The 72,089-nt window shown below is 39.0% G+C and overlaps 1 long non-coding RNA gene and 1 pseudogene across 2 annotated transcripts; both read right to left on the reverse strand.

Annotated features, from left to right (window-relative positions):
- Positions 1 to 10,389: 10,389 nt before the first annotated feature.
- LOC113593159 (uncharacterized) lies at positions 10,390 to 30,440 on the reverse strand. 2 transcript variants are annotated; one of them, XR_008290554.1, is made up of 8 exons: positions 30,116 to 30,440; positions 25,327 to 25,462; positions 25,115 to 25,218; positions 21,949 to 22,032; positions 21,109 to 21,193; positions 20,651 to 20,725; positions 20,260 to 20,318; positions 10,390 to 10,555 (listed from the first exon to the last, which is right to left on the reverse strand). It is a non-coding gene; the product is annotated as an uncharacterized LOC113593159 (long non-coding RNA). The 2 variants fall into 2 exon arrangements; XR_003413209.2 differs by lacking the exon at positions 25,327 to 25,462 and having other exon boundaries at positions 30,116 to 30,436.
- A 40,042-nt stretch (positions 30,441 to 70,482) lies between these two features.
- LOC113593276 (uncharacterized) lies at positions 70,483 to 70,581 on the reverse strand (annotated as a pseudogene).
- Positions 70,582 to 72,089: the final 1,508 nt, after the last annotated feature.

Here is a 72,089-nt window from a genome sequence, read left to right on the forward strand (position 1 = left end):
TGGATAAGCACATGTTGGACCTGAATTTAAATGAGTTTTCAGGAACACAAGTATGAATATAAAGGCTTCCAAAAATACCTTCATTCACAGCCTGTTGTAAATATCTCAAAATCTACAATTAGCAATATAGACCTTAGGTTTTAAAAGGACTTCAAGTCTCTGAGAATTCCCATTAAAATAAAGACACCCTCAAGCCAATATTACCTCAAGCCAATATTACCTCAAGCCAATATTACTTAACACCTCAGCAGGAATTAATTGCTAAAGGGAAACAATTGAGGTCCTACAGAAGTAAGAGAAAAGAGGTATAGGGAAAGGAAACAGAGAAGAGATTTGTGCTAAATGGAACCAAACATTTATCAAATTCTCAATTTGCTTTGGACCAAAGGGACACAGCAGTTGGAAATCCAATGAAATTTTGAAATTCTAAAACAATCCTAAACGTGATGTTTATTTTTGTGTTTCCATGCTTCGATAGGGGAAAAGGGCAAGGCCCACCAAGCTCTCCTAAAAGTGACACTATTTGGGACCTTGTGTTCTGAAGGCAGGGAATCTGCACCTGCCCACTTCATTCATTTCTTCATTCATACCTCTGGCTTTTTCATTTGACACACACTTATTGAACCCTTGGAGACCTAAAGAGTAATAAAGCAGCAACCTTCTCTTGAAGAATTGACCTTCAATTCAAAGATACAGATTTGAAGCAAGCAATTATAATACAATGTGATAAGTGCTTTATAGGAGTATGAATGAAAACAGATAAGGAAAGGATTTTTTCTGGCTTAGGGGTTTGGAAATAGGGGGAAACCAGAAGACTTCACAAAGAGAAGCCATCTGAGTGTTCATGTGGGCCAACAATCTGTGGTTAGGAAGAACATTCCGAGACAGGATAGTATTAGCCAAAAACAGAGATGTGTAAGGGCCAAGCACATTTGGTGGTCCTGCCACTTCAGGAGTCATTCCAGTTATGAATCTGTTGTCTCTCAGCTCAGAAGCACTATCTTACTTGGCCATGTGGTGCCGGGGCTGGGGATCTACAGATTACTTGTCTCCTCTGTCAGCAGGCTCCCTGTTAGGTCCCACAGACAGGGACCACTAGGGTGAGGCTGTAAGGCAGGGGGAAGTATGAGACTTGGCCCTTCCTGTTGGCTTGTTCTTCCTGTCAACACTGCCCCATTAATGGCTCATCACCCTGACAGCAGTAATTGGTTCCAACCTCTTGGGTCCTTTGACTCCCAGACTTGTTGTGCCCCATGGAAATATGAGTCACACTAGGGCAGCTCCTCTTCATCAGAGAGTTAAGCCCAGAAGCATGAGGGCCATTCTCTGAACTCATGAGTTACAGTGGAAGCTGAATAACTGCTCCCCTTCAGAGATGTGAGGACCTCTTCCAATGGACCCCTCTTCTGAGCTCCTGAGGTACTGACAGCCCATGGGGTATCTCTACCTCCTTAGAGATCTGAGCCTAATCTCCACAGAGCTCTTTCTCTGAGCCTCTAGGTTCTGATAATCCCAGTGTCTTCCCTTTTACGCCACAACTGTAGGACTGGTAGCTGCTTCCTGTAGTTACAACCTCTGCAATGCCTCAGAGTATGCTTTTTGTTTCTGTGAGGACTCTAACCCAATTAATTCCCATTCTAAATTTTCTCTGTCAAGATACCTAGACATGTTTCTGTTTTCCTGCCTGGATTCTGCCTGATATTCCATACATGAGATACAAGATGAGGCTGGAGACCTAGGATGAGAACTGGATTGTGGAGGGCTTTATATCCAATCAACAGTGTTTGACTCCATTTTATAAATAAGGAATGAGGACCCCCTGCAGGTGTCTAGGAAGAAGACATTATTATAAAGGTGATAAAGGCTGTGTTGGCAGTGGGTCACAGGACTAGAGAATGGGTGACTGAGGCCGGCAGATGAACTGGAAGGACATTTTAATAACACGGGCATGGGATGTCAAGAACCTGGCCATGGCAGAGAAATAATGACAACAGAACATATTTGAAAAACAATTACAAGGCTTCATTCTTTTGGTAGGCAATACAGATGGCTTTGAAGGGAACAGGCTTAGGATTCTGTATTTCATCAGATATGACTCTTCCCCTTTCTCTATAGGTTCAAGAGATGTGGTATCTGAAAGAGAAACATGTCCTTGAGGCAGTGGGACACTGAGGTAAAGACGTAGACATTGGGTTGGAATTCTGCTTCCACCACAGTCTAGGGAGAATATGGTATAAAATACTTAATAATCAGGTCTCAGTTCCCTCACCTTCAAAATGGAGCAAATTATACCTACATCAAATGGGTTTTTAAGTGCCATGTTTCCCAAACTGACTGACCATTAGAATTATCTGGAAAGCCTTTGAAAAATGTCAATTATCAGACCTTGCCCTAGACATACTGAATTAAAGTTTCTCAAATATGAGTCCTGAATATCTGATTTTTTTTTCAGTCTCCCAGGTGATTTTAGCAGAAAACTATCTGAGGGAACCACTGACTTAGAATTTATTATGGATAATGCACATAACTGTGTCTAGCTCACAATTTGCTGCCAATGCCCTATGTATATTTGCTCTTGGCACTTAGAACTGGTATATGCAAGTGGCCTCCTCATACAACCACCTGCAACTCTACCTGAGAGGTTTTTCCTGTTGCAGAAGCATGCTTTGCCTTCAGGGAAGGCAACCCAAGGGCATGTTCTACACACTGGAACTGAGTCCTAGCTGCTCACAGAAGCAACCTGCTCATTATTGCGCACTGTGTAGGTTACCTTCCTTCCTTCCCTGTCTCACTCAATCTTCTACCAATACATCCAGACATCACATTCCAAATAAACTATTTATATTCAAATTCTTTTCTCAGGCCAACTTCTGAATGAACCGAACCTAAAATACGAAGTTAGTCACTGTTAGAGTCTTTCCCCTTCATACCCTACAATCTAAGCCTCAGCAGATAGGAATGATTACCTATCCCACCTTGGTAAGGTGCTTTAGAGAGGACAGCATTCCTCTACAGACATTTTTCATTTTATATGATCATTACAAAAGCCTTGGGCATTAGGTAGATACTAGGACTACCAGTACTAGTATTCCATTTTCCATGAGGAAACTGAGACCCCAATTGTTAAATGGCTTACATAGAGCACATAGAAAGTAGTAATACCAAGGTTTAAATTTTAGTTTTTCCATAAAAGCAACATTTCTGAGAATCTAATGAAATGTGTATGTCCTCTCTTAATCCATCCCCCCAAGTCTAGACGCTGACCAACTCAGAAATTTTCATATATTCCAGGATTTCATATATTCATGGACTTCAGGTGTGCCCATGGATTCCCGTAAGAGCCAGATGTTGAAGGTCTATAGACTTAGGGCAATGATCCCTGCATTTCTGGCAGGCTATCCATTTCTTCTCACCAGGATTACTTTTCTTCCAAGATTTCACTCAAGGCCACACAGCCTACCATTTGCCTTTTTTGATGTTTTGAGTTAGACTATGAGGGGAGAGCAGTGCTTATCAATACCTGGCCAACATTATATATATAAGGAGGGAAGGAGAAAGGCCCCTGCTATCTGAGAGCATTCATCAACAGACGGAACTGGCAACCAATAATCAAACTATAAGAACAGCAAAAACAAATACATACATACATACATACATACATCTTTGAAAGATTCATTTTCAGAACCCAGTCTGCAACAATAATAGATAGTCAATAAATGGAGGTGTTTTGGTGCCGAGAATGTTATAAGAGTTTTATTTTTGAAAGAATACCTCTTTTTTATTCATCAGGAAAGACTTTCAAAAGGTGTCAACTCATGTGGTATTTGAAACATGAAGATCTTAACCAGTGCTTTGACAGTGGCCATTTACAAATTCAGCTTCTTAGGTTCACTAGCATGGGCAAGTCACCTAAACTCTCTTTGTTTCACCTTTTTCATCTGTACAATGAAGATGATCGTAGTACCTATTTCATCATGTTATTATGTAGAAGAAAGAAGTTGATACCTATACAACTCTAAGAACAATTGTTAGCACTCAGCAAGAACTTGGGAAGTATCCATTATTTGCCTTGGAAATGCTTCCCATGGAAAACAAATCTCAGCTCAAAGCTTATGTGATAACCCTTAATAGGGGGAGGGGATGGTTAAAATTCCAGGAAACAAAATGAGGGGAAAATGAAGAGAAACAGGGAAGGAGGGAATGCAAATACAAGGTCCAAAGTCCTGTGTTAACAAGATGACCACAGCTTCACAAGAAGACATCACTGGTTTTTCATCCCAATGGTCACCTCCTGAACAGCTACACAGAAACACTGCCTTTAAGAATAAGCTATTAGGAAGACAAAAGACAAAAACTAGGCATTTCCTCTCTTATCTCTTTACATCTCTTGTCTTTCACTAGTCATAGTTCTGTGCTATGTGACCAGGCCTGCCCATGTCACTTCTGGACAAGTCAGGGCCTCTGTGTTCCTGATTGATTCAGACCAAGGCCCAGGAAAGTGGCAAAGGCCTCAGGGAGAGGGCACCAGAAGTGGTCAAACAGATCTAGGACATCACATTAACTGGGTCCCCTACAGTTATTATTGTAGTTCTATCAAACGTGTTATTTTCAAACATGCATGTTTATCCTTTTCTGCCAACAAAGTTGCTGCATTCTTATCTACCTGGTCCTGAACAGAAGTTTCTCTCCTATTTTTTGCTCCAATCACAGAAACATTAGATTAAAGCTTCCATCACTGAATTGAATTTCAATTCCATGAAAGGACCACAGTGAATCTATGAGAAGAAATGGATTTGTGGCCAACAATCAGATGTGTGGCTAAGATTAATGGAGGTTTTTCATTTTGAAACTAAAGATAGAACGTTTCCTCTCAGGCTTTCTAGAACACTGCATTTTAGAACTGAACTACAGCTGGAGAAAAGGTCTACCCAGAAGAATTCAGGCTATCTTCAGCTCCAGAATCTCAATACTGATCAACAGAGGCTAAACATAAGAACCTGGAAGTATTCAAACTGGAAACAGAAAGGCTCGAGGTAATGCACAAGTTTCACAGGTTGGGGTCTCTGAGAGCAAACTGTGAGACATAGTTTGGTATGCAAGAAGTCCATTAGGGATCAATAACTGAAAGAAAGGGAGGAAGCATGATTGGGCAGAGGAAGAGAGGAACTGTCATGCAGACCCAACAAGCTCAGCCAACCCACCCCACCAAGGAGCTCTGAAGCAAGTAGTACCTGTCACAGTTACCCTGTGTTGGGCCCAATGGCCAGGACTTTGTATACCACCTGGCTCAGGCACTAAGCTTATGTTTCCTCAGAATGATATGATCTCAGGTGACACCCACCATTTCAGCTGAGATGGACCCTGAGAATCTGAGGGTGGGAAAATATCTGTCTCACATCTAGGCAATAAGTCTCTCCTGAAGGGAATATGGGTGATGTGTTTCCCTGTGCTGGCCACAATGGCTTATCTAGCTGCATGACTCTCATCCAAGAGGATCCTGGTCACCATGCCATTCTCAGGGCTGGGTTGCTAGACCTGTCCATTTATAGTCACAATTAGACAAGGCAATACCAAGAAATATCTCCTATATTGTTCCCTGGCCCCATTGTATCCAACACCTCTATCCAATCGTGATTATTGGGATCAGTTATGCAAACTTGGTGTCTCCTCTTCTTGTCCATTAATCTATGAATACAGATGCCCAAATGGCCAATGGTAAATCCATAACATATAATTCATTGGAAATCTTGCTGTGTTCCCAGTGAAAGTATATCCTTAGGGGAACTAGGACCTTTGACCCTGAAGAGTCTAGAGTTGTACAAGTTCCCCTGTGGGTATTAAGGGTGTCCTAGTGGAGTCAGTCCTGCTTCCACCTTTCAGTTCTTGGGCTCATGTTTTGTTTTTTTTTTTTTTTTCTGTTGGGAACACAGTGCTACATAAAGATTTTTGATTCAGTGGATACAATGCATATCAGAGGATGGCACCTCATTCTTACATAATGATGGCTCCAAACTAATGCTTCATCTATGCCTTTAGCAAGCCATCCCAATGGTCTATCAGTTCAACAGAATCTTGGTAGTATTGAATGTGATGTCTAATGTATCCCATGATAATGGGACCACTCTATACATTTTTTGCTGTAAATTGGATTTCCTACCCTGGCACAAGGAAATGTGGGATTCAGAACTGGTGGATCAAACTCTTTATATACTGTCTGCTGACAGTGCTTGCTGAGACCTTCAGACCAGAAAGGTAAATCCATGACTAAAATATATGTGTATTCCTCTGAAGATGAAACCCAGGCTCTTTCAGGATGGAAAATAGCTAGAATGAATTAAATATTTATCCCCCCCCCCAATTTTTTATGTTGAAACCCTAACATCCAATATGATGGTATTAGGAAGTAGAACCTTTGGGAGATGCTTAGATCATAAGAGTAGAATACTCATGAATGGGAATAGGGTCCTTATAAAAGACACTTCAGGGAGCTCCTTTTCCATGTCAGCCATGTGAGAACACAGCAAAAAGATAGGAATCTATAAACCAGGAAACAGGCTCTCATCAGATACCAAATCTGTTGGCACTTTGGTCTTGCACTTTCCAGCCTCCAGAACTGTGAGAAATAAACTTCTGTTGTTCATAAGCCAATCCATGGTATTTTTGGAAGGCAGCTGTGCTTACCCCTATACCACCAACGCCATGGTATTTTTGTTATAGAAGCGAGAACAGTATAAGATGGTGGCCAACTTACCCTCAAATGTTCAGTTGGTCTCCTTAAGGAATCCTGCCATTTTGAAATTTCAGCATTATTTTCTGTTGCTGGCAGGTTGAGCACTCAGCAATGGCAGAAATCAGAATTGGTAAGTGGGAATCCCTGTTGTTGTGCCTATGCACACTCTTCATCCTTGCCACCATGACCCCTTCATCTATATACCCGTGGCTAATGTCAACTTTCCATTTTGTCTTGGCAGTTGTTATGTGCCTCTTCCTTGGCAGTTAATCTCTGGTGGGCATTAACATGTGATACAAAGATTTTCACACATGGCATTCACTTCCATATGCCGATTCACATGCTCCTACCCTAGCCTTCTCAGTCTCCAATTTCCTATCTTTGTCATTCCAGGTCAGCCAATCAGAATCACAGGTATTAATAACCGGAGCCCTTCCCACGATGTAACAGACCTGCCTTGGTTGGGTTGTTAACTCAGTAATTAGAGCTCAGCTGCTCTCCCTCAGATTCCTGGGCTTAGTCCTCAGCTTTCCCAGCCCACCTGCTAGAGAATTTTTGTATGCAACCAAAGACGCCCTCTGGCTTTCACACCTGGCTTTCAATTGCCTGTTACTCTCAGCTGTTTATTTTCACTCTGTGAAGCGTCAATAACCCTTAGCAATAGCCATCCAATCCTGTTATCCTTAGAGTTAATATTTTCTCCACACCTTTCAAACACCTGATGTATTTATTGTTCCCATTGTGCATTCCCTTCAGCCAGTACACCACCAGTGAATGGTAACCATTGGACCCCCACTTTGTGCCAGAGACTCTATTTGGCCCACTTGCCTCCAGTGAAAGAGTCCTCTTGCTAGCCAAGAAGTGAGTTGAGCCAACTCCAAAATCTCATCACAAACTACATCTTAGTATGCAAACTATATCCTGGTTTAGTACCATCCTAGGCTGGATTCTCTAAAACAGACTCTGAAATGGAATTTAAAGTATAATATATTAGTCAGTAGTCAACATCTACAAAAATAAAGAAAAAAAAAGTGTTGGAAAGAAGGAAGTCCAACTGGGATGCAGACCCTTCAAAGCCTCAGCAAACCCCCAGGGAGCTTTGGAGTGACCTTTGCCCATCAGTGTTGTCCTTCTCAGGTTAGGATGACTGGGCCACTATGCCTCCACCTGACTCTGTCACCAGATGTGGGCTGCTCTGGGAACAGCATGACCAGTGAGGCAGCCAGCCATCTGCAATTGAGATGGAGCCTTAAGGGGCTGAGATAGACTGACTGCCAAGGGCATGCCGCTGAGCTGGGCAGTGTGTTCTAGGGTCTGGATAGTGCCTCTCCACTTTTCCATGCTCATCATACTCAAGAAGTACTGTATCCACATTCCAATCTTAACTTTGACCATTTCAAGCCAGAATGTACCTTCAGTAGCATCTCTGTTCCTCTCTGCACCTCTTTGTCACTGATAAGAACTTACAGGAGAGTGACTAAAGTCTATCTAGAATACAGGGCTCTTGATTACTAGTCTCTGATTAACAGTCCTTACTTATTCAGGTCTTTATCAAATGTTCTTCTCACCTTCAGGGCATGTATTTGTTGTATATGATGTCTGTACATTTTATGAATATTTAACTTTGTAGATAGCCTTCCTCAGGCTGCAAGCAAAATGCCATGTGCCCCGCGGGTCTTCATTTAGATAATAATTAACTAAAAGGGAGAGAATGAAGACCTGCTGTGTACCCTAGAATTCCTCTTGTGTTCTGTCTCTCTCTCTCTCTCTCTCCCTCTCTCTCTCTCTCTCTCTCTCTCTGTCACACACACACACACACACACACACATGCAAACACCAGCTGGCATTTGATTAGCATTACCACACTACAGTGTTAATGCTAGTTGTGCTTTCTGTTTGTTCACTAGGCATTCACTGAATTGCTATTAGGTGCTTTGCTAGGCACTGGGGATGCCTGTGGGTTGAATGGACAGTCCCTGGCCTCATGGAGCTTGCAGTGTGGAAGGGAAGACAAAGAAGGAAAGCTGCAATGACAGGTGATCAGGGCTCTGACGGAAATGTGCCCAGAACTGTGGTAACACCTGTACCTGGGACCAGGTAAGGCTTAGACAGAGGGATTAAGAAAATGTCTGAACAAAGAGCAGATATGTCTGTGCAGGGTATGAGGATAAGGCATATCCTCATGGCCTGAGGGAGCATGGGTGAGGTTGGAGCATTTGGTGTGTAAGGAGCCCCAAGAGGTGAGGCTCCTGAGGGGGCAGGGCAGAGTGCACCTGGGGAAAGCACTGATAAGACCAGCTAGGGCTTTGGGGGCTTTGAGGGACCTGAGCACATGGTGCATTAGGAAGACCAGCTGGCCGAATTGTGGATTGGGTGGGATGGACAGTGAGAGTCAGAACTGAACTTGGGGGCACCATCACAGTACTCTGGGCAAGCACAGCAGCAGGGGTAGCAGCGAAGGTAGGACAGATAGAGAGATATGAGGAAGTAAAATTAATCAGACTTGAAGATAGAAACTGGGAGTGAGGAAGAGCAAGGACAAGATGAGGTGTAAAAGGAAAACAGGTTTGACCTAAGCTTTAGGACCCAGTTTTGCACATGTTGACTTAGAACTGGCATAATTAGGTGGAGATGCCCAATAAACAACTGCATATATGGCTGTGATGCTTGGGTGCAGTAACTGTGCTAGAAATACAGATTTGGGGGGTGGCAGGTATGTTAATGTGATATTCAATACAGTGGTTACATTTCCAGATAGTGCAGCCACACCTGTCTTTATACCTACTGTGGGCAAGTAGAAGGCGGGCACACTGGGAATCATGTATAAGAAGCTGCCTAGACTTTGAAACTGGAAAGAGAAGTCCAGATATTACAGAAGAAATTAAAGCCTACCATTCAGAACAGTTTGCAAATCAAATCCCTCCCTTGGCCCTTCAATAGAGAGGAAATAGAGAACAAAGAATGGCAAACAGAGGGTTTTTAAATAAATCATAATTAGTAACACACACATGGGCTCAGTGTCGGTGAGCAATTAGACAGCTAATTATATTGAAGCTGCGTGTTCATGAAGCCAGAGAGTCTCACCCCAAAATGGGAAGCTTCCAGCAATTGCAGGGAAGCCTGGAGGGATGGAGGATGCCAGTGGGACTCTTCCAGGCCTCCAATAAATACTTGGTAAAGGTAATGTGTGTGTGTGTGTGTGTGTGTGTGTGTGTGTGTGTGTTTAAGGATACTATGTATGAATCCACATACTGAGAAATTTTGAGCACCTGCAATAGCAGCTGGGCTTCTGGACTAACTGGAAGAGAAATGGATTCTCTTAACCAAGTACCACTCTTAAAAATGCTGCCCTCCAGCTAAAGGCTTCACTGGTTACCCCAGGGCCCTTGGGGCTGTTTGTGCATAGCAAGGGCTCCATCTAGTGGTCTATGCTGGAATCACTCTCAGTGTCTACGATGTGGATTTTGAGGGTTCTAATCCAGTAGTGTGCCTAGGAGTGTTCTAGGGTGGTGAGGTCTGTCTGAATGCAGACACCTGACTGGCTAACCTGGTTAACCATGTTCTAAGCTACATAAGAAAAAAAACACATTCATTAACAACACAATTGTAAAAATAGGTCAAGCATAGAGAAAAATTATGGATTATTTTTTTCCTTATTTTTCTTTTGCAATTTATTTTGTACAATTCTTTTTGTCTTCAAAAGCCTTGGGATATGTGTAGGATATGCTGTTTAACTGTGTTTCTCTCTCCCTTTTTGTTCCTTTTCTCCCACAAACATAAGGAACAAAGGCTTTATCAGAAACCAAAGGTTTTGCAAATATCAACCTAAAAAAAAAAAATCAGTGATCAGGAAATGCTTGAAGGAGCAAGAGGTAGGGTATGGGGCTTCAGTTCTTTTGAGAAACCTCTCTTGCCTCAGCATCTCACTTCTCCTCACCTTGGTTTTCTGCCCCTGCGACCCTTACATCCACACACAGACTGCTCCTGGCCAGGGATGCATGTGAAGGAAGAGACAGAGGCCAGGGAAAGGATGATGTGGTCAGTGCTGGGGTGGGGGTAGGAAACTGGGGGCACACGTTTTTACTGTTTTGGGGAAAGAATTTGATTTCCAGTGCTGAGGAGAGAGGGCCACCTTCCAAAGAAATCGAGGGCAGAGGGTGCTTCTGAGCAAAGAAACCAGCAATTAGGAAGGCTGTGGGGTCTTGAGATGGGGACTGCAGGCAGGTCTGGGGGCCAGCAGCCACTCAGCAAAGCCATGAGGCTTGAAGAGATCTCACCTTGGGAGAACTGATAGCAAATTCCAGCACATTCTGGCTCTAACAGACTAATACGCAGAGCAAGCTGGTTGTCGACTCTCCTGAAGGTGATTCAAGGATAAAGAAAGGGAAAAGAATTAGACCCACCACTGTACCAGTCACCATGAAATCAGAGGTAAAAATGCAAAAGGAGAAGAAGAGCTGAGATGAATCCCTTTCCCTGGCATGCACATTGGCTCCCTGTCATGTCTGCCCTGACACAGACCACATCCCTCAAGAATAGAGCTACACTCAGAATTCAAATGTGCTATCTATGCTGCACGTATATGCAGAAACAAGGTTGTTGCCAACACTTCTAATGGAAAAATGGTAGTCTGAATACAAAGGGAAAGCAGGCTGCTCCACTCTATGAAATCGTCTATATGAAATCAGAAATAAAACTGCAAGAGAAGCAAGAAAAGCTTGAACAGAAACTCTTCTCTGAGCATAAAAATGAGTTGAACTGAGCAAAATCATAAATGCAAACCATCCACATCACCTTTGCCACAGGGGACAATGCCCCAGAATAGAATTTAATGCCAAATTAAATGTTCCATCCACCTTTTCCAGCAACAGAGCTATAAAAAGGGAAAACAAATCAAGGTTGCTGCTGCTATTGCTGAAGGATATTGGCTGATGGCACATAAATAAGTGTACAGGAGCTAGTTAATCTGGGTGTGGGATACCTTGGGCCTGGAAGGGTCAGAGAATGAGGGGCAATCATCACAAGGGGTATACCTTGGAGGTGAGGGCATCAGTCATATTGATTTCCTTTGGCAAAATGGCATTTTCCTTTTCCTTGCAGAGGTTTTGGACTTCCCAGACTTTACTGGATGCACTGGAAGATTATTGATTATGATCAGAACACCCAGACAGGAGGAAATGCGGGGGTTGGAGAGAGGCATTTCCACAGCAGAAATCTGGTATCAGGTAAACAATGACGCCTAACACTTGCTTGGCAACAAGGCACCAGGATAATAAGGAAAAATGTGAATCACAAAAAATGCTCTGGGTTCGAATTCCAAAAGATCTGATTTCAAGTGTGGCATTGACCTTTACCAGCTCTATGGCCCAGGGCAAGTCACTTCGGTGAGCACTCCATATCTCAGCATTTTTGTTTGTGCAGGGTGGGTCTTAGACAAGATATTCTTACAAATTCCTTTCTGGAGAGCTGCCTGATGTGAGAACACTAGCAGAAGTGTAGAGGAAGGAGTAACTCTAAATGGGATGTCAGTGAAAACCAACACTAGTCATGTCCACAGAGACAACAATAATCACTTTTACTTCTATGGGGCTTATTTTTGTTCTACTGTTAGTATATATCCTCCTTATCTTTAGAAAACAAACAAACCAGCAAACATTTCACCTCTAGTGAAAAATGCATACCGTTGCCTTATTTTGTAACTGCATTCCTAAAATCTCATGCTAAAGTGGATTGTTACAAACCAAATACCATTCTCCCTATAGGAAGATTGCTATAATTGGGAATTGTGTTCCACATCAAGAATTTGGCATCAAATAAATCATAGACAGCGCTAACAATATGATATAAGGGGAGAAACATAACAATAAACTTCTATAATCATTTAAAATAGTAAAATGTGCTCCAACTCACATAAAATGGGCATTAAGTATATGGTACATGTTGATTATGCAAGAGACCCCAATGTGCTATAAAGTGTACATAGAACACATAAAACTCTAACATTAGCATACCATAAATTCAACCTAAAACCAGCATACCAGCTATAATAAATTTAATTAAACATTAAATGAACATTAATTTGCTTTTTCTTCTTAGAATTTAGAATGGGTTGTTGAGGCTGATTCGGCTAACTTGTATCTCTTAAAAATAACAACAACAACAAAATGTAGTTTAAGTCAATGTGTTCTTTTTTTTTCATAATTTATTGTGTTAAAAATGGCCAAAACAGAGTCACATATCCTAAACCCTACCAAGACCTAATACCTGCCCTAAAGGTAGCTTCAGCTTCTCCCAGAAATGTGACTTACAATCAGCCAACCTGGAATTTCCTGGTCAGCACTAGGAGGTAGTCTGCTGACAGACCTAGTCCATTGCCAGTAGGAAAGCAACCTTGCCTGAAACAATGCATTCTTTGCTAATCATTTCCTTTTTTTTCCTCTCCCTCTCTGCCTTTAAAAACTTTCCTTTTTGGGGGGCGCCAGGCTGGCTCAGTTGGTTAAGCACCTGACTTCAGCTCAGGTCATGATCTCATGATTTGTGGGTTTGAGCCCTGCACTGGGCTCTGTGCTGACAGCTCAGTCTGGAGCCTGCTTTGGGTTCTGTGTCTCCCTCTCTCTCTGCACCTTCCACACTTGCGCTCTGTCTCTTGAAAAATGAATAAACATTAAAAAATTGTAAAAAACTTTCCTTTTCTGCAGCTCCATGGAGCTCCTTTTTATTTGCTAGATGGGATGCTGCCCAATTAATGAATCATTGAATACAGCCTATTTGATGTTTAAATTTACTCATTTGAATTTTTGTTATTGAACACTTGTAACAAACAGGGGAATTTGGACAGTTCCATTAACTATGGAGCCATCTCAAAAAAGAGCAGATGCCAACACACATTTGTTTTTCACAGATAATGATGATGGCATTCCCCCCCCCAAAATAAACATCAGTTAAGTAAAAGCTTATCTAACATCCCTCCCCTTCACCCCTTCTTGTCTCCTCCTTGTTCAAAAGTTTGGACCAAATAAAGGCCAACCAATACGAGAACAGTAAGTGCTACTTAAATCACTCCACATGACACTTTGTTGACAGCTATTAGAGACCTTCACACCTTATCAGAAAAAAGGAGAACAATTACAAGTCATTTGGATGGCCTTCAAAAAGAATGTTAAATCATTTCTCTCAGACATAAGACACATTGTCCACAGCCTCTGTGGAAAACAAAATATTCTCTTATATTTTCATACACTTTACAGTTTAAAACTATTATGTAAGTTGATTATTCCAGCTATCCAATTAGGAATATATGGCTGGCACTCTGATTTCCTGCTTTATGATTGAAGAAATAAAAGTTTAGATAGCTTAAGGGACTGATTTGCAGTTACAAAGCTGAAGAAAGGCATTATGAACTAAGGCATTATTATAAAAAGTGTAGAGAAGCAGTGTCCACAAGTATTTCATGAATATGAGTCTATGAATCCTAAAATAATAATAATAAAATAATAATAATAATAATAATAATAATAATAATGATAGAAGATGACTTAGGGGTCCCACTCTATACAGGAGTCTCCTTCATAATATTCAGCTCATTTAAAAGCACCCATGGGCTAAAGCAGTCCACTTTCTACAGGGACTCTCAACCAGGGTTAATTATCCCACAAGGCATAACACTCCATTTTTTGACAAAGTGTTTTAATTATTAGAAAAGTCTTCCTTCATTTATCCTAACTCTGCTTTCTAGAATCTCAAAGAATATGCCTAATCATTCTTCCACACAATATTTCAAATAGTTGAAAATAGCTGTTTCCCACTCATAAGGCATAGCTTCTAGACTCTTTGTTCTCCTGGTGGCCATTCTTTGATTTATCTATGCCACTCTTAAAACCAGGTTGCTGGGAGCGACCGTAAAACTCCACGAGCATTCTGACCACTGTATAATGGCCTGAGATCTTTATCAATATAGCTCTTTGTGTTCTGAACTGAAACTTTTATTAAATATAGCTTTAAATAACAATAATTTTTGGCAGACACATGGTGTTGGTTTATATTAATCTTGCATCCAACTAAGATCTGTTTTCTTTCCCCATGTAATCTGCTATTGAGCCAATATTCTCCTATCATAATCATATTAGGTCATGACATTAGCAAATATGGGAGGCTTATCTTTATGTATTCAGTGTTTCTCAATAGGAGTTCCAATGAAATTTTGGACAGGATAATTCTTTGCTATATGGGACTGTTCTGTATATCATAGGATGCAATTAAGTATTAGTGGCAACGTTTGATTGTCCTTGTGACAATCAAAAATAACCCTATGCACCTCCAAAACATCCCTAGGAAAACGATTCCACTGCAGTTGAAAATCCTTATCAAATCATCAATTGAAATGCTGCAGTATGAAGAACAGAGCCCTCTGTCATGTCAGTATAGACTTCCTTCAAGGCTGACATGTATTTTATGGTCAAGATTCTATAGATACAACTTTTATCCAGCTACACATTGACCTAAATGTATAATAGTAAGCCCTCATTTCTCCTTCTTATTAATAAAAATTGGATTGAAATATTTGAAAATTGTGCTTTCAAGATAATAGCAGAGAAACTTAGCATAGGTAAAATATATATGACAATAGTTGATTATAGTTTCAGGATCTAATTTCCAAAGTTGGCTCCCCAGTGAGCCAGGCCACCTGCTGCTCGTGACCTTCTAGTCTCTTCTCCTTGAAGATGGGCTGGCTCTGTGACTTCCTTGAACCCATAAAATGCAATGTAAGTTATGCTCCCAAGTTGGCTCAGAAGAAGATTTGCAGCTTCTTCCTGGCTCTCTTGGAAATCTTTCAAGGACCCCTTAGCTGTTCTACAAGAACTCTGACTACCCCAAGTTGCTGTTCTGATGAGACCAAATAGGCACACACAGCCAAGCCAAATATTTTAGCCATGGCTAGTAAGGTGACAGTCACAGGAGAGAAGACATCTTTAACTTTCTAGACAAGCTCATCCTCTAGCCAAATACCACTGAGCAACTCCATTCAATGCCACATGGAGCAGAATTGCCAAGAACAGCATTCCCATATTCCTGACCCATAAAACTGTGAAATATAGTAAAACTTGACAAAAGAGCCTGTATTCCCTTCTCCCTGTAATTCATATTCTGCAGCAAAATGTGCATTCATTTCTTCTCTCATTCACCACACATTTATTGAACTCCTATTACATTTCAGTATTTTGAGAGATATTGGGAATAAAATGGGTGATAAAAAAAATCCACCACCTCTGAACTCAGAAACATCACAGTAGAATGTAGGAGATTCATAAACCAATAATTATGATGGATTTTAAAGTAGTATGATAGAGGTGGATGTGGGGATCTGTGAAAGCACAGAGAAAAACCTATAGTTGGGGGAAAAGCATGTCACAAGAGGCCCTTTCATGGTAGGGACTCATAAAAGGCATGACAGAGTCATCAGGAAAAATAAAGAGAGCTAAAAGGATGTTAAAGCAGAGGGTATAGCATGCAATGGCAAAGAGTTGTGAAAGATACAATTCATTGGAAGTTTAGTATGACTAAAGACACAGTGCGAGAAGTCCAATAAGAAAAGAACCTAGAGAAGTAAGCAAAAGCAAGATCTCTGAAAGTTGCTAAATGCCATATATGGTAGTCAGCCTCCAAGATGGCCCCACAATGAACCCTACATTCTGGTCTCCAGACATTTGTGTAGTCCCCTCCTACATTCTACCAAGGTTGGTCTGTCTGAACAACAGCATACAGGGAAAATGACAGTATATCACACTTGAAAATAAATTATAAAAGACTGAAGCTTCCATCTTGAGCTCCTCCCACCCCTCACTCTCTCATTCTCTCCCCTTACCCCACCTCTCTGTCTCTCCCAGATACTCCCTTTGGGAAAAGCATGTTTCAATGGAGAGACCCATGTGGTAAGAAATTGAAGACTTCTGCCAATAGTCACATGAATGAGCTTGGAAGTAGATCCTCCAATCCCTGTCAAGTTTTCAGAGACTGAAGCCCAGGCGAACAGATTAACTTCAACCTCATGAGACATCTTGAGCTAGAATTATTAACTACTAACTACAGCCAAACTACTCCAAGATTCCTGATACTCAAAAACTATATGACATAGTAAGTGTTTATTGGTTTAAACCACTAAGCCTTGGGATTATTTATTATGCAGCAATGGCTAATGCACCATGCTGAGAGGTTTAAATATTAGCCTTAAATTGATAGAAAGTCTTTATAGGACTCTAAAAAGCTAGACAACTATTGGGGTGCCTGGGTAGCTCAGTCAGTTAAGAGTCCAATTTCAGCTCAGGTCATGATCTCACCATTTGTGGATTCGAGCCCCACGTCAGACTCTGTACTGACAGCTCAGAGATAGGCATCTGCTTCAGATTCTGTATCTCCCTCTCTCTCTGCCCCTCCCCTCACTCACACTCTGTCTTTTTCTCTCTCAAAAATAAATAAACATTAAGAAAAAACAAAGCTAGACAACTATTTGCACATTGGAAAGGTCACTGGGTTAGCAGTTTGGAGGGTAAAATGAAAGAGTAAAGGGGATAGCTGGAAAGAGACAGCCATGATAACCCAATCCTGAACAGATCATGAACTGTACCAAAACAATCAAAAAGGGAGGAAGAAGTAGATGTAGGTTTAAGCTATATTAATGAGCCCAAATTTCTGGTTTAGACAAGTGAGCAAGCAGAAGCATAGTCATTGAGTCAGAGAATACAGGAAGAGGTCAGAATTTGGAATTTACAGCAAAGATGATGCACTTAGATTTGAACATGTTAACACTAAGAGGCCCATGAGACATCCAAGAGAAGAAAAGACACATTGGATATATGGATCTGAGACTCAGAGCTGCTCTCGGTCATAATAGTCATCAGCATGGCATTGGTAACTGAAGTCATGGATTAGGATGAGCACTGCTGAGGAGTGTGTGTGGAATAGGAACAGCAGGAAGTCAGTAAAACCAAAGCCTGTTTACCAGTTAGACCCTATTTCTTCTAAACCCTGCACAGACATATTAGAAATTTAGTCCCTTCTCCGTAACCAGGGATTATAACAGTCATTTTGTAAGATGAAAAAAATCACTCTTTACCCTAAATATGCCAGAGGAAAGGAAATCATTAAGTATTTGACAATCATTTTCATTTGCTTATTCCTTTGCTTAAATCAAAGATGATTTCTATAAGTTTAGATGCTCCTTGCAGAATTCTAAGCATGCTGTTAAAGATATAAATTAATTTATCCACCAATCTCTAAGGAAGTAGATTATAGGAGAGCCCTGTCATAGACAACTTCCCCTGCAGATGAGATGTGCCCTAAAAGTAGCAAATCAGATGAAAGACAAAGGTGTAAAATATCTCTATTAGTCAGGGTTCTCCAGAAAAAAATAGAATCAATAGTGTGTGTGTGTGTGTGTGTGAAATCATACAGTATTTGTCTTTGTCTGTTTGGCTTATTTCATTTAGCATGGAGGTTGCCAAAGGGATATGAAGGGGATGGTTGAAATGGGTGAAGGGGATTAAGAGGTACAAACCTCCAGTTACAAAATAAATAAGCCACAGGGATGAAAACCACAGCATAAGGAATACAGTCAATAATATAACACTTATCATGGTATTTCATAATGTATATAATTGTTGAATTACTATACATCTGAAAATAGTTTAGTATTATATGTCAACTGTACTTCAATCAAAAATTTAAAAATAGTGTGTGTGTATGAGAGGGGAATATTTAAAGGAATTGGCTCATATGATTGTAGAGACTGGCAAGTTCAAAATCCACAAGGAGGGCAAGCATGCTGGAGACCCAGGAGGGATTCAGTGTTGTAATCCAGCCAGAAAGCCATCTGCTGGCAGAATTCCTCCTTGCTTGAGGGACATCAGATTTGTTCTGTTCAGCCTTCCAACTGATTGGATGACACCCACCCACATTATGGGGGACAGCCTACTTTGCCCAAAGTCCACCAATTTAAGTATTAATCTCATTCAAAAAAAAAAAAACCCTCACAGAAACATACAGAATGTTTAACCATATACCCGGGCACCATGGTCTAGCTATGCAGACACGTAAAATTAACAGTGACAATATCTGTGATAGAGGGATGGTAGGAGACAAGATGTTTTGACTGTTATTTATCACTGAATTCTTCTTTGCAGCCAACACAGAATCCTGTACAGTGCCCTGCACATAGTAGGCAGGTTCAGCTAAATGGTTCAGGCTGACATTCACAGTCCCTGACATACCCAAATGCAGCTAATTTGGTAAAGGTGACAACAAAGTCACAGAGGGGACTCTTTCCTCCAGTGTGCTTGTTAAGAAAGTAAATAAAAAACCCACCCTAACAACAGTGTGCTTTTCTGACTGTATTCCATTCCTGGTGGTCATCACAGCAGCAGGCAAAGGATTGGGACAGCAAACATCATGGGTGCTCCTTCTCCCATCCCTAATGAACCATCCTTGGGGGTTGCTGACCAAGTCTACCACTTCTGCCAAGAGTAAAAATAAAATGCCCCGGAAAAAGATGAATTTGTCTGCATCTGGAAAGATACTCATCATTTTTTGTATATTTGTGTTGCTTTCCCTTCAGGAGAGAATGAGGAGAAACTAAATGAGCTGTTCTTAGGAACAATGTGAATTCAGAATGAAGCAAGCTGTGGGAGGCGGCATGGTGAGCTAGTGAAGAAAGCAACAAAACCAGGGGCGCCTGGGTGGCTCAGTGGGCTGAGCGTCCAACTTCAGCTCAGGTCACAATCTCACAGTTCGTGGATTCAAACCCCATGTTGGGCTCTGTGCTGACAGCTCAGAGCCTGGAGCCTGCTTCAAGTTCTGTGTCTCTCTGTCTGCTCTTCCCCCATTCATGCTCTATCTCTCTCTGTCTCTCAAAAATAAATAAAAGTTAAAAAAAAAAAAAAAAAGAAAGCAACAAAACCCAAATCAGGGTGGGTCTGGGGCAGGGCAAGGGGTAGGGTGGAACATCTGCACCTGGAGCCAGAAAGACACCTTCCTCCACCTTCATTGACTTTCATCCCCCTGGAGATACATCTGGGGGTGGGTGGGTAGTTAAGGCGTCTAGGTCTCTGTAGCCTACTTAATCTCGATAAAATGTTTGTTGATATTTTTCTTGCTCATGAAATTTCTTCCCAAGAAAGAACTACTTAATCTGGGTTCCACAGGCCTCTCAGGAGTCCAAGGATAGAATTAGGGAGTCCCATGAACTTGGATGGCAAATATATATATATTTGGGGTGTGTGTGTGTGTATATAAATATATATATATATATATATATATATATATATATATATATAATATGAATAGAACATTTCTCAATAATTTAAATACATGCAAACCCCCAAAATATTAGCAGTATCTTGCATATATCTAAAAATGTCTTTTATGCTCATCTCTACTTCATTCTGTTGCAACTTGGTGGTCCAAACCCATATCAGGATTCTGCAGGTCCCAAAGTTTACAGTAACTAAGTTTTCCTATATTGTTCAAACTAGATGTACCAGAAATGAAGCAAATGCTGCATTTTGATCTCCATGTGGGCCCTTGGATCCATCTTCAACTGTTTAGAAGACAGAGAACAAGAAGAATGAGCAAAGTCACCAAAAATCCTCTCAAGGCGGGTGGGGTTCATCATTCACTTGGATACCAAATTATAGAACCCCAATATTATACTGAGCCCCTGTCTGCATAACTGCAAGAAGTCAAATTCCTTCTCCAAGTGGGAGTACTTAAACCTTGCACAAATCTGTCTTTATAGCTGATCATCAACTTTCTCTTCAATTTACTGCCCAGGTTTTTCTGCCCATTCCCTCAGATTTCTCAGAGCTTCTTCTCAAGGCTGCCACAACCCTCCTCCACCTCTCTTTTTTCCCAAAGTGAAGACATAAATACCTCCGTTATGTCTCTCTAAGCACAGCTCACCCAGAACAGTAATGGTTTAGAAATGAAGTTCAGAGAAGAAATAAACTATAAAAATTTAAAAGGAAAATCTAAATTAAATTATGATATGTAACTCTCCCAAAATCCACTGACAAGTCTCTCCTTAGGGGTCCTGAATGGTCACCTCTTTTGTCAACCTTTTACCATATGACTGGGGCTCACTGACCACCTCAGGTGGGGAGCCTCTTCACCTTGGCCACCCCCCTCCCCCCAAGTTTATGGTGCCCTGCTCAACTCTCTGGCTTCAGCTAGAGGAATCCAAAACAAATTGACCTCATGGTATTCTCTCTAAACACACATATGAAGATAGCCTTATTTAATTATTAAACAGAATACCTAAGTCTGGAGTATCTGAAATTAGATTTCCCCCAGCTCAAAGCTTCCTAAGAACCTTAGAAGGTGATACCTACCTCAAAGCTGTGTGAATACAATGCTTGAAAAGGTGACCCCTTTCAGTACAAAGAAAGGCTGGCTGGACACCCCTGAGATCCTACCCTGGAATTAGAAGCAACATAGAATTACCAAATCAAAAGTTTCAACAACTTTAAGATCTATTTTCTATCTCAAGAAATATGAAGGAACTATGGGTAACACTCACTTTTTTTCTTTTTTGGCAAAGAAGAGGAGGTGTCTTTGTTACAGAACATGGAAGAAGGAATGCGTAATTAATTCTAGTGTTCTTAGGAGAGATTAGAGAAGGCTCCGTGGTGGAGGTGTCATTTGACTTAAGATGAAGGATGAGTGTACATTATCTGTGGATAATGCAGAACTGCTTAGCAAGCTCATTGTGTGGGTGATAAAGAATGGTGAGAATAGGAATCTGAGAATGCTTTACTAGGCCCATCTCACCTCCATTAGTTTTATTGAACCTTAAAATGGCTTTTGAAGTTAACAATCACCCCAGAGGATACAAAGTTAGGCACTTAAAAAAAGACATTAAAGTTTTGTAAGTTCCCCAGTTAATCCATCAAACACTTTTCAGTCTTAGGTAACAGTGTGTAAACTCTATCAAGGGCATCTGAGGTTCCCTAGGAAACATCTATAGCCAGACAAATGGATAACACTCACTAAAGATACAAAGAGTCTAAGGAAAGCTATGGAATCACCTTTCAGGCAAAGATGTGTTCATTTAAAGCACATAACTTTTTGTAAAATCTTCATGGTGTTGAGAAGGAAAAATGCCAAAGGACAAGTTAGGATGGGGGGTGAGAAAACTGTGCTAGCAGAGTCAGATTTGTTAGATTTGTCACCTGAATTTGGCTTTGCTCATGTTGTTCAGCTTATTGTCCCAAGCTTCTCCAGTTTAGCACACGAATCTACAAAAATATTGTATCCTTTCAAGACATAATTTAAAAAAAAAAATGTTAAGGTGGCAACTATCCAACTACTTCCTGAAGAATATAGCATAGTATTTAGACTACCTGACAAACCTCTGCAAAAGAACATCTTAGAAAATTCTCCTTTGAGTTCTGTATATTTTAGGGGGAAAAAAGTTTTCTTTAATTAGGTGATGGCTAATGGACTATTAAAACAACCCCCTTGCTAATTAAAAGAATAAATTGAACTTGCTGGACCTTTCAGCTGCTCTTTAACACCCTGCTTTCTGATGTTTTCCAGCAAGGTTTCCATCACAACATAAGTCAATGAGTTAAGGAAAAGTGGCAATAAGGACTGGTTGGAATGGTTGATCATACCTCCCAAAAATAATAGCCAAACGTGCCTGTGAAAGTTTTCCACAGCATGCTTTGGATGGCTTATTTCAGATTGATGCCGTTTTTTTTCCCTGCTATATTTCCCAATCATCTAAAATAGTTCTGGCACTAGTAGATGAGAGAGAGAGAGAGAGAGAGAGAGAGAGAGAGAGAGAGAAGAGAGAAGAGAGGAAGAAACAGGAGAGGAGGAGGGGAGGGGAGGAGAGGAGAGGAGAAGGGAAAGGGAGGAGAGGGTAGGGGAGAGCAGAAGAGGAGAGGAGGAGAGGAGAGGAGAGGAGGAGAGGAGAGGAGAGGAGAGGAGAGGAGAGGAGAGGAGAGGAGAGGAGAGGAGAGGAGAGAAGAGGAAGAAAAGAAAAGGAAAGAAAAGAAAAGAAAAGAAAAGAAAAGAAAAGAAAAGAAAAGAAAAGAAAAGAAAAGATGTTGGGGAAAGGGGTATATTTGTTGAGGGAATGAATGAATAACTGCTTACCCAGCAAGTAGCCCATTTGGTCTGTTTGAGATCTCACTTTTCCTAATCCAGAGTGTAAGTCAATCAGAGTCAATAGCAGGCAATAAGTGAAGTGATCAATATTAACTTGGCAAAAGAGGCTAAGAAATTTGTCCTGTGTCACAAACTAATACACAGGCCATGGCTAGATCATCATCTTCCCTCTCTGAAGATCCTATTGAGAAAATGTCTAAAAATTCTATCCTTCATTCTGCCCATTTTCAACCAAGGAAAAACACTTGGTGCAATTTGTAGATGCTTTGCAAGAGCACAGCAGCTCTGCTAGAAGTCATCAAGAAAGCTGTTCGTTTCCTTCTGTAATTCTGGACTCAGTGCATTTGTCTCAGGCTCTTGGTGATCTGGGACAGCACATTATGTGATGCCGTCCAGGGCCATGCCATTTAGGAAGTTTTGCTTATGTCAACATTATGCACTGTACACATTTTTTTTTCCTTTTGCTAGGGGCAGCTGAAAGTAAGTGACACTAATTTCTATTCTGCAGTTATCCAAATATTGCACTCACAACACAATCCATAAACATAATGACTACTCATCAATAAAGCAGGGGGATGTGTGAGAAATTGTAATTGTCACCCCCCAAAAATTTAAAAAATAAAAAGAAACAACAAAAACGCTGGCAAATGGTAGGTCCCTTATCTTAATTACAGGCTTATTTGCATTTAAATGAAGGTTATTCTATAATTACTACTGAATGTTTTGTGTTGGAGTTGAAATACCACTCTGCAGGCTGTCAGCCCATTTCCTTTTCATTTTCTCTTGTCATTCTTCTTCTCTATAATTGTCTGACATAGGCAGGCGCAGAGAGGTGCTGGCTCTTAATTCCCTTTCCAAAAACATCACCACCTCAGGGCACCTTGTAGATTCTGGGGCATCTCGCTACAGTCCTTCTACAGGATGGTGCCAAGAGAATTAAAGAAACCTCCCTCTACCTGCAAAAAACAATCTCCAGATCTGCCAACTTGGGAGCAGAATTAACTTGGCCTGACTATGCATTGGCTATGATGCTGAGAATTCCCTCTCCCTCCCCTGTGCACACATCACACCCAGCACAAACATTAGCATTCATCAACAAATACAGTCCATTCTTGTTACCTGTGGTAGTACTGTTCTATAAAGTCACTGTGGACATGAATTAGAAAGCACTGAACCATTGCTCCTAAGGGAAGTACAGGACTATGTTCCTGTAAGCTTTTGGTCACAAGATTTTTGTTAACCCATCAATACAAAACCCTATTTTATGCTCAGAGACACTTTGTTTAGTATATATTGTTGATTCATTAATATCAAACTCACAGCCAATAGCACCGTAACTCATACGTGAACAAAGTTCACTTAAACATATATATTTCTCCATAAACACATAAAGCCTTCTTGCACATAGAATCACTGGGTGACTCTCCAGCGCTATGCTTGAGGGCCATTTTACACAGGAAAACACCAATAAAAAACACAAAAGCATTTTTAAAAACAGAACAGACCACAAAAAGACACTTGTTCAAGAGGACTGAAGCAAGAAGGCAGAGCATCATCTTGTTTAACCTCAACTGGGAACATGTGTATGAGGTGACTCACATTTTTCACAGTTCTGCACGTCTGTGAATAACTGCAAAAGCATCACGGGTATCAATTTAGGGGGTTACAAATAAATTTTAGTGAGCAAGTGAATTCACAAATATGGGACCCATGCAAAGTGAGAATGGGCTGTGCTTACTGAGCATCTCCTTTATGTTTACCACATGTGAGACGCTCCCCAGAAACTAAGAGAGCATGTAGTCCTCAGATTGGAGGGGGTGGGTGGAAAGGAGCTGGATGCAGAGAAAGAAACTGACAAAAAATATATAAACAAGAAAAAAACAATAAAAGTTTTAATCGTGATAGTGCCATGAATAAAACAAACCGAAAAAGGATTGAGATGGAAATAATGAGGGCAATAGGAAAGGGTTTGTTTTAGATATCAGATGGCATTCATGGTAAGATTCAAGAGACCCTGAAGAGTTGGGGGAGGGATGGAGACAGAGGGAGGAACATCAAGTAAGAAGAACGTGACCCGGGGAAAGGTATATTCCATAAATTTAATCAGTGGGACTAGAGACTGTTGCATGTGAAGAAAAAGGGACAGTATGAAATGGGGTTAGAGGAAGGGCAGGGGCTTGGTCTGGCAGTGCCTACTAGAGGCGATAAGACAAGTGTACTTACTTATTGGTGCTCATCCCACTGGAGGGAAGAAATCTCCTAGAACCTAATGAGGTGCAACATACTGCAGGTACTCATAAGCTTGGCTGACTCACTCACCAGAATGCCTGCAAAACACGATGGGTATATCAATTCAGGATTGAGTTTTACTGCATATAACAGAAAAAATCCCAAAATATGTTAGCTTAAACAAGATCATAGTTTATTTTTCTCACTTAGTAAGAAGTCCAGATATAGGCAGTTGCTGATATTGGTTTAGTGGCTCAAGGATGTCCAAGTTGAGGTCTGTGGAATTTGCTTGATTTTGCCTCAAGGTTGCAAGATTGCCGCTCCAGCTCTAACCATCACATCCTAGCTCGAGAATGAGGGAAATGCAAAAAGTGTATGTATCAACTGACTCTAGTCCCTCTTATACAGCTTTCCTGGAGGCCCACCTGATGACTTCCACTGATATCTTATTGGCCATACTGTGCCATGTGTCCATCTCCAGGTGCAAAGGAGGCTAGGAAATATACCTTTTATACTTGGATACATTGCTTCCCCTAACACAATTGTGTATAAAGAAGAGGGGAAAATAAACTTTTCAGCAACTGGTAGTCTCCATTCATTGGGATTAGGGGTACACGTTCCAGCCAATGCCTTGGAAGTGGTACACCTTCAGAGATGAGGGACACTGGGGCCATATAATAGATTTAAATAGTGGATATGGAACTTGAAAGTTGATGAGGAAGATCCATTAAGTCAAAATATCTCTATCCATTTCTCCTTAGACCAGTAGCCCTTTCTATTGCGGATGAGGCCCCCTCATAAACCAGTAACAAATGCAAGAAATTAACACGCACACAGCCATGTTCAGTCCTAACACTGTATTGCGAATTTGCTTATTTATGGTTTTCATCAGTCAATATAGAAGTCCTTATGCCTAGGGCGAATGTATCATGGGGAAGATATGCTTTGAAGTTGAAAGAAAGGGAGAAAAAATAGAAGATCTAAAACAGGGCTATTGTCAAAGAGATAGGTCCTAGACAGACAAAAATTAAGAGGACCAAACCAGTCTATAGAGTTAAGAAAGGTTCTTCTGAGGAAGTGACGCTTAAGCTGTGACCTAAGGATCAATAGGAATCAATTAAGTATCAGGGTAGGGGAAAGCAAGAAAATTCCAGTCCCAACATCCTTTGCAAATGTTAACGAATGAAAATTAAATCAGGACAAATGCCATGCTTAAATGATAAGGGGAGCAAAGAGACCATCTTAGTTGTCTTTGCTAATTTATCAGAAATTCAAACCTATTGGAAAACTTCTTGATTTCTTGGCTTTTTAAGGTCATTGCTGGACAGATGCCAGTGCTAGTGCTTTGGGTTTCCTTAGCTCTTTATGTTCTGCACTTTATGTCCTTTGAGCTGAATATTTACCACCTAAGCCTAAAGGGCAGGTAGAAAAGCAACCTACTGTGTGGTTTGGCTCAAACCTGCATGGAGCAGGTGGCTCTTCCCCTGCATGGGACGGAGAAATCTAATACCTTTTGCTAGCCCCTGCCAATTCTGCTCCTCCCATGCTTCTACCTGCTGGGCCTCATCCCTGTATATGGGCAGGTAGGCACCTGGCACAGCAGATGTACCCAATGACCACAATACAGATGTCCCCAGGCATCTCAATGTGTGTGTATCCTCTACCCAGCTGCCAGGGAGGGCTTTCCAACCACAGATTCCATGATGCCTTTTCCCTAGTCAGGAACCACCAGTGACTTCCCTATAAAACAAAATCCAATCTCTTTAGCATAACTTAAAGACCCTCCCCAATCTATCCTCATCCTAATTTTCCAGATTCACCTCCCACATTCATCTCCTGCTCTCATGCCACACTGACTGCTTGCCACTTTCTAAACACGTCATGCTCTATTCTTGCCTCTATATCCTCTTCCTGGCATGCCACCCTCACCCCACTCCTCATCTGGCACTTTAAGACCCAGACCTTATGTCACTTCCTCTGTGAAGCCTCCCACAATGCTCAGCTAGTTGTTCTTTTTGCAATTATTTCTTGCAAATATTTATTCATATATCTGTTCTCTCCTGCTGTACTGTAGGCTTCTAAAATACAAGGGACAATTATAACCATTTGTGCACCCTCTGCATCTTGCATAGAGCCTGGCACATCCTAGGGCTTCAAAATCACTTGTTTCGTAATTAACCATGGTCCAATGAGTGTGCATGACTTTGCAGTATGCAGTAGTATCCATCTTCCTGAGAGCAGCCACCTCTAATGGTTCACCTCTGGTCCCCCACCCTGCCCTGAACTAGTGGAGAGGTTACTGTGTGGCACCCCTACAATTACCTGCTCCACTGTGTTGGCATGTTCTGCTTTGGCACCCTCCCTCCCACTAAAATGCTCCCAGAACCTGAGTTCTCCAACTTTTTTGAAGTCCCGTGGAATGAGCAGCAGCTGAAAGATGAGGTAGATGAGGGGGCTTCACAAGGATCCTAAGTAAATCCGGGGCTCCCTGACCCTGACCTCACCCCATTTTATGACTTCCACCATTCAGGGCATTTATAGTGTGGGAGGTTGTGCATGACTGCAAAGAATATCCTTGTCCCTGAGCCTCTCTTACCCTCCCCCAGCCCCACTGCACACTGAAGTCCCATCCCATTGTAGAGGGAAGAGAGAGCTGTTCTCATCAGCTCCCCTGGGGAGCTGGGGGCTGCTGCGCCATTGTTCTCCTTCCTCTCTACCATGCTTCCCCCTTATTATTTTCCTCCATGCACACAGCCTCTTCATCTCCTCCTCCTTTGAAAGGAGCCTCGGCACGTTTCCCCTTGCCCCTAACAGGTGTGGGGAATGACCCTGGCCCTCCGCTGGGGGCCATTTGCTGTGATGCTCCAGCTTTATAGAGTGTCATTTGTATTCAGTCCTTCCCTCTCTTGCTCTTGCCCAGTGTGTTTTGATGAGCTTCTCTCTGCACTCATATTGTCTCAGTCGTTAACCACTCATTTGCAAGTCTGTAATTTACTTTTGATCATTCATTTTATGAGGCACACAGGGTAAAAAGCCGATTCTGTTCTTTCCTTCTTTTTCTCCTCCTTCCTCAGTCTTGTTTGCAGCTAGAGATTTTCTCCAAGTCCCAAACCCTGTTGCCTTATCATCTCACAGAGAGGCATGTGCTGCCTTGACATTCCTAGGAGAGATTTTCCTTCTGCTTCACCTTCTGATGTGGTTCATTAGCTGTTCTCCCCCCTCCCCCTTAGGGATTAGCTTCTCTGGGAAATGCAATAGTTGGTGGAGGCAATTATTTGTGGGTCTATTGATATGATAACCCCTATTGACAGCAGGGGAATCACTGGCAGAACTGATAGGATTGCTCTGCCACGCACTAAACCCCCAGGAGGAGGAGTTACAAGCTGAGGCCCAGCAATGCTTTCCCAAGCTGACATTTCACAGCCATTTTTTTGTTCAGCAGGAAACAGCTTCAGCCCAGGATGAGAAGGCAGCTGCCTGCCAAACAGGAGCCCTGAGTATCTGGCTGTGTTTTCCTCCTTCCCGTGGTCATCAGAATTTTCAGTGAATAAAAGCTGCTGCCTCTCTCTTACCAGAGGGGAGAAGAGTTGGTGGCAGGAGAGGCGTAGACTCATTAAGCCCAGTTTGAGCTGAGCTTCCCAGGTTTTCCCTATTTTGTTTTCTTCCTCTTCTCTTAGGAAACACTTTCCCTAAAGCAGAAAGCAGCACTTACATTATCCCTTGTTGCAGAAACATTCCAGACTGGCAGGATCACATGAGATCTGTGGGGCCTGCAGTCACCTCCTGGCATCCCCTCCCCAGACATTCGTTGGGTCCCCAGACTCCCTTCCTCCCCTGAGTACCCACTATGGCTCTTAAAGCCTCAGAAGTAAGGTAATTTTGGCTATCCTATCTTTCACGGATGTCACTGTATTGGCCAAACTGGGAACTTTTGAAAATGAAAAGAAGCACTAGTAACAGGTACAAAGGACAAAAATGGATAAACCTGAAGTCCCTGTTTACCAGACTCCCAAATCGCTGAGTGCTGGGTTTCAGTGTGAACACAACAGGTGAAGATTCCTTCCCTCTCCCAAAGTTGCACTAGGGACAAAATGCTTTTGAGTTGAACTTGAGTTGAACTTGTTTTTTTCACATAAAAACAATGACATAAGTAGGGGTTAGACTGAATAGTTCATTATGAGCTATGATGTCAATTTTTCCTTTGAGAACATGGTCTGCATTTATGCAAGAATTTTCTTTTTTTTTAATGTTTATTTATTTTTGACAGAGAGAGACAAAGCATGAGTGGGGGAGGGACAGAGAGAGAGGGAGACACAGAATCCAAAGCAGGCTCCAGGCTCTGAGCTGTCAGCACAGAGCCAGATGCGGGGCTCGAACTCACAGACTTCAAGATCATGACCTGAGCCCAAGTGAGATGCTCAACTGACTGAGCCATCCAGGTGCCCCTATATAGAAGGATTTTCAATAGGTGCCACCTTCTGCTGTGATACAGTAGTTTTGCTGTCAGTTTTTAGATCCCTAAGTTTGCCTCAATGGTCTCAGACAACCCACCACAGATCAATGCAGGAGCCATGTACCCTTGAGTCAAAGAGTTGAATGCAAAATCCCTGGCCAAAACAAACAAACAAACAAACAAACAAACAAACAAACAAACACAATTCAGGTAAAAGACTTTCTCATATATTCAGCACACACTGGGTATAATGAACTTCTGAGTTGCAGTTCTGAGCTACTACAACCTCAGGGTTTGAGTTCTAATCAGGAAATAACATTCTACAGACACCTTTTTAATTAGGAAGCCAGCACCAAGATATCCCAGCCAAGATGAGAGTGCTAAAAACTCATTTTGAGGGCCCTGAGCAGAGCTGGAACATGGCTCAGAGGATGTCATCAAAATTTTAAGCTGAGTAAGGAGCTTATTCTCAATTCCTCTTTTTTGAGGGGCCAATCTTTAGAAGAACTATCCTTTGGAGAAAATTAGTAAATCTAACATACCTTTATTGTTAATTAGTATCCCTGGATCAAAAGCATCTTAGAAGGTGAATTTACTGCAAAGGAGCTTTCCACATGGGCCTAGGACATTTTGAGTCTAATCTCCACTAAACACAACTTTGTAGAATTGCTGGCCTGTCATAAAACCTACAATAGCCACATCAAAATGGCATCCCAAGGGGCGCCTGGGTGGCTCAGTCGGTTAAGCGGCCGACTCCACCTCAGGTCATTATCTCCCGCTCCGTGAATTCGAGCTGCGTGTCGGGCTCTGTGCTGACAGCTCAGAGCCTGGAGCCTGTTTCAGATTCTGTGTCTCCTTCTCTCTGACCCTCCCCCGTTCGTGCTCTCTCTCTGTCTCAAAAATAAATAAATGTTAAAAAAAATTTTTTTTAAATGGCATCCCAAGGCTTATTCTTTAACTGCCCTATGTGACGTGGCCCCCTTCCTCTGTGCAGATTTGCTTCCCCACAGACCCCAGGAAAAGTCCTCCCCTAGGCTCTTGCCAGTCCAACCAAACACAGAGCTTAGTTGGTCCTACATTGGGATGTGGTACTCTCCAGCACAGGATGTACCCACTTCCAGGACCCAAGGCAAGTTCCTCTCCCTGGCACCCTAACAACCCAACCCCATGTTACTTCTCCCTCTGTAATCCCATGGTGGTTATATTCACCCATCCCTTGTTTCTGCCATTTCAATATATGTCCACTAAGCCACACCAGCTATATAAATAGCTCCTTTTATGGGGTCAAATATTGGCAATTCTATATAAATAAAACATTCATTTCTTTCCCTTTCTTTTCACCCTCCACCCCATATCACTAATGCTAGGTTGTGGCATAGGGACTCAATACACACTAATTAATTGGTTAATTGATTCATCATTTGAAAAACACCCTCCATCTAGTGTACCCACATGTATAACTATTTAGTATGGACAGAATACTGCCTCATGAAAACTTATGCTACATGACAATATCTACATATCCTAATTGGTAATGATTATTCAGCAGCTGGGCCCTGGGTGAGAAGCAGGATCCCAGAGCATGAGATGAGAGGCTTTAGCTTCTGGCTGAAGGTAACAAAGGGTGAAAAAAAGAAAGGAGAATGAGCAAATGGTGTGAACCTCATAGAAAGTGAAGACTTGGTTAGACAAATAGCCCAGAGACTCAGACCTGAGATGCTGTTCTCATTCCTTCACTGAATTCCAAGCATTTGAGGAGCATATGGCATGTGCCACTTGCTTGCTAGATGGGGCACACACACTTAAGAATAAGGTAAAACCTCTGTCCCTTGGGAGCTCCCAGCATGGTCTGGGAAATGTGGAAAGAGCAAAGCCTGATCCATTTTAGGGGAGCTACAACATAAATGCAAATAAAAAGCTGTGGTGGAAAGGGAGATAATTAATTCTTCCTAGGGGAACCAGGGAAAACTTCACAGAACATCAAACTTTGGAGCTGTGTCTTTAGGGATGAGTGAGTGGATAGAAAGATAAGAAAACAGGGGAGGATATTTCAGGTCAAGAGAACAACATGTGCAATAACAAGAGAGTAATATGGAACCAAGGGCAAGTTGAGAAACTAAATTTGCATAGCCAGGGGCCTAGAGAAGCTGAAGAAAAGCTCAGTTTGGACTGAGGGATGGTCAAAAAGAACAAGAGAGAAAACACAGAATATTAGAGAGAAAAAAGGAACAGGAATAAGATGGTTATAGATGGTCGAAGAGATGGAATGAAAGCTCCAACGACATCTCCAAACCAATCCTTCCATCTCCTGTGGACCCTGGCTGCCAAGTGGTACTTCATATATGCTCAGGGTGTGCCCTCTTATCTGTATTCCTCCAGGAGTATTAAATGGCTTTCAGTCACCACAACTGTCCTTAGAAGTACATTTACAAAGTCTCTAATATATGCCAAATGTGCATTCAATCTAGGGATGCAAAGTCAAAGAAGAAATAGTATTAACAAGTACTGCTACTAGCTTGTGATCTAATCCAGTGGGTGGAAAGCGAAACTCCTTTATGTGTGTGGAGATCATGGTAGGTGAAACAAATGACAAAGTTTCAGAGGTGACAGTATCAGGAACAAGCCTCAAGAATCTGAGGATGGATTCATGTAGTTTCCACCATCATTTTGCTTATTGCTATCAGTGTGGAGACTCATACTTGGCTTACACTGGATCCCATTTCTCCAACTCTGATAAGATCCAGGGTTGTCAAGTTAGGAGATTTCATGTTTTTTTAAAAAATAATCCTGATATTTTTAACCTTGTCTTTAACTGGTTTAGCAATATTGAACACAGTTTAATCTTACTTTTTCCCCCTTCCCCTTTTCAGCAGCCCCCAAAATAAAAAATTAAAACAAAATATTAAAACACTTCCTCAAACATTTCCCAATATACATTTATTAGATTGTAAATGGTATATTTTGGCTGTAGGATACATGTTGCAGGTACCACTGGAAAAAATATGTATGTATTTCAAAATCATGTGCATATGTGTGTGTGTGTGTGTGTGCATATACCTATGAGTCCCAGAAAAGTGGGAAATTATTCAACGTTAAAAAAGATTAAGTTGCAATGAAATGATTTGATGGTCTTTTCAACTATTTTTTTGTACTTTGTATACTGTCTCCTCCACTGATGCTTGTCTTTCTTGCCTAACATATTGTTTGAGTCCCTCTTTTCTAAAATAAGGGGGTTAGAAGAGAGGAAGGGAAGGCATAGGGTGAGGACAAGGAATCATCTATGACCTTGTCTCCTCCCTTGAGCCATGGTTCTCTTTCCTTGAAAGAGTAGCTGATACTTCCTTTTTCCATTCCTCATAGGATTATCCCTGTGGTAAACCCTGAATCACCACTCAACCTCCACCTGTTTTGTGGTTTTTTTTCCCTACCAGGACTCCCAACTGGTTCAGGACCCAGGTAGTCATGTCCTTCCAGGCAGACTGTGTCCCTCCCAAACCCATGGATAAATCTTATTGCTTTGAACTAGGATTTCCCAAACTTTTTTTTTTTGTCTCAGGATCTATTTACACTCTTCCCAATTGTGTTCCTCAAGGAGTTTTGCTTATGTGTATTATATCTATTGATATTTACCACATTAACATTTAAAATTGAGAAATTTTAAAACACTTGTTTGTAAAATTATTCCAAAAAATGATAAACCAAGTACATGCCAACATAAATAACATATTTTTATTAAAAAATAACTACATGTGCCAAAAGAATTTGAGGCAAGTGGAATTCCTTTACAATTTTGTAAATCTCCTTAATATATGGCTTAATAGAAGACAGCTGGATTTCCATCTCTGCTTCCACATTTCAATCTGTTGTGATATTTGTTTTGGTTGAAGTATATAAAGAAAATCTAGCCTTTAATTACACAGGTAGGTAATTAAAAAGAGAGGAATATTTTCTTTTCAGATAATTGTGCATATTCTTTGATATTCTAAACCTTGCAAGTGTTTTTTTTTTATTTACTTGCAATGTAGAATCTTAAACTAAGTGATGACCTTTTCATATTTTATTGCACAAAAATCCATTAATTTATCTTGTTCTTTGAATGGGTCATTTAGTCACGTATGATTTTTTTAACAGCATGCCATGGTCATTTGGAAAATATCAGTTCACTAAATTATGCAGATCTTCTAAATGTTGAATTATTTTACTATATAATATCAAAAAACTCTCACCAAAACGTATTTCTTAATGTCACCACTAATTTTATCAAAAAAGTTTTTAAGTGTTTGGAAACTATAAAGCTGATGGTAGCACGTGCAGGTTTTTCTAAAACTCTAAGTTACATTTGAAAGCTCAAATTTTATCATTAGCAACAAAAAATAATGTCAGTTGTTTTTCTGGAAGTGACTTCATTCATTTTTGGGAAAATTTCTGTCAAGTGTATAGTGTGAATAACCATACTTTGTCTCTTGTTATTTCAAGTAAAAATGGTGTTAAATGGAAAAGTGGATAATTGATCTTACTACTCAAATAATCACACAAGTGTTTTCGTCTTAAGACAGCCATCATACTTCAGAATGTAACAGAAGTGGTTTATGTGTAGTTCCAATCTTGTCATCTAGAATAAAAAATAAGTAAAGGCCAAGTCTTATGAAATTAGTCATTTTTACTACTTCATCAAGGACATTTTTAAGTGAAACTGGCCTTTTTCTTTACCATAAGCTGTGGCAGTGGAGAACACAACAGCTACACAACAGAACAATGGTGTCTTTTTTTTTTTTTTTTTTTTTTTTTTTTGCTGTATAAAAGTTACTATACTACAATGGTACATAGTATTGAATTCATGTTAAGTATGAACATACCCAACCAGCAAGGGTCTGCACCCTCCTGTCCCAGGAGCCCCGCCCCACCCTCAAAATGGTTTCCCATAGCCAGAAACATGGCTCGTTTTTTTTTTCAATGCTTTCATTTTCATTTGTGACTTTGCCTGGATTGACACTAAGGTGTTAGCAGTTTTACCTACCATTGCTTTTGCACTATCAGTGCAAATATCTACACAGTCAAAAAGACCTGTAATTTCTTAGTATTACTACAAAAATAGTTTGACTTTGCTGACCCCCTGAAAGGATGTTGGAGAGCCCATGAGTCCATGATCTACAGGTTGAGTCCTACTGGTCTTGCATAGCCAATCATAGCAACTCCATTCTGCCTCCCAATTTATCAGTTTATTCATGGGCATGAGGCAACTTTGACCTATGATTGATGAGGGTAAGTATATTGAGAAACTTCTTGGAAGGTTTCACATTCTTAAAAAGGATGCAAAGATACAAATATTTTTATTTTCTGACTCTGGAGATTGGCATCATCTATGATTCTTGGAAATGCAGTAACCATCTTGCAACCAGGAGGGAAAAGCAAAGAAAATTTCAGAAACATGGATCCTAGACTTCTGGCATGACTTTGAGCCAGCAAATTAATCAACATGGTCACACCCTGTCTCTGGACTCTGCTCTGTGAGATAATAAATGTTTTCTTGGTCACTTTTTAGTGAAGTATTTAGTGAAGTATTTACTTTTACTTGTGATGATATTGTCCTTAACCTTGCAGACTCTGCAGTCTCCCTTGGTTGAATATTAGTATATATATACTTTATGTAAATCCAGTCTTCCCAGCTAGGTTACAAACTTCTTGAGGGAAGAGATAAATAGTGATAAATAGTGATTATTATTAGTGCCTTATTAGTGATAAATAAAGGCAGTAGAAAGCACATTAGTGATCTTTTTAACTTCAAAGAATTCTTCTATGATTTGGTGACATGGTTATGTTCTGTGGTCTTGCTGCTAGAGCATGGATAAAGTTCTTCCATTTTGTAAGACACAGATTCTTCTTATGAGTCCCTGTCATTTACACTGTCTTTCACAAATCTCCAGATAATTAGTTTCATAAAATATTACTGTCTGACCTATCCTCCGCATCTCCAATCCCCATTCTAAATAATCAGTCAAAGATGCTTACTAAAAAACCACAATACAATAATAATACAACAACATATATATAATGAATATTAAAGGAGCATATTGAATTAATCAAACGTATCTTGAAGACTTACATCTGGAAGCCCATCTACCTCACTCACAATCATGGGCTTTGACTTTCTTTTTTGAATGTATATGTGAGATTTAGGTGCCATTGTTACTATATTTAGCCTCTGGAAAATTTCCATAATGCTCCTCACTTCATGATTGAATCTTGGATGTAACCAAGAACTTCCATTCATCTCTTTTCCCAATCAATTTTCCTAAATCGCAATTCTGCCACTTACTGGGCTATTTAGCCACTTTGTGCCTCAGTTTCCTCTTCTGGAAAATAAAGATAATAAGAAAATCTATCCCATAGTTATAAAAATTAAATGAATTAATAAACATATTGCACTTCAGAAAATGCCTGACACATCTTAAGAGTGCAACAAGAATTCGTTCTTATTACTATTTTTAACATCATCATTATTGTTACTTTGCCTAAATATGCTGATTCTGTACCCTTTGATATAGGACTTTAATCTCCTCATTTCCCACATTCTGGCAAGTATAACAGAGCTATTAGCAGCTGCTATTTTATCCTGTTATACCCTTGAAATGCACAAAAAAAGTTACAGAAAAATAGCTTGTACAATGTTTCAGGGAAGAAGAGATTCGTTTTTTTTTCTGGTAATTTCCATTATATCTACAACCTTATTCTATTTCTTTTCTTTCCTTGACCATATCTTCCTTTTTTGAGTTTTCTCACTTCTTCTTTATCCTCAATTTTTAAATGTTCCTCTACACATATTTGAGATCCATTCCATTTTGGGTTCTAAGAGCATTTAAGAGAAGAACAAATTTATCCCTGTCACTCTTATTGACTTTGTGGTCAGAGCTGGAATCTTGAGCAATTGATTTTTGTTTGTGTATAGTTTTGATACACTGCACTTCAGTAATTTTCCAGAAGGACAAAGGGCCTATGGCAGATGGTGGGTTTCCCTTGTCTAATCAAACACCTGCTCAGCATTCTTGTTCAAGAAACTGACTATTCCCACGAGCACTTTGGAAAACAAAAATAATGTGTCATCACTTCCTTTGACAAGGGGGTTGGTTGGTCTTTTACCCAGATAGACCGTCAAGAGAACCCAAGAGACAAACGTCTAGGAAGAAAGATCAAAGTTTCTTGATTAATAAACATCTTAATGTCTAAACCCCTAGAGCCAATGATTACTCTCTTCTTACCCAAAGATAGTAGCTGTGGAAGCTATCTTTCCCTAACTTACTGTCACTCTTGTGGTCTTTCTAACTGTTACTTCCATGGAACCTCCTAGTTTGTGTCACTTCTTTTCTATCTTCAGTATTTTGCCTCATTATTTTTCTTGTTTACCTGTTCTCTTTCCAAACCCACTTTCCAAATCTTTCTTCATTTGTACATAAAAATATTTTCCTTTAACTTTTCAACTATTTCTAATCCCTACCACTCTCATAACTGGGCTCCGCTGGGGTTTAAGACAATTAAAAACAACAAGGAACCTATGGGTAGGGTGACCACATAATTTATCATCCAAATTGGAAAGTTTTTGACAGTGAACAGAGGTGCTATCAATAATTAACCCAAGACTTTGGGTGTAAACTGAGACTGTCCTGGGCAAATAAGGAAACAATCCCCTTATATACAGATAAACACTACTATTTCCAGGGTGAGCTGATAATATAATTCAAGCTTTCTGAAACTGAGCTTTCTTCATCTGATGTTGACTTTGAACTGGCATTTTGTGCAGTTTAGCAAAGTGTGCATTCAAGCTATCAGTGGTGGCCAATGTAATTATGTTTAAATATGCCCTATCTTGAGTCCATTTATCTGTAACAAATTTTGTTTCCTAGTGTATGATTGAACAAGAATATTCTCCCCACCCTCCCATTCCCTATTCTGGAGAAGGATTGACAAGGTGAAATTAGTGACGTCTGTGGGGAAGAGAAAGAGGGGAGAAAGTGAAGTAAAAGCAATAATTTTGAAAGTCCAAAATCAGTCTTCCAGTTTGATAGACCTAAATATAATTTTATTCCCTTACCTCATCTATTTCTTCTCATGAGGGCCATTATTATCCTGCTATTGGTTCCATTCTTAACATAGGAATGCAATTGAAGATTGGAGGTCTGCGCCAGAAATAGACCTATATGGAACCATAGTAGACCACATCAGGTCAGCAAAGAATTAATTTGGGACCAACTCTTTAACAATACAACACTTTGTGAGCTTCTCAGGGAAGTCCTACAAGTGCTCAGGTGTCTAGAGGGTGAGGAATGGGGACAGATGTATGTAGACCAATACCAAGCTCAAGTCTAGGAACTAGATGGGATGGGCTAGGAAGGAGTAGGAAGATGGTGAGGCAAGAACTGAGCAGGAGAAGAGGCCTTGTTAGAATATCCTCACGATCAGAAAAGCAGATTTTCAGGTCAATGCAAAAGAGAAGAGGCAAGAACTTCAGGCCAGGAAGGAAGAGACACAGATCAGCCTGACTGAGAAAGAGAGGTGACTGTTACCAGTTTCCACCATCACAAAGACTTTTAATGGAGGGTACTCTGGATATTAAAAGTAAAGTTTCCCCAAGAGGAAAAGACTGCATAGACCCTAAAAACACTTATGAGAAAACACCAACATCATATCCAGGCCTCCCATCCCACCAAACTCTGATCCTTTGGAATCAAGGTTTTAGTGTGCCTATCCAATTCAAAATAACTAGAAAATCAAGTGATCATTCCTGCCTATATGGTTCATTATCCAGCATGATGTGCTCAATGCAGCCAGGGCTCAAAGAGTGAGAGGAAAGAAAGGCATTCAGCTCTACTCTGGCTTTCTTTCTCCTGCAGAAGTCCCCAGTTTCCTCTCCACTTGATTTGGTCACTTTAAGTGCTTGAACCCAGATGTCAATGTTTGCCCTCTGAATCTTGGTATTTAGGCCTCATGGAAAATAACTTACTCGTGAATGGCTAACAATACACTTGCCAAACTGCAAACATTGCCAAGATACTTCTCTTGGTTCCTCACATTTAAAGAGCTTTATTTTTTTTTCGAGTACTGTCTGAGATGTCTCTGTGGATTGGTGTTTATATGCAGCAAGTGCTGCAGTTAGTTAATAATGTCAAGATCGTTGAGCCTCCCTAATGAAAGAGATACACAACATCAACTGTCATTTTAAACAAACATGCAATCAGGATAGCAGTGCTGGAAATATGATCTGCCTAATTTCATGGAGATGATGCAGGAACCAGGCTGCTTTCAAAGTGTTTCCTCTGGCGAGCTCCATTTCACAGGATTTCGGGGGGAAACGGTGGATTTTCACAAGAACCGCAAAATTGTCAGTTCTGTGAAAAAGAAATTGCTTTAGCAGCTGGAATTCAGGAGGACAAATAGGTGCACTGATTATATCTTCATTGTTCACCAGAGCCACAGCACTCAGCAAGTTGTAATTACGCTGTGAAGAGCTCAGTTCTGATAGTCAAGTCTTCCCCCCGTGTGAATATAAACAGTATTATTCTATTTGTTATCAAAGGCTTACAGCCTATCCTGCAGTGCGCGCGTGCGCACACACATGCACACACACACACACACACACAACATATACAAACCTATGGAATCAAGCTCTAGCCCATTTTGTCCAAATTTAGTAGAGCCTGGACACATTAGCATTCTGTCCAATTAGCCTTCAGCACAGACATGACTGGCTGCACTCAGCCAACTCCTCTGCCAAGGGTCATACAGAGGGAATAAAAGAAGTAAGGTAGAAAATTAAAACATGAATAAGTGAGCTAGGAACTAGTATTATGTAAAATGATAGGGAAACTAAAGACAACACTTTGGAGACATCATTGAATAAGGTTTGCATAATGTCTATTAGCCACCTCTGAACAGCTTTCTGACAAACATCCAGCAAATAGCACATTCCTACTGGTCTCATTTGTCTCTGATATGCCTCCACACACAAGTCTGTGGCAACTACTAATTGTTTCATTGGCCACTGACCCTTAATTTCAATTTTCCCTTTGATTCCTAGAATCTTACTCCTTTGAGCATCAGGAAAGAGGCAGCTCCGGGTATTTCTGCTCCTCTCTCCAGTTTGCAGCGCAGCTAAGTAAACATTACCAGCCTTGATTAGGGGCAGCTACTCATCTGACCTAGGGAATTTACCTTGGGATACTATGAAACCTTAAGAAATTATGGAATTCCAGAATTAAATCCCCAGAAGAGTCCCAAAGCCAAGCTACAAGGGAGAGAGCAGTGGCAGATATATGTTCCTTTCCCAGAATGGCATTCCCTCCATCTATGGGTTGTGGTGATTTGTGCATCAAACACCAGCCAATAAATCAAACATGGTTTGCTGATCTCATATTTCTTCTTCCTTCTTCTCATTCAAAGACCTAAGTCCTATTTGAAGAAAATGGGAGAGCAAAATGAAAAAACTTATAGATTGGACACTTATAGACCTAATTTCAATTTATATTAATAGCTGTATTTAACACAAGATCAATTAGAATCTTGTACTTTTGAAATCCTACCATAAAAGAGGATGGCTTTGAGATAAACTAAATGGACAAGACAGACTCTACAACAGAAATCACCTTTGGTATTCAACGGAAGTTACAGGCTCACCATAAAGTAGAGGCCAGAAGAGGTTGAAGGAAGTAGGAGAGAAATTATTTTTATGTTTTTTTAAAGATGCTAAGTCTTAAATATTTAGAAAGTATGCAAGTAAGAATTTTTGTAACATTAATGGTTGGATACCGATAGAGATAAAATCTTGATAAGGGATAAATAAATTGAAACTGGTTAGCATACTTCACAACTACTACCCACTCACATATGCTAAAAGAAGACTGAGTTTAGGAAGGGAAAAGAATGAGAAGATGAACCCAATATGGAAGATTTGGGTGTAATAATGGCCTTTGTAGTCCATTAGCATAAATGGATAAGAATGATATGTATATCTTAGGACCAAGGGCAATTGTGGAAGAAAAAACATGCTGAGGTCATAGCTAGTAATATAACAAATGACTCAGTAAAAGAAGGAGTTGCTTAGTATGCAGAAAACAGCAGTGGATATACAATTAGAAGCATGAGTTCTGACTGTGGATCTGTTGGTGAGTGTTGGTGTTATCCTGAAAACTAAAATGCCTTGATTTTCACCTTGAGAAGAAGATAGGAGAAGAGGAGAAAATAGGATTATATTCCAATATTCCTGGAAACTCTGAAACTTATAACTGGATTTTATGACACTTATTTGAAAACATACAATCTGAACAAAAGGCAAATAGATGCCCAAATAGGGTTGAAAATAGGAGGAAAGCAAAGACCATAGACCATGCTGATAGTGGAATAAGGAATCAGAAAGGACTAAAGAAAAATGAAGGCTGTCCACACTTAGGAAGGACCACTGAGTCTTTCAAGGTTGAATCAGCACTTGCCTTCACAGTTAGGTGATAATCACCTAGCATACCTAGGCCTCAGGTAATGTGATAGTATAGGAGAAATGTAAAATCTTCAACCTCATAGCTTAAATCTCCGAATTCCTCTCATAACAGTTATAATTTTTATAAAAGGAGCTATCACAGGACTTGAGCACATAGCTTCTTATAGAACAAATGCCTAACCTTTCCCCCTAGGTCTTGACAGAAAAGAGAGAAACAAAGGATGTAATGAAAAATACCAGCATCTGGGGTGGGGTGGAACTAGAATACTTGATTGACTCTAAGATAAGACCCTTCTCAGAAAGTCAATTTCATTTAAGACTCTGTTCCATCTTTATCCCCACAAAAAGTCTCTCCCCGGGGCTTACCAATGAATTTCAACCAATCTTTAAACAATGAGTATATCCAGGGTGCCTGGGTAGCACAGTAGATTAAGTAGCTGATTCTTGGTTTTGGCTCAGGTCATGATCTCACAGTTTGTGGGTTTGAGCCCCGCGCAGGGCTCTGCACTGACAACACAGAGCCTGCTTGGGATTCTCTCTCTCCCTCTCTCTCTCTCTCTACCCCTCACCCACTCTTGCTCTCTCTGTCTCTCTCAAAATAAAAAAGAAAAGAGAATGAATGAATGAATGAATGATCAGTATATCTGAGCCACCACCCTGAGTATAACACTGTACTACGGCAGTGGGCTGGGCTGAGATGGAGTGTGGAGGCACAAAAATAAGGACAAGAACAAGAAATCTGCCCTCACTTAGCTTTGTGATCCTACTAAAAGAAGATGCAGACTTTCTGTATGATGTCTGTCAAGGCATTGATCATTTTTGCTATTAAATTCTCCAAACTGTAAGCCCTGCCTCACAGATTAAATAACCCAGTGTAGCTAAGAACAGAAGGGAAGGGAGGAGAAGCATACTGAAGATTCTAGGTATCAGCTTGGAACCTCTTTTGAATAAATACGCAAGTAAGATGTACAAAGAGAAAAAGAGTTACCACTTCTATAATAATAAAAGACATCTAATAATAACCACCACAAGGTATAGTATGTCTCAGAACTAGTGTGAATTGCACCCAGGTCTGGCTTCATGGAGTGCAGCCTATGAAGTCACACACAGCATCATGCTCAGAGGTACCCTGTGCTTGCTGTAACGCTATGCTGTTACTGTCTTTAAAATTCTTAACTTTTGAGCAAGGGACCCTGTATTTCCACTTGGCACTGGGTCCTGCAAATTATGTTGCCAATTCTGACTGGACTCGAGGGCAAGGATTATAAAATCAGTCTGAACAAGGCATCTGACATCATAACCCAAGGCTGAAATAGCCCTTTATCCTTGTCAGTTTCCTTAAATGTTTGGGCTCTTTGTTTATTTTACTTTTCCAGCTAAGCATTTTAAATGTCCTTCTTACCATTCTAAATTTCCTTACATTTAAAATCTTTGTGACCTTCTTCAAAAAGATCTAATCTTTTTTACCTATCAAATCATATTCTATAATTTAGACTTTTTGAGGTATGAATACTAGACATTGTTTAGACCCACAAAAGTCTGAAAATATTGGGAGTACATTTGTGGGTCTACAATGGCCAGGGACTGACACACGCAGCTGGTAGTGTTGCCACCAGCAACAAAAAAGAAAGTCAAAGAGGAGATGAGCTCTTTACAAAAATATATCAAAAGGTGCCTGTAAGACCTCTTCTGTCAAGGACATTATGGGATATGAGTTGTTAAAGCAGAAAATTGAATAATAATAATATTGAACAGAAAATCGTGTATAAAAACACTCTTGAAAGAGGTAGAATAGAGAAGTGGCTAAGAACGTGGCTCTTGTGTCAGACTTCTGAGTTCAAACACCAGCTCTGTAGTTTTACTAAGGATGTGAACTTGGACAAATCTCTTCACCTGTGTTAGTTTTCTATTGCAGCATAATAAATTACCACAAAGCTAGCAACTTTAAACAACACATATTTATTATCTTACAGTCCCTTTGTGTTAGGAGTCCCAGCATGGCTTAACAAGGTCCTCTGCTCAGGGTCTCACAAGGCTGCAATCAAGGTATCAGCCATGCTACATTCTCATCTGGAGGCTCAGCTAGGTAAAGCCTAATTCCAAGCTCATTCACCTTGTTGACAGAGTCCATTTCCTTGCAGACACATGACTGAGGACCTTCACTTATCACTAGCTGTTGACTAGCAACCTTTAGGTCTGAGGGGTCATCATCATCTCACTGCCACCCATGGGTGGGCCATGGATGTCTGTTTCCTCAAGACCACACCAGTCTGCCAAGATGAGTTATACATAGTGTAACAACATCGTAGGAGTGAAGTCCCATCACCTTTGCCATATCTTGTTGGCTAGAAGCAATAGCAAGTCCTTACCCACACTTGAGGGGACATTAATACCAGTGAGCGAACATCACATCATAGGGTCTTTCTAGAATTCTACATACCACAGTCCACCTTTAATTATAATTTGGATAGAAAATAATGTATAAAATCATTTTTGAAAGAGGTAGAGTAGAAGAGTGTTTAAAATTGTGAAATCTTAGATCAGACATCCAGAGTACAAATCCTAGCTCTTCAACTTCACTAAAGGTATGAACTCCGGCAAGTTTCTTAACCTCTCTCTGCTTTTCGATTCTTCCCCTATAAAATGGAAATCATAATGGTAATTACCTCATGGGTTGATGGGAAGATTAAACGAAATAATGCTTGTAATTTAAGAAAATACCTGACAATGAATGCTCAATACATTTTAACTTAATAAATGTGTTCCTCCTTGCAGCCAACTTGGAACAGAGTCTAGTCCTAGTTGTTGAAACCAACATCCCTTGGAAGATTAGAGGCAGAGCCACAGCTAGACCCCAAGGGCAGAGTGTAAGCCTGTTATTCTTGCTGAACCAGATTCTGCCTTTCCAAGATGTCACTTCCCTTACTGAATCAGCCTGCCCAGTGGGTGGGGATGGAGAGATGCATTTCCTTTAGAGTGGGCTAGTAATGGCCAACATAGTAGAATGAGCAGCACAGCACAGAAAAGATGGCTTTCCTCCTGGGATAAGTGGATGGTTAGACTTGGAAGCTAACTTGAGATGGGGGCAGGCATGGGGGCTATGAGGCTCTGAGAGAGAGCTGGGGGTGTGTGGGTGGAACAAAAAGTTTAGGGAGACAAGGGCAGGAGTGTGTTGAAGTGACCTTGTCTCTGCATCAAGCTCAGAGCAGCAGAGGAGATGCTGACTTGCATTTCTGCAATTGCATGAGTCACTCGCCATATGGCTGACCTCATCTCTCTCTGGATTCCCCACAACGGTGTAGATGCAACTACTGCATATATAGGTGTGCATACGTATGTGCCTGTACAGCTACAAGCGTAGTGGGTCAACACTCACTCTGAGGAGCTGAGACCCCTCTCCTGGCACTTAGGCATGAATTTGGGCCTCAGTATGATAACACATCATTGTTACCAAATACTGCTGGTCAGTGCAAGGATCTTAACAAGTTCTAAGGAAATGACTTAAAAGATCACCTTCTCTGAAGTTGAAATTAATCTCTTGAATTGATGGTGACCAGGGGAAACGGAGACAGACAGTAGGAGAAAAGGGATATCAGCATGACTCAAGTAAGAAGAAAACAGAATTAGTTTTACATTTGCAAAACAACTCACCTGTAACCAAAAGGCTTTTCCATGTATTCTCTTAGTCCTGACCAAAACAAATAAAACAAAGAAGATATTATCTGCATTTATATAAGAAAATGAATCTCCAGGACATGAAATACATAGCAGAGAAGAATTCTAGAATGCAGGTCTTTAATGTTTAATTCAGTGTTCTTTACAGAATGTGAAAGGGGACCCCAGAACAGCCTCCTTTAACACCCTGACATCTATATAGAGGTTACTGGCTAAACATTAATTGAGCAAGTTCTCTCCAGGCACTGCCAAAATAGAGATATGTGATATTAAACTCTCTGAAACTGTTTTCTTATCTGTAAAATAGGGATAATAATAATATTCACCTAATTGCTTTGTTTGAGGATTGAATCAGTAAGTAATTATAAAGTGTGTAAGAAAGTGTCTACACAAAATGTTAAACTAAGTGGGGCGCCTGGGTGGCGCAGTCGGTTAAGCCTCTGACTTCAGCCAGGTCACCATCTCGCGGTCCGTGAGTTCAAGCCCCGCGTCGGGCTCTGGGCTGATGGCTCAGAGCCTGGAGCCTGTTTCCGATTCTGTGTCTCCCTCTCTCTCTGCCCCTCCCCCGTTCATGCTCTGTCTCTCTCTGTCCCAAAAATAAATAAACGTTGAAAAAAAAATTAAAAAAAAAAACAACAAAATGTTAAACTAAGTATTAGCTGATGGTTTTGGCCTCTTCTTTTTGCCTCCACACTTAAAATAAAAATACTTCTTCAGGGAGGATCTTCAGGGAGGAATAAGCACTAACTTGCTAAATGCATTAATGAATGAATGAGGAGGAATGAATGGAGATAGCAGAGAACACAGAAATAAAGGCAAAATGCCCAGGAAGGTAAAGAAACTGGTTTTCTCACAGTTGCCTAATTGACAACCCAAACCTCAGGTTTAGCTAATACAGCATGAACCTAAGTTTACTAAACTACCAAGGAGTTTCCTTCTCTCTCCATGTTAGTATCACTTTCTGGTTTATGATCATAAAACACTACTTTTCATATGAAACAGTTTTAACTCATCTGACACCCTAGGACACTCACTTCCCTATACTCAGTCTCACTAATGTGCTGGTGAACTGGCTTGGCAGGTGAGGGAGACCTGATGGCAGTCTTTGCTGATATCTGTGGCATAAGTACTCCCACTATGATTGATTTCAAGCTACCTCAGATTTAACAACCAGCTGGCAAATTTCTGAATATTTAACAATCAGCTCCTGTACACAGCTGTGCCCACTCCCCTGCCTTTCTTCTTGTTTCCATAAGAGGATTTAGTATGACTGCAAAGTCCATTAAGCCTCATAGGCTTAAATCCAGCTCCCCAAAGTATACCACCCCCGTATCCCACCATCTCTGTACGTTGGGATCTCAGTGCATAGGGGAAGGAATAAGAAATCAGAGCAAAAGGAAACAAGCAAGAGAACCTGGGAGCTGAGGTTTCTAAGTTTTATTCCAAACCACTATATTAATAAATGGTTTGAACTGAAGAAAAGCCAACTTCACCTGGTCTTGGTGGCTTATTTTCTCCATTCATCAGACAGTGACAACAGCGACCTCAGTCACAGGGAGGCAGGAAGCTTCATTAGCTTATGGCTTTTAAAGGCTCACACACAAAAGCCAATGTAATAGGAGTGCAAAGTCTCATTATTAGGTAATAACTCTCATCTGGCTGATTCAAATTGCATATCTCTTTGTATCTAACCTTCTTCCAATTACGTTGCTTCATTTTTTTCTGGATATTTTTTAGAGTCATTTTGAAGTGTCATAATTACTATTTCAATAAAACCTCACACAAAATGATGAGTTTAAACTGGAGAAAGAAAGCAGGAGAAATCATGCCTCTCCTCACCTCCCCCCAAAATTAAAATCTCATCCGTGTTTTACAAGCAGTGAAATCAGTGCCTTATTTGGAGGGTGTTCATTCAAGGAGAGAAACTTTTTTATGTGGAAATGATCATTGTACACTTGCCAGATAGTTAATTACATTAGGTTGTTCTGCCCACGATTGCAAATCAACTTCATGCAGCAGGGACTTGTGGTCAAGATAATAGCGAAAGATAATGCAGTAAAACAACTGTGAAAAGAAAATGGTGCAAAGCATAAATGTTGAAAATTGCTGTTTGTTTTTATATATATGTATTTAGGAAGGTGGCAACATGCTCTTTGCTGTTATCACAAGCATTAAAGTTTAATAGACCATCCGTGACTTATTTACTGCTCAAAAACACCCTGCTCTGTGAGATAAAGTAGCAGCTATCTTTCTAGTTTTAAAATTGACATTCAGCCAGTTATATTTCTGGTCTCTCTCATCACTTAGATGGCTGTTGACTTTTCGTAAATGTCAAAGGAGATTTTCAACTTAATTTTATTCCTCATGCTAGTTTCTTCCTTGGGCTCTCCAGAGGCCCTGCTTGTCTATGGCCTCTAAGTCAGCTCCAAGAAAGGGTTGCAAAAAAGAAATCTCTCATTTGAGAAAAGCCAGTGCATTTACAACTGTCTTTTGCACACATTCTAAAGAAGGAATTTACTGTAGCTCATCCATAATTACTCCTGCTTATTCTTTCTACTGTGTTCACTAGGATGAATGATATAGTGAAATAGTACAGTAAATACACATATCTAGAGGATCACAAATTGTAACTATGTGCTATGTCCCTGTGTGAGTGGCTTCACTTTTCTTGCTGTATTTCAGGGCCTTTCTGGTTTCTCATGACATCTCTCTTCTCTGCAGGTTTTTCCTCAATCTCCATCAGCTGGCCCATGTGCTCCACACTCTACAGTCCCAATTCTGGAAGATCAAGTCTGACTAGCTTAGCACTTTTTACTCCTACACCACGTGTTTTACCTCACAGAGCCTCCTTACCACTTTACAGAACAACAACCAGACTATGGCTAGACCACTCATGGGTAGGGTGGTAACATCTAGTCAATCAATGGTCATTTCTGTGCAAAGATTACCCATCAAAACTGCCTTAGTCAGTGGCCACAGGTTGGCAGTGTCACCTCAAAGGAGATGTCAGGTGTTTCATACACTGACTGGCCAGTGCTGTATAATATGCTACATTCTGAGGCAGCAGGTACTAACCACAGTGAGGAACTCCAGGAAGTATCAAGCTCAAGAAGAAATTGGGCTAGGAATTTTGAACAAGAGAGTGTGGCTGCTGGACTTATTTCAAATCCTCACTCTACCATCAATCTCCAAATGACCTTGGGCAGGTGATTTAACCACTCTGTGTGTAATACCCTCATATGTAAAAATGGGGTTTCTAACATTACCTACCTCATAAAGTGGTCATATGGATTAAATGAGATACAAAATGCTGAGCCTAGTGTCTGCCCATGGTAAGTGCTTACTGTCTGGATTGTCCTCAGCTGTTTATTTGATATCTGTCTATGCATATGTGTCTGGGTTTATCTCAGGTACACAGAATTGGAATTAATGATAATCCTTGGTCCAAGACACACTTCCCTCATTTGTCTATGCAGTGTGCTCTCTTTATTTTATGTACTCATTTATAATATAATCAACATATAATAACCCATCAACTGTAAGCCATCCCAACCCAACTCAGTTCCCTCTCTCTCCTGAAGAGATAATCACCATCCTAAATGACGTGTGAATCATTGCCCAGCTTTCTTTGTATTATTCTTATCAAAATACGAATGCTTAACTACATATTGTCTGGTTCTAGTTGTTTTTAAAACTCTATAAAAAAGGGTATCATATATGGGACTTGCTTTTTGTCCCTTAAAGTTATGTTAGATTGGTTCATGTGATCATGTGGATCTTATTTATTCATTTTTATTTCTATGTAATATCCTGTTATGAGATAAATTATTTAAAGGCTCAGTAAATACTATTATTTTTAGTTATTACTCAGTGCTAGCCACTTCTCTTTGCCCTTTCCCCAGTTACTAAACATCCTCTGCTAACTCCTAACTTCAACCTTGGACATTGTCATGTTCAGTCTAGGACTGAGCTCTGACCAGCAGTGGACCAAGTCGGACAGCACCCACCTGTTTCCTTCCTCCCTTTCTCAGGACTCTGCACCCCTGAAAGATACTCCTGCTGTTTGGTTCATTCAATCCTCTACGAAGAGAAGAAGCCTAGCAAGTAACTGGTATGAACAGTGAATTGATTGTTGCCTTTTAATTTCTTCAGTGGGAACAGGAAGAGCTTTTATTGACAAGGCTGTTATGCAAATGTGAATCTATCACAGTGCATTATTGGCATTCTTATTATCTGGCACTTCTGCAATCCTGCGCTGTTTCAGCTCTCTTCCCCACCCCCATCTTCTTTTATCATTTCACTGATGGTTCTAGTAGAAAAACTGCAAACTACGATACTTTATAGAGCCATGGATAGGTAGGTAACAGCTGGAAGATGCTTCCCATGTGTTGTCTGAATACAGAAATGGCAAATAAAGCAGGAGCCCTGGGTCCCAGCTGCGTTTTCTTTCTAGTGACTGCTGTGGGCCCAATAGAAAACTTACGAAGTGACCCTTATTAGTTTGGCCAAGCTCCCTCCCAGGCAATTACTATAGCAAAGCTCAGACACTGAATTCTGATTGATTCTGGAAGATTAAGCAAGAAAACGAAGGCATAATATTGTAGCCAGAAAGATAACCTGGCTTTAAATTCATGCACTGATTCAGAAGAAACAGGCTGGCTGCCAACATTTCATGCCAGGTTTTCTAAGTGACATCACATTTTTTTTAATGCTGATTTTGACCTCCCCTCCCCCCAAATATATATCCACGCTTCTGATTAAAGACTAGATGCAGAAGGTTTAGCTTCATATTTCTTCCTCCCACCAAATTGATCATATTTTTCTCCCATGTTCTTTGAGTGCAAGAGGTAAGGTGGGAGGAGGGAAGAGAGGGGAGTAGTATAATTGAACATATATTGAAGAATTTCTCTGTAAACTATAACTCAGCTCTTTGCTGGTGTAGGGACCACATTTGAAGGTTTTCTTTCATTAATTCCACTAATGGTTTCAATATTTGTTTGTTTAATTCTTCATAAGCTCTGGCAGAGAGATTCAGAATCAGCATCCCCTATGGTGAGTGCTGAGCTGGAATCTGAATGAATGGCTATGTTTGCCATAGTGGAAGAGGCCATTTTTCTATGGTGAGATGGTAAGAACCTAAACCACCTACCCCCACACAGCTCACATTCATATGACTTGACCACTCTGCTATCTTTACTAACATGACCTTACTATTCCAGGAAACCCTTGCCCAGAAAGATAGATTTGCAAATAACTGAACGTTCTTGAAAATCCATTTTATTTATTTATTTATTATTTATTTATTTACGAGAGAGAGCGTGCATGCAAGTGGGGTGGAGGGGAGGAATAGAGGGAGAGGGAGAGAGAGAGAATCTTTTTTTTTTAGGTTTTATTTTTTTTATTTTTTTCAATATATGAAATTTATTGTCAAATTGGTTTCCATACAACACCCAGTGCTCATCCCAAAAGGTGCCCTCCTCAATACCCATCACCCACCCTCCCCTCCCTCCCACCCCCCATCAACCCTCAGTTTGTTCTCATTTTTTAAGAGTCTTATGCTTTGGCGGGAGAGACAGAGAATCTTAAGCAGGCTCCACACCCAGCACAAAGCCCCACACGGGGCTCAGTATCACAACTGTGAGATCATAACCTGAGCCAAAATCAAGAGTCAGATGCTTAACCCACTGAGCCACCCAGGTGCCCCAAAATCCATTCTCTCTCTCTCTCTCTCTCTCTCTCTCTCTCTCTCTCTCTCTATATATATATATATATATATATATATATATAATTTATTATCAAGTTGGCTAACACACAGTGTATACAGTGTGCTCTTGGTTTTGGGGGTAGATTCCCATGATTCATCACTTACCAAAACTCCATTTTAAATCGACAGCTTTTTAATAGGTAACATCAAATTGATTGTTTATGACCCACATCACTTTCCATCCTATTCTCAAAACCCTCCCCTTCCTGGGTCCACTGATCATAAACACTTACATCACGATCTTTATCCAATCTTAATCAACCTTCTTGATTTAAAGGTCCACTTTAGATGAGATTTCAAGACCTCATAAGTATCCTGGCTTTGCCTTATACCCCAAGACCCTACAAGAACTCTGTCAACATAATGTTCTTTCTTACCACAGGAAGCAATAATATACTCAGCTCTGACTTATCAATGGGTCATTTTGTGCCAGTGTTTGACAATGAAGGGGAAGAACAAAAAGAGAGGTAAGAACTGGTTATTGAAAAATGACTGAGACTCGACCAACTATGGAAGACAGAGAATATTCCAAGAGGGGAAAACAGCCGAGCAAAGACAAGAAGGCTTACAAGTATACCAATCCCAGGCCATTCTAGGGTTTAAACTGCATTGTGTCTGAGGGAACACATTAACCTTCTTCTGGTACAAAAGGACAGCATCTTATAAGCAACACCTTCCCATGACTGAGGAGCTCTAGCCTGCAGGGGTCAAGGGCCTTTAGGAATAAAGAGTGGCTCCCAGACACCCAGAAGTAAACTGTTTCACCTCTGAGCTGTAGCTTGCTCACCTCCTAGGCTGTCTCCACCATACTGCCTGTCCACCTTTCTTCAATTTTCACTTCACTCCTTTCCAGGAGGTCATCCCAATTTCATGTGGACCAAATCCAAATCTGCTGCATGTACACATCATTTAGCCAGGCATTCTGTCTTCATGACTATCATCACCATCATCATCATCATCATCATCACTATTACCATCATCACCAAGTCTTCAGAATCTAAACTAGGAAAGCCAATCAGTAGAATGTATTTGAGTACCACACATTTAGCTTTCCATAACCAATGATTTATTACTTTTGCCAATATGCACTCCTTCTCAGAGATCTTAATAAAGCCACGAACTGCCTCTTCAGATGAATGTTTTCTTCCCATAAGCCTCAGAGACCTCCACATGGAGAACAGATTTATAGATTGGACCCTGAGCCTGGGGTCTGGTTAATATGGTTCTCAGACCATAGTGGTCTGGCCTGTGCCTTCCCACAAAGGAAGCAGTTTGGGAGACTGGTCCAGGCTACATCCCTGATACTTGAAAAGAAGACATGATATGAATGTATGTACTTTTTATAGGCCACTTTTCCCTGTAACAATTTCCTTTTTGTTTCCCACAATCTGTACCTTCCTGGGAAAGGCAGCTGTACTACACATAACGGAAGATTTGATCTCCATAAGCCCAGAGAAGTCCAGTGCTGGTGGGTGGAAAGAATCAGATCTTTGTAGGCAGACAAACATGAGTCCAATCCTGGTCCTAACCCTGTGACCTCAGATGGGTTCCTTAAACTTTCTTTAGTTTACCAAATGTTAAAAGGGAAAAAAAATCCTAATACAATAAGGTTGCTGAAAGAGGAAAAGTTCCTGGCACAATACAGGTGCTTATTAAACTTTATTTTCTGCTCTTACCCTCAGCTTTCAGCCTTAAGGCCTGATTCCCATTCACCATGGTAATAAGAGACTTGACCTTTTAAAGCAAGAAATCCATGACTTAATACCCCCAGCAACTGTCTATGATAGGAGACTACAGACATTCATTCCATAACTTCCCCTTTTGCATTCACATGGATAACTGAATATTGCCATTGAACATGTAAAAAAGGTGTCTTCCAACCTCTCTGGAGGTGGAGATGGCTGAAAAAGTGAGGAGTGGTGGCTAAGTACTGCCTTCAAGTATAAAAAGTGTAAAACCTCCAAGCGTAAGCCAACCTGTCACTCTCTGTGTTGCCTATAAAGTTGTTATGGCCTGGAGCATGTAAGCCGAGTCCCCTTGGCAGGAATCCAAAGGCTTTAGCATTCATGACTGCCCAGCATTTCCCAGAGTTCTTGCATGAGCTACAAAGATGTCCCTTAGCTTGCTGTCGAGTGAAAAATATATCATTCCCCTGTCTTTCTCCACTGTCATCTCTTCACATGCTCAGCTAATTTAGTCTGGAAGCACACTTCTCCAAGAAAAGTCATACTTAAACAGGGCTTACATGCTCCCACAGTTCTCTGCAACCTGCAGAAATTAGGTCTGATTTCAAAGCCAGGTGTTCAAAGAGAAGAGGAAGCTGGGTCTGGGAGAATAGATGGAGCTGATTGCCTTGAAAGCTTTCTTGTTAATTTTAGTTTCAGTCTCTGTCCCCAGGTCTTTGGTGCCAACTGGAAAGAGCTCTTTCCATCCAGAGAAAGTGAATACAGTATTTCCCAAAAAACCCTGAACCATTGCCCATACCTCAGATCTCTAGGCTTTCCTAAGGTTATAGTCACCAAAGCTAGGTCTTAAAAGTAACCGCAAGAATACAAACTGCAATGATCAAAGGATGCTCTGGGTACCCCGGAGGCTTCACGCAGACCCACAGCGCCCTCTGCTGGTAACAGGCCTGTCATAGCACCTGAGATGGTTCTGCAGCAATTTGCCCATTGCTTTCTGTGTTCACATATTCGATTCCTCCGCCTCTCAAGCCTTCTTCCCCACCGTTTCTGGGACCCAGCCAGGATTCTGGTGCTTTTCAGCTATTCTCTTATATCCCCCTCAAATGCCAAAATAACCACATTTTTACAAATAATGCATTTGTAAACGGTTATTTCAAAACATTCACATACTTTTGTGTTGAGTTGACCCAGGCTTTGAGTACATCATATCTTGGAAATTTTTTGGATTGCCAGAAGATGCAAAGAGTAAGAGGTAACTTTCAAGAAAAAAAAATACTATAAAGGAGGATTTATTCCAGAGTATTGCTACAGATCTGCCCATTCCATTTTTACCTGGGCTACTCTGCCTTAATATTTTCACAAATAATCTAAATGACGAGGGAAAGGTGATGTCAGGTATACAGAAAGAAAACTTCAAAGGTTGTGGTGCCTATTAAAGCAGTGTGCCCATTAAAAAACTATTTCATGGAAAGACAAAACTACCATCCATACCTATAGACAGATACAGCTTAAGTGCTAGAAGTACTAGAAGTAGAGAAATCATTGGAAAATATTGATTTGTCCCAGTAAAAGAAGACTAGATTGAGAGTCAGAAGACGAGATTTCTAGCTATCATTTTACACATCTTTGAGACTTGTTATTGTCTTCAGTAAGTATTTGAACACCTACTGTTTTCCAAACACATAATAGATCCTAGGACACAACAATGGAGAAGACAATCTGCCCTTTCAAAATTTGCAGTCTTCTAAGGGCAGAAATTTAATCAAACACTATAGCTTCCTGAGATCAGTGGCATGAAAGGATGAGTACAGGGTGATCTCAAAGAGCATAGCAAAGAAGTTTAACCCAGAGGATCAAGAAAACGGTTGCGAATGAATTTAAAGAATGATCTGAAGGAGTTGATATTTTTTCCAGTTTGATTGTTTTTATTGGGAAAAATATATATAACAAAACATTTATCATGTTAAACATTTTAAAGTTTATAATTCAGTAGTATTAAGTGCACTCACAATGTTGTGAAACCATCACCACTATCCATTTCCAGAACTTTTTCATCATCCCAAACAGAAACTCTGTACCCATTAAAAATTTGATTCCATTCCTCTCTCTCCGACCTCTGGTAATCACAGTTCTACTTTCTGTCTCTATCATTTTGACTACTCTAGATACCTCAGTATTAGTGGAATTATGTAATATTTTTCCTTTTGTGTCTGACTTATTTCACTTACTTTAATGTTTTTAAGGTTCTTCCTTGTAGCATCTTTCAGAATGTCATTTATTTTTAATGTTGAGTAATATTCTATTGTATGAATATATATTCATTGTGTGAATATATCCATTTCATTTATCCATTCGTATTTGTTTATCCATTCATATATCCATTGTATATCCATTCGGATATTATACATTCATATATCTATTCATATATGTATATCCATTCATATACTGGATTGTTTCTACCTTTGGCTATTGTGAATAATGTAATGAATATTGGTGTACAATTTATCTCTTTGAGCACTTGCTTTCAATCCTTTTGGGTATATAACTAGAAGTGGAATTACTGGATTATATGGTAATTCTGCTTAAATTTTTTAAAGGAATTGTCATACTGTTTCCCACAGTGGCTGCACCATTTTACTGTAATGCAAAAGTGTTCTAATTTCTCCACATCCTCACTAACACTTATTATTTTCCTTTGATTTTTTGTGGTTTGTTTGCTTACTTTTGTTGTTGTTTTGATAATTGCAATCCTAATGGGCATAAAGTGGTATCTCATTGTGGTTTTGACTTTCATTTTCCTAATGACTAATGATTTTAAGCATTTTTTTTATGTTTATTTTTGAGAGAGAGAGACAGAGACAGAGCACAAGCAGGGAAGGGCAGAGAAGGAAACACATTGAATTGATATTAACACCAATCACATAGGAAAACTCTGTTCCTATAAAGTTCTGTTCCCCCTTTTATGTTATTAATGTCACAGATTACATCTTTATACATTTTGTACACAATATTTTTATGCACTTTTCCTTTAAATACTGTAGAAGATAAAAAGTGGAGTTACAAACCAAATTATAATAATGCTGGCTTTTATATCTTTCTGTTTACCTTTATGCATTTTATCCTTCTTTTTCAGAATAGTTTTAGCTATGATAATTCCTTTGTCTTTCCATACCAATTCTAGAATACTAATGTCTATATCTACAAAAATGCTTACTGAAGTTTTGATAGGAATTGCATTAAGCCTGTATATCAACTTGAGGAGAATTGACATCTTTACTATGTTGAGTCTTCCAATTCATGAACATAGAGTCTCTCCATTTGTTTAGATCTTCTTTGATTTTTTTCAGTACTATGTAGCTTTCACATACAAGTCCTGCACATGTTTTGTTATATTTACACATAAGCATTTCATTTTTTGAGCAATTATAAATAGTGCTGTATTTTTTTAATTCCAGTGTTCATTGTTCGTATATCAAAATTACAATTGATTTTGTCCTTCTGGAAGTTCCTTTTTTTAGATATTCCATAAACTTACTTTCTACGGAAAAAAATTACATTATCTGTAAATGGAAACAGATTTATTTCTTCCTTCATACCTTTATATCTTTTATTTCCTTTTTTTGTTTTATTGACCTGGCTACAATGTCCAGCACTGCGGTGAATAAGAGTAGTGGGAGAAGCCATCTTTAGCTTATTCCTATTCTTGGGAGAAAGCATTCAGTCTTTCACTATTATGTACGTATCAGCTGTAAGGCTTTTTGTAGATATTCTTTATCAAGTTAAGGAAAATTTCCTCTATTCCTATTTTTTGATAATTTTAATGAGAAATGTATATTGAAGTTTTTCAAATGATTTTTCTGTATCAATTAATGTTATTATGTGATTTTTCTTAAACTTGGTAATATGGTGGATTACATTGATTGATTTCAAATATTGAACCAGCTTGCATTTCCAGAATAAACCCAACCTAGACATGGTAAATAATTTTTAAAATATATTTCTAAATTCTATTGTAAATATTTTATAAAATATTTTGTATCCACAGTTATGACAGATAATTAATTGGTCTGTAGGATTTTCGTTTTTAACTATTTTCTGGTTTTGTATCAGAGTAATACTAGTTACATAACATAAATTTTTATTTTCTCCTCTTTTCTTTTTTTTTTTAGCGTTTATTCATTTTTTAATAGACAGAGACAGAGCGTGAGTGGGGGAGGGGCAGAGAAAGAGGGAGACACAGAATCTGAAGCAGGCTCCAGGCTCCGAGCTGTCAGCACAGACCCTGACGCGGGGCTCCAACTCATGGATGGTGAGATCACGACCTGAGTCCAAGTCGGACGCCCAACTGACTGAGCCACCCAGGCGCCCCTCCTCCTTTATTTTCTAAATGAGATTACATAAGTTTGATATTAATTTTTTCTTTAAATGTTTGTTAAAATTCTCTAGTGAAGTATTCTGAACCTGGAGATTTCTTTTGGGGGGAATTTTTAAATTATGAACTCAATTTACCTAACAGTTATGAGGCTATTTATATAATTTATTTCGTATTGGGTGAATTGTGATAATTTGTGGTTTTCCAGGAAATGGTTAATTTCCATAAAATCACATCTGTAAATATAGAGTTGTTTGTGTCATTCCCATATTTCTCTTTTGTTATCCGCAGAATCTATCATGATATCCCTGTTTCATTCCTAATGTTGATCAGTTGTCCCTCTTTTTTTTTCTTTACCAGTTTTGCTAGGGGGTTGGCACACTTTTTATTAAGTTTTTTTTTTATTTTAATTCCAGTATAGTTAACATACAGTGTTACATTAGCTTCAGGTGTATAATATAGTTGTTCAGAAATTCTGTCCGTTACTCAATGCTCCGTTACAAGTGCACTTCTTAAGCCCCATCACCTATTGCACCCATTCCCGACACCGATCTCCCCATCCAGCTCTTTGTTTCATTGATTTTTCCATTGTTTTCCCCATTTTCAATTTCCTACTTATCGCTTCTTATTATTGCTTCCTTCCTTCCACTTGCTTTGGGTTCATGTTCTTCTTTTTCTACATTTTAAAGGTGGGAGCATATAGAATTGATTTGATACTTTTTTTCATGTCTAATGTATGAACTTAGTGCCACAAATTTCTCTTCCACCAATGCTTTAGTTGTTTCCCACAAACTTTGATTTGTTGTATTTTCATGTTTATTCAGTCCAATGTCTACTTTGATTTCTCTTGAGGCTTTAGATTTGACCCATAGATTAGTTAATTGTGCTATGGGTTTCCAAGCGTTTGGAGATTTTTCTGTTATCTTTCTGGTTTTGATTTCTAGTTTTATTTGCTTGTAGTCAGAGAACACACTCTGTATGATTTTAACATTTTGAAACTTGTCTAAGTTTGTTTTATGACCCAGGATACTGTCTACCTTGGTATGAGTTCCATGGACACTTGATAAAAATACTTAAGACACTTATATGCTCCTTTTGTGTAGAGTGTTTTATAAATGTTGATTAGATCCTCTTTGTTGATGGTGGATTTGTGTTCTTCTTTATCGTTTTTTATTTTCTTTCTAATTATTCTATCAATTGTTGGGAGAGGGGTTAAAGTTCCAACTGTAACTGGATTGATCTATTTCTTGTTTTAATTATATCAGTTTTGCTTCACATATTTTACTGCTTTGTTGTCTGGTACATGCACACTTGGCATTGCCCCTCTTGTCCTTATATGATGTCCCTCTTTGTCTCTGTTAATTTTCTGCATTGTAATGTCTACTGTATCTGATATTGATATATCCACTCCTGTTTTCCTTTGACTAGTGTTTGCATAATTTTATGTATTCTCATCTTGTTATTTTTAACCTACATAGAAAATGTGAGTTTTTTGTACTGAATAGATCATTGGATCATGTTTTTTTTAACTCACTCTTCCAATTTCTGTCTTTTAATTTGTGTATTTAGAACTTTTAATAGTTTAATGTAATTATTGATATGTTAGTGCTTACATGTAATGTTTTAATTTTGTTGTGTGTTTGCTTGGTAGAAAATGCTGGTTGACAATTCTGAAACACATTGTGCCACTTACTTTCTGTGCTACATAGCTTCTAATGAAAAATCCACTGTCATCTGAAGCAGTTTTTCCCCTATAGCTAAAGTATCATTTTTCTCTGACTGCTTTCAAGATTTTCTCCTGCGACTTTAGTTTTCTAATTATAATGTTCTTGACATAGATTTTTTTTTTTTTTGGTTTATCTTGTTTTGGATTCACTCAGCTTCTCAAATTGGTAAATTTATGTCTCTTGCCAAGTTTTCAGCCATTATTTCTTTGAGTACTTTTTTAATCCTGCCCTCTTTATTCTTTCTTTCTGGAAATTCAATGATATGAAACTTAGATTTTTTTGTCATATCTCCAAATGTCCCTGAGTGTTCTGTTTATTTATTTCCAATCTATTTCTTGCTGTTGTTCAGACTGGGTGATTTCATTATTCTCTCACCAAGTTAACTGATTCTATCCTTTGTCTCTTCTATTATGCTGTTGAGTCCATCCATTGCAGTTCTTATTTTGGCTATTATATTTTTCATTTCTAAAATTCCCATTGGTCCTTTATATCTTCTATTCCTTTGCTGTGCCTATTTTTTCTGAAGTTCTCTATATGTTCATTTGTTTCATGTATGTTCATAATTCCTCACTGAAGCATTTATAGCATAACTGCCTTAAAATTTTTGTCAGATAATTCTAATGTGTCTGTTGTTTTTGTGTTGCCATATATTGATTACTTTTTTTGCGTACTTTGAGTTCTTCCTGGTTCTTGGTATGACAAATGGTTTTTTAAATTTATTTATTTATTTTAAGAGATAGGGACCATGCACATGCACATGCACACACACAAGTGGGGAAGGGGCAGAGAGACAGGGAGAGAGAGAGAATTTCAAGTAGGCTCCACACTCTCAGTGCAGAACCCAACACGGGATTTGAACCCACAAACTGTGAGATCATGACTGGAGCTGAAACCAAGAGTCAGTTGCTTAACCGACTAAGCCACCCAAGTGCCCCCCCCCCACTTTTTTTTTTTAAGAAAAAAGATTTCTTTATTGAAATTTGGACATACTTGCATTATGTTATAAAAGTGGATCTTAGTTAAACTTTCCATTTTATCTGTTTTTCTCTGATACTTCTCCAATAAGAGATATGTGCCACCTTGTCACAGCCAGTTAGAGGTAGGCATCCGGGTTATCCAGTTGGCCTTCATTAGTACTTGAGATAGAAAGGCTTTCCATTACTGCTGGGCAGGGGTGGTAGTTTGCACTCTTTATGCAGTAGTCATTGATAATTATAATGGTAGTAGCCTCATTGCCAGTAAGTGGTAATAAAAGTCTTGACTCTCTACTGGGCTTCCATGATGCCATGCCAGTGAGAAGGGGAGGGGTATCACATTACTGCCCAGTGGGTGTGGAAATCCAGGCTCCTCACATAATCTCCACTGACATCCTGATGAGGATGCCTTGTTACTAGCCAGTAAGTATGGAAGTCTCCTCACCCTAATTGATGTTTCCCAACATAATCTTAGTGGGGTTATTGAAGTGTCTTATTAGTCTTCCAAAGATGGAAGTTTATGCTCCTCACTTGGCCTTTACTGGTAAGGATGGGAGTAGGCCACAGCTTCTTCTGTAGTGTTTGGCTGCAGTAAAAGTTATTATATAAAAGTTTTAGATATTGCTAGACTCCTCTGTCCTGATCTTTTATTTACCCTGTCCCTATTTCCTTTTCTGCGTTACTGATTTCTTCAGCAACAAGCCTTGGATATAGAAGACAAAAGGGAAATCTAGGGAATCCACCAGCATACCATTTCTCAGGCCCCAAGTACCTAAGCAAGTCAGCATCTTTGTCTTCACTCTTCAGAGTCTTATGTATGTTTTATGTACATTATTTTAGGATTTTAGTTATATTTAATGAAAGCAATCAGGAAAAGTATGAAGCTATTTTAAAATGTTTGAAACAAAGTGTAACAAGAATGGGATTGTTGTATAAAGTTTCAGGAATCTCAGATAAGGCAATAAAAAATTAATTGGTATTTGTTGGGTGTTTCTAAAGTGTCAGTTTTCTGTGCTCTCAAGATTTGCATTAAATAATAGGCAATGTTTTTTTTTTTTTCCTTTTAAGGAGGTATGGCTTAATATGGGAGACTAAGAGGACAAAAATGTCATCATTTCACCTTTGGCTCAATGAAACTACAGTTACCCACTTACTCAGGGATCATATATTGTTATAAGTTATAACAAGTGACCAGCAGTGGAGAATTAACTTGATACCAAGACTTCTTACAGAAATCCTGTTATCTCTTTACCCCTGAGTCTTCCTCCAATTGGCATTCCTCCTGTCCTAGGATTGGAAAGGGATAGAGCCAACTCTCCTTTCTCATTAACTGCTGAATGGGAAAATCATTCCTAGGGGCAGAATAATATAGGAAAGAGAGTTACCTACATCTAAATTACATCCCTAGGTACCAATCTTCTTCACCACGTGAGCATTGTCTTCTTTGGCAATGCTGTGCTTAGAGAATGAGGTAAGGTAAGAGGGGGAGATTTGTGAGGAACAGGTAGAATTGTGTTATTATGCAGAAAACAGGAATCTAGAAATTGACTTAAGGGATCCAGAAAATGTAGTCAAGTCAATTTGGCAAAAAAACAAAACAAAACGAAAGTCAGTGGCTCGCATCGATACAACCAACCTATTCTCCACCAAATTTCCACCCCTACTGTCACCTAGATTAATAGAATGAGGTTTCTCTTCACAAATAACCCTCCAACTTATTGTCACTTGCAAAGCTTTTCTTTTCTTAGAGACTACACTTAGTGTTGTTCATTCTAACTGTATTCCCCCTTTAAAAAGTGCTTAAGATCAAAGAAAAATAGAACTATAAATACCAAACAAAAGGCAAGGTAAAAACCATACTCAGAAAAAATATATAACATTTAATGCCTTTATTATTGAAAAAAATTAAAAATGAAAGGAACTTAGTAGTTCTTTTAAATTAGGAAAATACAACAAAACTGTAGAAGAGAAAGCAGAGATTTAATAAAGGGCAGAAATCTATAAAATTTAAACATTTAATTTCATAATGTGATATACTCCACATGACAAACTTGAAAATACTGGATAATATATATAAATGTTTTATGTGTTTGACTGAGCTGGCATGAAATAAAGATTTGAAAGATGAACAGAGCAATGAACAAGCTTGATATGATAGACATATAGAGAATAACGTTAGGAGGTGAAACACACCTGACATGTCATTCATGTGGTGGGAATGTCATCGGAGTAACACTTTTGACTTCTCTCTAATTCTAATTCAACACACTCTTCTCTAAGGGATTAATCTGACTGTTCAGTTTAGAAAGAAAAAAAGTATATAACATACAAATTCTAGACCCTTCCTCTTCAATTTCTCTTAAAACCAAGCTTCCAACAGGGGCCATATAGTCTGTTTTGCTACTCTATGCCATAATTTGATCATTATAGCCACCACCATTATCAGAGAGGTGTGTGTGACCAGCATTCCCTAGACCATATGGGTAATTCTGTCTAAATCTGAGGTTTAGTGTTAAAACACTTACTTTCCCATGAATATCAGCCATATCCTCTAACATTAGCTTGATCATTATAGAAGCGATAGTTTAGATTCCATCTGTCAACTTTTTATTTTACGTTTTGACTGCTACCAGAACTCTTATGGAGAAGACAGGTGTATTATTGTTGGCTGACCTCTGAAGTCCAACAATAACTTGAAGAGGCACATTGTAATTAAATTCACATGGGACAATTATGAAAATGCATAACATACTAGGCACTAAAGCAAGTCTCAAAAAACTTCAAGGAATTGGTAACATACACAATACATTTTTCTCTGATTAAAAAGTCGCTTAATGGAAATCAATAAATAAAGGGAAGTAATTTTTTTTAAATAATTTTTAGGGACACCTGGGTGGTTCAGTCAGTTAAGCATCCAACCCTTGATTTTGGCTCAGGTCATGATCTCTCAGTTTGTGAGATTGAAACCCACGTCTGGCTCTGCACTGACAGCAGGGAACCTGCTTGAGATTCTGTCTGTCTGTCTCTCTCTCTCTCCTCCCTCTGTCTCTCCCCCACTCATGTGCACACCACATGCATGCACTCCCTCTCAAAATAAATAAATAAACTTACAAAAACTAATTTTGTAAATTACAAAATAAAACATTCTTAAATAACTAAAAGATCAGAGGGGATTAAAACGGAACTTGGAAAATATTTTAGATTAAAGGATAACAATAATACTTCACATCAAACCTTATGGGATACAGTTAAAGTGGCACTTACAATAAATTTCTGACCGTAAATCTTTATATAAGAAAAGAACAAAGGACAAAAAGATGAAACAAGCACTAAGAAGTTATGGAGCACCTGGTTGGCTCAGTCAGTTGAGCGTCAGACTTCAGCTCAGGTCATGATCTCACAGCTCCTGAGTTTGAGCCCGGCATCGGGCTCTCTGCTGACAGCTCAGAGCCTGGAGCCTGCTTAGGATTCTGTGTCTCCCTCTCTCTCTGCCCTAACCCGTTCACATTCTGTCTCTGTCTCTCTCAAAAATAAATAAACATTAAAAAAAAATTTAAAAAAAGAAATAAGCACTAAGAAGTTTAAAAAAGAACATCAGAATAAATATGAAACAAGTCTAAGTAAAGACAGTAACTTGAAAGCAAACATCAATGAAATAGAAAAAAAGATTATGAAGAATTGCTAAAGCTGAATCCATTATAAAAAAAATAGTGGCTTTCCTCAAAAACTTAAAAATTGAACTACCACTTGATCCAACAATCCCACTCTTGGATATATATCCAAAAGAATTGAAGTTAGTATCTTGAAGGGATATCTGCACATCCATGCACATTGCAGCATTATTCACACTAGCCAAGGTATGGAAGCCACATAAGTGCCTGTCAATGGATGAATGGATAGTGAAGATGTGTTATATATGTATTCAGCAATGAGAAAAAAAGGAAATCCTGCCATGTATGGCAACATGGATAAACTTTGAAGCTATTATGCTGAGATATTCACACAGAGAATGACAAATATAGTACATCACTTATAGGTTGAATCTTTAAAAAACCTGAACTTGTAAAAACAGAGTAGAATGGTGGTTAGGAGAGACTGGAGGGTAAGGGAATTGGGAGAGATATTTAAGGGTACAAACTTACAACTAGTAGATAAGTTCTGGAAATCTAATGAACAACATAGTGATTATATTTCACAACACTATATTATAAGCTTCAAAGTTGCTAAGAAACTAGATTTTAACTGTCCTTAACATAAAAAATAAATGATAAATATGTGTCACAATAAAGGTGTTAGCTAACATTACTGTAATCATATTACAATATATAAATATACTAAGCCAACATGCTGTACACCTTAAACTTACACGATGTTATATGTCAATTATATCTCAATTTTTTAATTAAGATAATTAATATAAGCAAAGCCAAAAAGACACCTAGGAAAAGACCAATAAAATTCAGACATTTGTAACAAGATGACAAGAGAGAGAGAGCACCACAAGCACTACCAACAGCAAAATAAAATGTCTGAAATATTAAGTATCATTAGCTAAGGTTTTTTATAAAACCTGACAGGGTTGGTACAAAAAAGACAAACCATAAGCAAATATTAATGATTGGTCATGATTTAAAATCCTTAAGCAGATATTAGCAAACCAAATCAAGTATTTTTAATAGCAATATAGTAATGGCCACTCATAGAAAGTGAAAGACAAAACCAGGAGGAAATTAAGAGGATTAGACTTTTGAAAGAAGGAAAGTGCAGTTTGAGAGATTCAAGTTTATATGGTATGTCACTCAGGTTCTCCAAAGAAATAGTACCTATAGGAGATATATCATCTATCTATATCTATCTATCTATTTATCTATCTATTCATATATACAAATGTACACATTTGTGTATAAATCATTGCATAAATATATAAATATAAATGTGTGTGTGTGTGTGTGCGTGTGTGTGTGTGTAGAGAGAGAGAAAGACAGAGGCAGATGTATTTCCACTGGCTCACACGATCGTGGAGCCTGGCAAATCTGAAATCTGGATATCCACATGCAGAAGAATGAAACTGTACCCTTAGCTTATACCACTCACAAAAATCACCCAAAATGGATGAAGGACTTGAACTTAAGACCTGAAACTGTAAAACTCCTAGAAGAAACATAGGGGAAAGACTTGTTGGCATTGATATCAGCAATGATTTTTTAGATTTTACACCAAAAACAATGAAACAAAAGCAAAAATAAATAATCGGGAGTACATCAAACTAAAAAGATTATCCACAGCAAAGGAAAACGTCAACAAAATAAAAAGCCTACTTATGGAATTGGAAAAAAATGTTTGCAAGCCATGTATCTAATAGGGGGTTAATACTCAAAATATACAAGGAATTCATACAACTGAATACCAACAACAACAACGACAACAACCTAAATAAATAAATAAATAACTCAATTTAAAAAATGGACAAACTACCTGAACATACATTTTTTCGAAGAGGACACATAAATAACCAACAAATATAGGAAAAGGTGCTCAATATCACTCATCATCAGGAAAATGCAAATTAAAACCACAATAAGATACCACCTCATACTTGTTAGGATATTTATTATCAAAAAGACAAAAGATAGCAAGTGCTAGCAAGGATATACAGAACAGTGAGTCCTTTTACTCTATTGGTGGGAATGCAAACTGGTGCAACCACTATAGAAAACAGTCTGGAGGTTCCTCAAGAAATTAGAAAGAGGAACTACCACATGATCCAGCAATGTCACTTCTGGATATATATCCAAAGGAAACAAAATCTTTATCTTGAAGACATATCTGTATTCTAATGTTCACTTCAGCATTATTTATAATAGCAAAGGTATGGAAACAATCTAAGTATCTATTGGCAGATAGATAAAAATATAACACACACACACACACACACACACACACACACACATACTGGAAAGTTCTTCAGCCTTTAAAAAAGGAGATCCTGCCATTTGTGACAACATGGATGAAACCAGAAGGAAATTGTGCTAAATGAAATGAGGCACAAAGAAAGACAAATACTGCATAGTGTCACGTATATGTGAAAACTTTAAAAAAAACACATTGAGCTAATACAAACATAAAGTAGAACAGTGGTTGTCAGGGACTAGGGGAGTGATAGAAATAGAGAGAGGTTGGTAAAAGGTACAAATGTTGACTTATGAGGTGAATAAGGTCTGAGGATCAGATGAGTACCATGGTTGCTATAGCTGATAAATATTACACAATTGAAAAAAAGTAATCTCTCTCCCTCTTAAAAAAACAAAGGTAAATATGTGAGGTGTTAATTAGCTTGATGGTATGGGAAGCCTCTCACAATGTGTACATATAAGAAATCATCACACTGTACAGCTTAAATATACTACAACTTCTGTCAATTATACTTCAAAACATGGAAAAAGGCAGTGGCAATGCACAACATAACACAAATGGAAGTAAAAAGTATGACAAAAATATAGCACAAATGACTGGGTGGAAAGTAAGAATATTTAAGAATCCTAATCTATAAAGTGCTATAATATTATTTTAAGGTAGACTGTGAAAAGGTAAAGATATATTTTATAAACTATACAACAATCACTTAAGATATAAAACACAAAGAGGTTTTTGTCATCTGATATGTTAAAAAAGAGGTAAAATGAAATTTTAAAAATGTTCAATCCAAAAGGAGGTAGAATAAGAGATGGGAGGATAGGAAATGAGTGAATAACACATGGGATAAACAGAATACAAACAAGTTGGATGATTCAACCTTGACTCTACAAATACTTAGATCAAATATTAAGAGTGTAAACCATGGGTCAGCAAACTATGCTAAATATGGCCCATTGTGATTTTTTATTAATAAAATTTTATTGGAACACAGCCTTGCCCATTCATTTATGTGTGGTCTATGCAGCTTTCATGCTTTAATAGCAGAGTTTAGCAATTTCAACAGAGACAGTATGACCCAAAAGCCTAAAATATTACCATCTGGCCATTTCAGAAATGGTTTGTAGACCCTTAGTCTATAAACTACAATTTAAAGTCAGAGATTCTCAAATTGGACTTAAGAAAAATAGCTAAACGTGGGGTGCCTGGGTGGCTCAGTTAGTTAAGCATCCAACTTCAGCTGGGGTCATGATCTCTCAGTTCATGGGTTCAAGCCCCATTTCGGGCTCTGTGCTGACAGTTCAGAGCCTGGAGCCTGCTTCGGATTGTGTCTCCCTCTCTCTCTGCCTCTCCCCCACTCACACTCCATCTCTCTCTCTGTCTCTCAAAAATAAATAAACTTTAAAAAAAATTTAAAAATAAAAATAGCTAAATGTGATCTGCAAGAAACGCACCTTAAATACAAAGGCATTGGTAAATTAGAAGTGGAAGACAGAAACAGTGATGCCAATAAACATTAACTATATGCAAGCTGGAATGGCTAAGATAATATCAGACGAGGAGACTTCATAAAAAATATTATCACCAGAGATAAAAAAGGAACATTTCTTAAGGATAAAGTTGTCAATTCATTAAAAAATAACAAATGTAAATGTGTATGCATCTGACAGATGCAAAATACATGAAGCAAAAACATACCAGGACTGAAGTGAGAAATGGACAAATCTACAATTATAATGGGAGATTTCAACACTCCTCAATCAGTAATTGATAGACAAGATAGATAGAAAATTAGCAAACATAAATACTTGAACTGTACTGTCAACAAATTTGACATACTTGATATTAATGAATATTTTACCCCCAAACAGCAGAATACATATTCAAGTGTTGGCAGAACATTCACCAGTATGAGATCCAATCTTCATAGTTATCAATGGCAGAGATCTATAGTTCCAAAGGATCTTTGGAGTTTACAGCCCCCAAGACTGATTTCTTTTTCTTTTTCTAGAATTTATAGTTTCCATTGTATAACACGAGAGGAAACCAAAAGCCTAACTGGTGGTCTGTTGTACCCACTATCATTTGTCTAAAAGTGACTCTTCCCCTTGACTTTTATAAGGGTTCATAACATAAGCATATAAGACATACTAATTATACACTCAGCACTGAGAGCAATAAAAGTGGTACACAACAGTGGTCCAAACAGCCCACCACATGGTCACAGCACCTTCTGTAGTAAGCAGAAAACAAAACAGTATCTCTTTCTCTCTCTTCTCTTAACTGAGTAATCATGATACGGTCACTTGACCTCCTTGTCTGTCTATGTGGAACAAGTAAGACCTACAGTTTAGCCTGCTCAGCAGAAAGTTCAGGGATGCTCAAGGTCCATGGTAGTCTGCCTGTCCCAATGCATAGTAATAAAATAGGTAGGCATTGGTATCAAAACTGATGGACAAATAGGTCAATGAAAGAAAACAGTGGACTCAGAGAAAAACCATGTATAGGTTAGAATTTAATATATGACAAATATGGAAATAAAGCACTACAAATCAGAAGTGGAAGAATAGGTTATTTTGTATATGATGCTAAGAAGGAAAATTAGATCCCTAAATAACATAATGCATAAAAGTAGAAACCAGACATATTAATGAAAGATAAAATAGAAAATCAATAAAATAAAATGTCAGAATATATATTTGTGATTTAAATGTGGGGAAGAATTGTCTTTAAAATACTTGAGAAGCACAAACCCTCAGGCTAAATACTTATATCAAAATTAAATATTTTTGTTTAGGAAGAATAGTGTGTATAGAGTTCATAGAGAAGTGATAGACTTTAAGAAAAAAACTTGCAATATTCAAAACTGACAATGTAAAAATGTACAAGGAATTCCTTTAAGTCCACAAAAGATAGATAACCCAAGAGAAAAAAAAAGTGGGCACACATATGAATAGGCAATTAAAATGAAATACACCCCCAAAGCAATAAGCAAATCAAAAGATATTCAAGCTCAATAGTAATCATAGAAGTAAATGAAAACAATCATGAAATATCATCTTATCCCTTTTAATTTGCTTAAAATGTAAAACTAGGCAATACCACCTATTGGTTATATGTAGGAATAAAGGAACTCACTGCACTCCCAGTGGGAGAAGAATGGGGGAACACTTCAAAGCTATCTCTCAGCATTTTGTCAAATCACATCTACACACCCTCTATGACCCAGGAGTTACACTCCTAGGTATGTAGCCTAAAGAAATTCTCCCATTGTTCCACAAATGACATACATAAAACTGCCCATTGTTACCTTGCTTATTGTGATACAGATTCAGAGCAATCTGGGTGCCCATCCCTGACTGGAGAGTAGACATATTAATTTTGGTCGATACACATGCAGTCTTATGCAACATTTACAAAAAATGGACTAGATGTTCACAGAGTGCTATGGCTGGTACTCCAGTGCTAAGTAAAAGAAATAAAATGACTTCTGTGATTTACCATGATTTCCAAAAATTAATAACACAGGGACACACCAAAAAAAGCATATTTTGTAAGACTACATAGAATCAAAGAATACATATAAAATGTATTACAATGTTTGCCAATGTTGAATGAGGAGAATGAAAATTTAAAATGGGGACAAATAGGAATGGAGACAGGGGTCAAGAGGGGGAGAGTAAATAGGTATTAGTAAATTAGTAAATTAGTTCTTTCTCTCTTGAAATAGTTCAAAATGACCTCAAATGGAGGTAACAACATAAGGTAAAGCACAAAGGCAGGAATGCATAAGTCTGTAAAAACAAAGAGAAATAACCCAATCTGAATAGAACAGAGTGTTTCAATAGGGGTAACTGAAGAGAAGCTTGGAAAGATATGTTGGTAGGCTGAAATTGGATGATTTTTATTTATTTTGATCTAAAAACTAAGATATAAACTTTACTAATATTTCATATATGGATTGACCCTGGGACTCTAGCTCATAATTAAAGACATTTGGGTTCCATATGGAAGAAAAATTCTGAAAAGAGCCAAATTTTCTGTCATTTCTCCTAAAATCTTTCCTAAATGTCTTCTGTTTCAGTGTAGCTAACATCTATGGGCACTTCCTATGGCTCTGTGATGTCATTTCCTTTTGTAGCTATTAGTTCCCTGCAGTGTTTGTACTTTACTCAACCCAGGCTGTCTGATAACAGATGTGATTTCCAGCTGTGTCTATATACCAACCACAGCGGGTTCATTAATAACAATTATTAAGTACTTTATGTTATAAATCGAGCCTGTGGCAATAGAGAAAACATCCAGTCATTTGTTTTATGGCCTCTTGTCAGAGCTAACTATAAATTCCCATTATCTCAACATTATCAGCACTACAAAATGAATCTAAGCATGAGTCATAAATAAAACTACCAAACAGCTCAATCATTCTGCAAAGAACAGAGCATAAATTAACAGTTGACGATGTAATGTTATATATGAACTTAAGTAATAGCTCAGGCCTTCTTGTCAGCTAATTATGTAAATTATTATTTTTAAGACTTAGATTTGTATTTGCATGGCCGGTGCATTCATTTATTCATACAATTAGAGTTCAATAAATATGTAGTCCATACATCGCCCTCCCATAACCCAAGAGTTCCTGCTAATGATATATGAAGTACAGTGAAAATGAAGAGAGAGAAGTTTCAACTGAGAGAGTGTCTCTTAGGACTAGAGAGAGCAGGGGGAAAAGATCACATTTTCCCTGAATATTACATTTCACAGGATAAATCATTAAACTTAAGAAAATTAATAGACAAAGAGCCATGAACTATATGCATTATTGTTTCCTACATGGAAGTTGGTATGGATTTTCAGTCAATCATAAAAATATTCATTTAGTTATCTCTCTGTATTGGGTCCAAGTCATCTTCAATGATGAAGACAGAACAGAACAATAAACTGAACACACGAATTTAATTTTTTAAGAGAGAAATAGCTAGTAACATGTGAAAAATGTTGAAACTCACTAATAACCAAGACGTACAAATTAAAATTATGAGGTATTATTTTTCATGTTTTAAAGGCTAATTCCCAGTAGGAGGGAGAAGGCAGTAAAAAAGGAAATTAAATCAATTACTAAAAGGCATACAAAGCGGTTCAAATCTGAAAGGCCATTTGTCAGTGTCTACCAAGCGCTCTAAAAGTGTCCATCACTTTTTTTTTAATTCAGGTATAATTGACATGCAACATTACACTAGTTTCAGGTATATAATATAATGAGTTGATACTTGTATGTATTGCGAAATGATCACAACGATGAGTCTAGCTAACATGTAAAAATATGGAATGCTTCGTGAATTTGTGTGTCATCCTGGCACAGGGGCCATGCTGATCTTCTCTGTATATGTGCTACCAAAGCGAGCACAAGTGTTCGTTACTTTTGATCAGAAATTCTAACTCTGGAAAATGTATCAGTTACAGATTTAGTACATGAGTGTTACTGATACCGAACTTATAATGGCAGATAAAAAATAAATATCAAACGATAAGGTTCATTAGAAGAATGGGAAAATAGCTCAAGTAAAGTCTAAAGAAAAAGCTAAAGAGTTCATGGTACACCCATATAATGGACTACTGTGTTCTATCCAAAAGTATTTTGATATTATTTAATAGGAAAGTGTTCACAGAACACTTTTATATGTCATAAAATGTTATGTATAGTATAATTTTAATTATTAATCATACTATGAAGTTTTTATACACATATATACATGCACCAATATACAAGGCTAGAAGAAATACCCTAAAATATTAAGTTTTTTTTCACATGATAGAACTGTGAATACTTTATATAATGTAAATTTTCTATATTTTTTGAAGTCTCTCTCAGTGAGAGAAATAACATACAACAAATCTGGCGAGTAAGAATTTCAACTCATATTTTTTCAGGACTTCCACAACCTGTAACCAATAGGCTCATCCAATCTTGCCTTTCAGAAAGTTCAACATAAAACTGGCCAACTCCATTTTCTCACTACCTCCAAATCATGCTCTGCCTTCCAACCAACCTCTGTTCAAGCTACATTTCATGTGTACACTCAAGGTAACAAAAGTAGCTAAACAATATTAAAGTTGAAATCTTAATGAACTCAATCTCTGTCTAGGATCACATAGAAACAGGAATACCCCAACAGTCAAAAGCAATCACATACCCCCCAAAAATATTTTCCTTACATCTTTTAAAGAACCTTGAAATGAGATCCAGTTCATTATCCACAGCCAAACTGCTCAAAGTCCATTGTGCAGCCTCCATATTTCCCTCAGACCTTCCTTTCTGCCATGCCCACACAAGCGTTCTCACCTTCTTCTAACCTATGACCCAGTTGTCTTCTTTGGTTATATCCTCTCTTTTTCATGTCACATCTCTTGTCTCTGACCAGTCTCCAGATTGGCAAAGGTAGAACTATGAGAGGGAAAGCTGCAGTTTCCACATCTGCAGAGAATAATAAACACTGTCCTACCAATATCATAAGATGTAACGTTTTAAATATCTTAAAACTGTACAGCATTGTGCATGTTGTGACTATTGTAACCTCATTTCTTATTTGCACAATAGGTATTACTAATATATAACTAATACTCTGTAAGCACTATTTTATCCATAATATCCACAACTATGGAAGTATTTACACTTCATTATTCCCTGTCTTCCTTCCTGAACCAAATCCATCATTAACTCTATTTTACCTTCAAATTATATCTTAAGTCATCCACAGCTCTTTGTGTCCATCAACACCCATCTAACCCAAGTATCTATGATCTCTGAAGTAACTTCCGACTTATACTCCCATCCACTCTTGCCTCCTCCACACTATTATGCATACAAGAGCCAAACATTTTTCTGAAAAGTTAATCAAAGGTAATCAATTCCAAGAGTCACAA

Source organism: Acinonyx jubatus, chromosome D1 (assembly GCF_027475565.1).
Source record: "Acinonyx jubatus isolate Ajub_Pintada_27869175 chromosome D1, VMU_Ajub_asm_v1.0, whole genome shotgun sequence".
Classification (NCBI taxonomy): domain Eukaryota; kingdom Metazoa; phylum Chordata; class Mammalia; order Carnivora; family Felidae; genus Acinonyx; species Acinonyx jubatus.